General features: G+C 40.9%; 1 protein-coding gene across 1 annotated transcript; it reads left to right on the top strand.

The window, feature by feature from the left end:
- The first annotated feature begins 3,164 nt into the window (after positions 1-3,164).
- On the top strand, positions 3,165-38,561 carry LOC148039598 (uncharacterized). Its single transcript, XM_087692120.1, has 6 exons — positions 3,165-3,421; positions 3,521-3,598; positions 3,702-3,818; positions 3,964-3,998; positions 37,441-37,541; positions 37,820-38,561. The coding sequence occupies exons 1-6, from the start codon at positions 3,324-3,326 to the stop codon at positions 37,904-37,906; spliced, it is 516 nt and encodes a 171-aa protein (XP_087548246.1). The 5' UTR covers positions 3,165-3,323; the 3' UTR covers positions 37,907-38,561.
- The last annotated feature ends 33,528 nt before the right edge of the window (positions 38,562-72,089 follow it).

Raw genomic sequence — 72,089 nt, forward strand, 5'->3', positions numbered from 1 at the left:
TATACTAAGCTATGCTATATAATCCCACAAAACCTTATCCATGGCCTTCATCATGTGAGCAACAAAATTCATTGCTCATTGTGGCAAAGTGTACATTCGCACCAAACCCAATGGTGTTTTCATTGTAGTAAGATCTCTACTTTCTATAGCAAACTAAAACTGATCATAACTAGAATACTGGTCACCCAAAGAGTAAATAGTCCTCTTAGCAAAAGCTTTCACAAATTCATCCATAGTTAGACTAGCCCCTACATTTCTAATTGTCATTTTGTTTAGTGATCACATATCTTGAATAAACCTCAATGTCATGTTTTCCTTTCGCATTGTAAACCACATGTCTTGCAATCTATGTCTCGCTAAATCTCTTTGTGTCTTGCAAATATCCTATTTTGCAGCTCTATGAATACTTTCAATGGATGGAAATAATATGTACTATCTATTGAGCATACAACAAAATCTGTAGAAAAAGTGCATGAACCTACTATATGAGGTGAGAACATTTTCCATCTTCCACCATCATAGTCTTGCTTCACAATGGTACTTGTTGAAAACCCATTGCCTCATGAGAATCCTTGAATTCTTTAAAATTAGGAGGCAAAGGATAGTCTCTCAAACTATGACTATTTCTTGAATGATTAACACAAAGAATAAGAACTTGCATACCTTGCTTTCTATCACCACTTCTAATTCTAGCTATTGTTGAACCATCATCTAAAACTTTGGTTTCAATGTAAACCATTATAATGTACAATTGCCAAAGGATCATAGAATATGAAGAAAAATCATGTACAAAGAAGTATTCTTCATCCTAAACATCCTAGTAGTAACTTTCACATTAGGACATGCCACATACAAGTCCCCATGTACATTATTAGTAGCTTGCATCCTCCATCCATGGTCCATATCCACTGACTATCTACCATTTTCATAAAGACTCCTGACCATATCAATAATTCCATATCCATGATCAATCAAAGTAATACAGGGCACCTCAAGATCTCCTACTTTTACTACCGTCTCAATGGTTACTCTAGCCCAGTAATTCTACGTATGGTGGCTTCTAGGTATAGCACCTATTGCCTATCTTCTTCATCAAAATTCACTTGATGTACTTCTCTTGAAGTATGGTTGCAAATCATTGCACTTTTGGCATCAACAATTGCATTTAGAGTATTAGCGATTGTATTTTCACCTCATCATCATCCTGCATTATTTGTATACCTTGCAAATTTGGTTATTCTTGTCTTGAGCAATAGCATGCATTGGATCCCCAACAAACTATCACTTTCTCTTTATAATACCAATAATCTCCTCAAGAAATTCCCACTCAGAAATGCCAAGAATTTAGCCAAGGTGAATTCCACTTTACTATTTAAAATCCACTCTTCTAGAACCTTCTTCAATTTCTTGAAGCTCATGAATGAACAAGATTGTTGGAACATTTTCTTGATTTGACATTCTGATGTGAACAAGCTTTAAATAGTGTGATCTTACAGAAGATCAAACTCAAAACTTTTATATTACGATTACAAAACAGGTGTAGTTTTGCAGAGTTGTGAGCATACATTTAAAGATAATCCCTAACATCCAAGCCCTCATAATAGTTTTATGATTTGAAAAGTTGTGTGATTGGTATGGAAAGGGCTCTTATAACAACAAATGGAATCTGTTGTGATGACTAGGGATTTTAGACATGAGAATGAATATAATTGAGCATAATCCTCTAGCGTTCTAGGATGATTCTTGTTTTAGGATTCTAAGGTTTCTAGATAAGCTAACCATAATAGGATTTTGAATATAGCTTAAAAAACTCATCATTCTCTTTAGCTTGTGGGGCATATATGTTTTCATCCACAAGAGGCAACCTCCCCAGTTTCTTAAGTGATAGACTTGCTTTCTACTTCAAATTCTTAGGTTTAAGACATTTATTAGGTGGCTTTTGATTATCCTTTCCCTCCTTGGCTAGAGATTTAATATGATCCTTCATCATCTCCTAGGGTTGAGAGCTCTTGGCTTTGCTAGCCTCTATTGTGTGGTTTTGCTTAGGTTGTCCTCCATTATCCTTCTAAGTTTTCTTTAGCACTTGGTCCGCTAGGTTGGTTTTTGAGGCTTTTGTTTATGGCCTGACTGTTGATCACCTTAGGATACTTTCTCCTTGGCCCCACTTTTTTGTTTGCAACCTTGAGTGTAGTAGCTTGTTTAATGGGAGAGGTAGCAAGCATATGGAAATGGGCCAAACTTAACCTCAATAACCTCTATCCAAGACTTCAAGGAATTTTGAGATCTCCTTTCTCTTGTCCTAGAGGATGCATTGCTTCTTCTCCACCTTGAGAATGCCGTTTGTTGGACCTAGGATACATAACACTTTTCCAAGTGCCTCCTAAAGGATTTCGATCTCTTCGTCCAAATAGTCTCACAACCTTGGGAAGGTAATTGGCACCATGCAATCATGTTGGAGGAAATCTTTAGGGCTAAAGTGGGGTGATAAGGGTAGTGCATCCACAAAGTTTCCTTTGAATCTCATCGTAGAGGCTAAGATCCAATCTCTCTCATGCCAAGAGTTGAATAGACCGAAATAAAACCAAACCCACACTCCATGAACTTAAACTAGCTAACATAGCATGACCGTGGTAACTCTACACAAATCACCTAGAGAACTCTTCATCCATAGGTATTTTGCACATGAAGTGGAAGAAAAGGCCATACGCAATGAAATCTGCATACGTCTTCTTTGAAATGAGAAAGATATTGGTCGGTGTACCTTAGTGCTATTGTTTTTGGCTACCCTTCTTCTTCTCTCACTTAAGCTTTTGATGTTCTCTCATAGTTGCTTCTTGATCAAATCCATGTCCAACAATCAAATCCATGTCCGATGCTGCTTAGTAGTAGTGAGAAAGTCCAAATCCATGGACTCATCATTCCTTGGACTCTTTTTGCTTAGAGATTTAGTCTTTCTTTGCCATCTTCTTGTTGGCTCTTCCCCCCTACCTAGATGTTGCATGGGAGGTAGCCAAGTGTCAGTTGACTTGGTTGCTTTCCTTAGTGTGCTAGCACTAAAGGCCCTTAATGGCCTTAAATGCACTTCATGCACACATCACCATGTCATGCTCCAAACATTTCCTTCTCTCAAGCACTCTCTCTCATCAAGCTTTTGGCTGTTGTTTTTCTCTCCTGGTTTCTCAAACCATCTAATATTGTGCACATATAATCATCTCTCTCCCTTATTGCTTCATTAGTCTTCTTATTGAATGTAGAAGGTACACCTAATTCATTGTGTGAAGTCTTCTAGCCTCCTCCATGCATGCAAGGAAGATCGCCTAAAAATGAACAGGGTTAGAGGTCTATTGGGTTCTTCTTTTCAGGCATGGCGACATCAACAACATCTGCAACTGCCGGCTCCTGCAAGCATGGTTTCTTCCAGGTTTGGCTTCCAAAATCCAGCAAGATAAGCTCGAAGAAATGGTTTGAAAATGGAGCCGTGACAAGCATTTTTCGTACCTGCGTGTGTGTGTTTGTGCAGGAGAGCCATGAGTCTGTACGAGCAGATCAACCTCATGGAGAAAGTGGCTGAAGAGAGCGGGTTGGTGCGTTTCACGGGGTATTTCATCTTTGATGCCCATTTTGAGGATTTGTACTTGGAATTCTGTTGTAAGGGTCAGCTTTCAGTGCTTTGCTTGATGTTAGAGCTTGGGTTTGAACAGTTACAGTGACACCGATTTTACCATCAATGGCGTGTCGCATGAAGGCTCTGTCGTATGCTTTGGCACCTTGGTATTGACATGGAAACCATTGAAGTTATCGGAGGTAACTCCAGACAGGTAGGCATTTCCATATACATATGCTACTCAGAATGTCTATTCCATTGTTATCAGGCTGAAGCCAAGATGTATTTGGGTTCTGTATTTCTCAATTATGATGAATTCATGCTTTTCTTTGTTACTAACTGTGGTTTTTTTGTGGTAGTTTATCGATCTTTCAGCTTTTGAGGCCTGCTCCAGGTATGATGTAGTTCAGAACTGTCAAATGTGGTGATGCTTTCTTTGGAATGCCACTCATCAATTGTAACGTCATTTATCAAATGGTACAGTGTGATCTTGCATTGTCAGATATGTTTTATCATGCCCAAAACCTGGTCCAAGAAATAGTCCCATGATGAGATGAGCTTGGACGAGTAGAGCAATCTATGGCGAGTGACCTCAATGCACCCTATGCAAATGGTTGAGCCACTCGCATTTAACAAGTGTAGCTGCTAGGCCTCAACTGCATTGCCATAGAAAAAAACGAATCTTAGTTTGACAGTAAATTTTTTAGGTATAGAGTGACAGTAAATTTTTTAGGTATAGAGTTGATGGCTCCCTATTAAGCAACAAAGGATTAATTAACTTTAATCCCCTTTTTCGTCTCATTAAACATCCCCAAAACTCAAATATTAAATGGTCCAAAAGTGTCCCAGCACCCACATTGAATGTACCCAAAGTATCTAGGTACCACCCTAGATAGTTGATTGCCTCGTGTCTATATAAATCGGGCTTTGTCCAGCTACTTTGTACATCCCACATTCCGTATTCTATAACATCCCATATTCTACAGTTGCTGCACCCCCAACCTTGTGCACTTGTTGGCGAATGCTCCATGCGCTGCTAGCTAAATGCCATAACTCTAGATAGCTGCGTTTTTCTGACCAGCAGTCTGCCTTGTGGCCACCCAGCTGCTGCCCAGCTGCCGCCCTGCTGCTTGGACCTGTTCCGGCTGCTGATGACCAGTTTGCAGCTCCCTGTCCGGCATTTCCAGCATCAGACCTGCTTCTTTTTTTTGCTGATCTGACCCCCCTGACTGACATCATCATTACACAATGTGCAGGCTGCATTTTTCATTAGTTCATTCTTCTTCCCGTGTCCTGGATTATCCAGGTGGCTGTGTTTTCTCCTCTAGAGGCTACGTTTGCTGTTGTTCACCTCTTCGGGACTGCTACAACTGAGTTTTCTTCCTCAGTTGCAGTGGCATCCTTTGACATCTGAGCTTTGGTGGCATGCTGCTTTGGCATCATTTGGAGGTTGCCTCCATTAATATATATTCTTTTATTCAGTTGATTAGTTATTTCTTCACTCTAAGCTTTTGTGTTTTGGGTTTTCTTGAGTCTCTCTTTGAGTTCAATTGTTTTAGTTGAGTTATATGCTGTACGTTTTCTCTACAGACCCTAAGGTATTCTTCTCACTTTGTATTAAAGCTATTGTGACTTATGAGCCTGGGGGTTGCATGAGTGAACTTCACCAACTTTTGATATCTTAGTCTAACCCTCTGAAACCCTCTTTCGAGCCCTCTCTTTGGAGTCCATCAATTCATCTTCGAGGGTTCTATATTCATCTTTAGCTATGAACTCACGGTTTTTGGATTTTGACTTTATTAGTCTATTTAGAAGTAGTAGATAGTTGTACAAGGTGGTTGAAGAAAATTTGGAGTCTTCTTCTATGAGATAACAAACCACCATGGACCAAGGGGGACATCCTATGCCACTCCAGTCAAGATTGTAGTTAGGTTTGCATGTTTCTTTTACAAATCATCTCTTTCATCTTCATTTAGCTAGTGCAACCAAACATAAGTTACCACAAAAATTTGAGGCACAAAACCATGTGAACTGCAGTAGGGGAGGTGCCCATCATAGAATATCTATTCTTTTGATTTGCAAGTTACTACTTTCAATGATTCTTTGTTGTTTGATGGATCTCATTTTCTACACCTACCTACCTATGCTTCCATGCACACATACACTAGTCTTTCTATTCCTTCCTCCCATCCTATTATCTTAGGATATCCTATTGAAACTATCGGTTCCACAATGTCCCTGGCTTTGCTTCTAGCTCCATTGGGCATGACTCGGAGTCATGTTTCTAGTATTTCATCAGGCGGACCCTTAGCTCTTGTGGATGCGGCTTATGGTCGACTATTGGGTGTTCCAATTTCAAGATTTTCACTTTTGTGCTAGGCCCTAGCTATTGTGCCAAGTGGATCCGAGACTTTTGTGATGGGAATTTCTTTAACTGAAGTCCAAACATGCCTATGGGTACTCAAAGTCATGCACTCTTCATTCTTGCACCTAGCACATTGCCAGTCTCATAGAATGTTGGTTAAAGATTCTTGACCCACCCTTTGGTACAACACCCATGCCCATAGTGCTCCACCCTTAGCTCTCTGTGCTCGCACCCCCTAGGGTAGATGCTTGTCATATGTGGGATTTCATCTCCTAATGGATTCAATATTTTCTAGCCTTAAGGAGGGTTACTCTCTTTGTTATGATTGTTCCTTTGTGGCTCTTAGAACCTTCAGGTTTTGTTTTCCCTCACCATTTGGGGTTCCTAGGACTATCCAATTCGAGTTATCCACCCACTTCTAGACCTACTAGTGCCATTATCTCTACTCCTTTGGTGTTTTTTACCACTTTGAACTTCTAGTAACTATGAATTTGTATTGACACATGATTGGGCCCAAAATTGGCACCCTTTGTGGTATTTCTTTAAATTGTATTGCTATGAATTTGTAGTACATTGAGATGTAGATTGATTTCTCTACAAATTCCAATGCTTTGGGCTGTCACTAATGACGAGCAGCATTAGGATTTTCAGCAGATTGAAGATGGACAACACTACATTTGCTATCAAAACCCTAATTTACAATAGAGACTAGCGTTTCTTAGCCACCTCAAAGTACATGCCCCTCAATTGGGCGGCCCAGTGATCAAAGTAGTAGTTGTAATCGAAGAAATTACAACTGATTTGAAGGGGATTGCAGATCCACATTTGTATTGACTTGCATGCAAGTGTTCTTGATTCAAATTGTGCTAGAATCAAGGGGCAAATTGGTGTTAGAATCAAGATGCTTGAATTTGTGTTGGAATCAAGGGGCGAATTGGAGAGAGATTTCAGCATTTTCAGTCCTAAACAGTGACCAACATCAAAATCTGCAAATTTGCCCCTTGATTTTAGCACATGCAATCACAAATTGGGTCTTCTATACTTGCATGTGAGTCACCTTGACTGTAGATGAGCAATTCTTGTTAGATTTGCTATAATTTCTCAAATTTCAAGCAAATCCCCTTGTTGCATGCCTGAGATTTAATGGCATGCTTCTCAAGTTTGCTGAGAAACCCTAATTTCTGCAGAAATTCAAAGTTGTGACTGAAAATTAGAGCTGAGAAATATAAAATTTACTGAGGAAGAAGAGAGGAGTAGCAAATTAGAGGAATTTCTCAACTTTCTTGTCACAAAAATGCTAGTATTATAGTTGCCCTATTGTTCTAACCCTAGAAAGTGCTGTAGATAAGGTCTCTTTGCTGTCCTTGATGGCTCACGAAACTAGTCTTCCTCCTTAGAGAGGGTGGTAATAACTTGACTAACCAGTAATTACTACAAGCAGACTTGTTTACAAGTCTCACCACCTGTGTGTAGTCTACAACTATGTGCAGGACAATGCATAGGGTCTACCTCGGATTGCGCCCCTTGCACTCATGTCATAGGCTATGTTGGGCATGTTGGTTGATTGTGTGTAATCTGTGTTGTTTGTTGCAAATGGGACTTATTGTTTGTAGATGCGACTTGCACTAGTGCAGATGCAATAAGAGCTGCTGCTTGCAGACTTGGTGTGATCTGCTCTACTGTAGTTGTAACCCTCTCTCTCTATGTGTGTGTGTGGATGCCTTCACGGAGATCGAAGACACACGCAGTGTCTCTCTTTCTCCCCCTCCCAAAGAAAAGTGTACAATTACCTCACTCTTGGGCCAATAGTGGTATTAGAGTGGCTACACCATAGACCACCTAAGTTGTAGCTCCATTGTTTATGGTAATATTTCTCAAGCGTATTGTTTACAGGAGTATTGAAACCAGCCTTTATTCTCGGATAGGGTGGCAAATAACCTGATTAAGCGCACTAATTACAGTAAGCATAAAATTCACATAAATTGAAAATGCACACTTTACCACTTTAATCTTGGATATTGGACACTCGGTTGGCCCCAAAACTCGCTTCTTGTCCTTGGTTTGTGTCTTCTTCTTCCCTCCACCTATTGTAGTAAATACCTTGGTGGAGCCAGAATCATGGGCCCCAACCTCTTTAAGTCACTTATTATGCTTCAAGACAAGCAGTGAAAGCTCCTTCCACAAGAGAATCTCGTGGGTCCTCAATGTGATAAGGCTGGTGTAGAAGACATCGAAGCAAGGAGATGGCAGTTGAGTCAAAAGGATCATAGCCATGTCTTTGGAGGATATTATCCGACCAAGATAGACAATCTTCGTGATGTGCTCCTTCATAGAGGAGAAATCATCAAGACAGCATCTGCAACATCTTCTCCAGGGAAATCTTGTTGGTAAACATCTTATGGTGATACAAAGAGGCAAGCTTCTTCCACACTTCCGCAGTGGTTGTCAACCTGCGAATACGCACAAGGACAGAATCCTGGAAACTCATAAAGAGGAAGGATCGGGTTTAAGAGTTGAGCCGATCCCATGAGGTTGCATAGTCCATAGAAGTTCCATTTGCAGGATCCTCCTTAGGATGGGGGATGGAATCTAAAACAAGAGCCCAAAGATCAAAGGTGTCGAGTATGCACTCCACCTTACATGACCACAATGAATAATTTAAACCATTGAGTTTGTCTTTTTTGGGTAATGAAGGTAAGACAAACACCTGTACAGAAGGTATCAAGGATGGTATCTTCATTGAGGATGGAGCCTTTTGTGAGATGAATGGAAGGGAAACGGGTGCAAACAGGGGACTCCTCATGCTGACTATAATTGCGATAATCTCGTCTTCGCTCAGAAGAGTGTCTGAAAAAAGCTCCTTCTCTGAGTCATCAAAGCTCATGAACTGGAAAGATATTTTCGAATATGCAAACACTAGAAAGTTGCGTTTGAGAGAGAAACAATTGTTGCCTATCAGTAGGAAGTTGTCATGCGCACAAAAAACTATCGCCCAGAGCAGAAAGTTGTCGCCAAGGTTGAGGAAGCTATTGCCTGCAGAAATATGTTGATGCATGTATCAAAAAGCGGACACGTGCCAAAACGCAAATTTGTGTTTTGAGCAAAATGCAAAAGTTAATGCTGCGTGATGCAAGAAAGCTGTTGCCTAGTCCTTGGAGATTGTCGCTTGGCTACCTGGGGGTTTAAACGAGGAGTGGATTAGGTGTTCGGGCTATAAATGCAGTAAACATAGGCTAAAAATATGCGTTTGGGAAATCTAGACTGATCCTCCGTAATGAAAACCCTCTCTTTTGCAAGAAATCTCTAGACTATGTCCTCACTTAGGCGATGATACCATATGACTGCGCAATGGAAGAGAAACAGGAACACAGAGTGAAACAGAAAGAGAGGGAGAGAGAGAGAGAGGGGGGAAGGAGAAGATGAGGTAAGAATACTGTACTGATTGAAGAAGAATGCCGATATAATGATGATGGATTGATCGGTCCTTGCACACAGTCCAAAGCGTCAGTGAGGGGCACCAGATTAGGTTGATGACGATGGTAGCATCAAGCATGGAGAGTCAAAGTGTCAGAGTGTGCAAGTGCAAAGGAAGATTGAAGATTGAAAAGTGTGTGTGTTTGCCAAGTTGGGGGGGGTGCAACTATAAATAGCAAAAGCACCAAAAACCTGGCTGACTTGATCTAGAAGAGGCCATAAATGCTGGCCAAACAGCAATAAATGCTGGTCACATAGAGCGAAATGCTAGAAAAAATAGGGGCCACCCCAGAAAAATCCTAGATGGCAATGAGAAAATGCACTTAAATTGCGAGAGCTCCTATGTCTCCGTCAGACTCTGACAGGAGCTCTGAACTAGGAGATGATAGACTGACATGACTAGCGCAGGCAAGCTAACAAAATTGGCTGGTTGACCGCCTTGGTCAAAGTGTTTACAAAATTGTCACTAGATGGCATAAACTCTAGGCGAATAGTGCCTAGCTCAACTTGATCTCTAGTAAAATGGAAGCAAACCGCTACGTACTATGCATAGTAACATGAAACTGCATTTTGGGCCCTCCCAAACTGAACAACCGTTTTGGACTAAAACAGGAATGGGAAGACGCTGTTTTGGCACCTTGCGGCGGATGGGCAGATTGGTTTTCAGTTTCACCCTTGTCTTTTGTGCAACCATCTTCTCCTCTTGCTCAAGCACATTAACTCTTGCAGCTCTTGACAATTATTGCTGCTGCTCCTCCTCCTTCCCTCCTCCTTTCCTTCTTCTTCTTCTTCCCTCCTTCTCCTAGGTTCTTCTCCTTTCTTCTTATTTTCTAAGTTATTTTTCTTCTTCCACCCTTCTTCTTTATTTTTTCTCCTCTTCCTCCTTCTCCTCCTCCTTTTTCTTCAATCTTCTTTTATTTCTTAACTTATTTGCAAGTTCCTATTTGACATTACCTTATTATGGCACCAGATCTGTTTTGGAGACATGTCTATCCAATCAAGGGATATAAGGGTCGTCAGAGTTGGATAAGGAGATAGTGCATGGAACCTCAAGATCCGGAGGAGTCATGACTTGTGAACTATAGAGACTAGACTCGTGATACCTTAGGAGTCAGGAGTCAAGAGTCAGTTTAGCATGGTAGTTGTTAGTTACCAGTCATCACCAGTGGCATTATACATGTCACATGCACATGATGATATCATGATTGTTAATTGATGTTGATAGTTATTACTCAATAGTTACTTGTACTCGATCCCTCATTGGACTTTTGGACAGATTATTCACATCGTACGATTAATCATTACATGTATCTTGATTTTACTTATTATGCACTTGATTTCATCGTTCTTGATATTAGTCTTTAGATGATTCATGAGTCATAAATAATAATTTATTTTGTTGTTTAAAGTTTTAAAAACTGTCTTATTTGTATCAAACTATCTTAACCATTGAGTTTTCACTCATGATACATGTAATGAATATTGATTTCGATCATATAACTTGAAGACTTAAAAGTTTTGTATGAAATTTGGGCACGTGTTGTTGTAGAATTGATATATTTATATATCCATCTACTAATGTATTTATTTTAGTGTACAATCCAAAATGCCGTTTCCCTGTCTTCAAAATTTGGTTAAAACTCCAAAACTCCGGTTTTTCCTATTTCCGTTTTCTCCGTTTTCGAGACTCCCCCGTACTATGGTGATGTGTCCGAGGGTTGAATATAGGATTGCTTGCAAGGGCAATGACACTTTGGTTATCATAGTAGAAAACTTTAGGTGACTAGTAGGAAAACTAGAGTATAGCCAAGAAGTTCCTTAGATAGATGGTCTCCATAGTACCATTGAAGAGAGCTCGATACTTCGCCGCCTCGGCCATGGAAGCTGCCACCATTTCTTGCTTATGGTTAGCCCAAGAGATGGGTCCCGTACCCAAGGTGTAGAGGTAGCCTCCATGGAAACGTCGGGTGTCAGGATCTCCCACCCAATCAGAATCAGTATATCCTTACAAGTAGAAATCATGAGTATATGTTAGTATATAATTATAGATATACCTTAAATATCTTAACACATGAAGACAAGCAATCCAATGAGACATTCTAGGTGTATTAAAATACTAACTATGCAAACTAAATGAGTATTTAAAATCTGGCCCTAGTATGAATCAACCCAAGTAATTTTCCTACAATAGAACGATAGGTATGAGCATCAAAAGGCTGACTCAAGGTATCCTTGTGCAGATGGACAATGGGGTCTAGAGACTTGGCCACTGGCCATGTTTGATCAGTGTAATACTGTTCCATCAGTTGTAAGGTGTGCTTTTGCTGTGATAGAAAGATACTTCCCTTGGATCTAATGATCTTCATGCCCAAGAAATAATACAACAAACCGAATGTAGAGCGAAGCTTTGCCTTAATTTTTATGATAGCTGTAGAATTTGAGCTAGTGAATAATATATTATCGATGTAAAACATGATATAGCTGACCCTTGTGCTAGTAGTGTGCATATATAGATTTGGATAATAGGGGATAGAATGGTATCCATGAGTCCATAAGAAACTATCCTATGGTACCAAGATCTCGACACTTGCTTCAGCCCATAAAGAGCTTCTGTAAATGAAATACCTTATTGGTGCGGTCAATGAAACAAAAGTTGGTAGGCTGGTCCACATAGACTTCCTCCTCCAAATAATTGTTTAGGAAGGCAGTTTTTAGGTTCATTTGATAGATCGACCAATTGTGTGAGTGGCAAGTATAACCAATAAATGAAATGATGTCAACGGAGCGGTAGGTGCGAAGGTTTCTTTATAATCAATGTTGTGGTTTTGCTTGAAATCTTGCATTACAAGGCGAGCCTTGTTTTTGTCTAAAGTACCATCAGCCTTTAGCTTGGTCCTAAAAATCCACTTTGTTCCGATAATCAGCTTGTGACAAGGATGATCCATTGATGTCATGCTTTTGCTTGAAACCTTGCACTACAAGGCGAGCCTTGTATTTGTTTAAAGTACCATCAACCTTTAGCTTGGTCCTAAAAATCCACTTTGTCTCGATGATTGGCTTATGACAAGGATGATCCACCAATGTCCAAGTTCTATTTCGATCAATACTATCTAGCTCCTTTTCCATGGCCTCACACCACAGATGGTCTTGGAGAGCCCCTTGCCAACAGTGCAGCTTAGAATGTGCAATGTAATCAGTTGCAAACAATGATGCATAATAAGCGTGAGAGACGAGTTGATCAAAACTTTCAGGGCTCCTCGGAGTGGAATCCGGTGGAAGGATCCCCAAATCTTGCATGGTCTGTTGGTACCAGCGAGGTAATGGGTCTTGCAGAGGAGACCTGGAAGTGGAAGTATTTGCAGGAAGGCCAGGAGTGGGTAGTAGACCCAGCTCAATAGGCATGAACTCAGATGATGTGAGTGGAGGTAAGGACAAGGAGTCTAGTGTAAAGGATTGCACTATGTCCCTCTCATTAAAGACGATATTTCTCTTAACAATTACCTTGTTTGTTTGAGGATCAAACAAACGTTAAACTTCCGCTTTGGAAAAATAGCTCACAAAGATCAAGAGATTTTCTAGAGGGGTGAGCTTTTCTATCTTGTCATCAAGAGTGTGCATATAAGCATGACTAGTAAAAATTCTAAAGTGAGAAATAACTAGCCAAGAGCCAAAAAATGCCTTGTACAGAGTCTTTTTAGGGACCGACGCAATGTTAATAAGCTCAACCCAAAGGCACTAAGGGAGTTTTATTACGAATAGCATAGAGCGTGCCATATTCATGATTGTATGGTTCCTATGCTCTGTTGGGATATAAAGGCCTGGTAACCTCCGTGTATATAGTACACGCACATTGTACATGTGAACGCACCCTTTACGTGCCCTAAGTATAAATACATTTTATTCTTTGTGTACCAGCACATTTTGTTGGTACACTCTTATCGTCTCGAACTTTCACTCGACTCACATCTCTCCAGCCGTCACACTCATACGCTCCTGTTCGATCTCAAACTCTCTAAGCTGTGTCCTTCCAGTCCAACAACTGGTATCAGAGCCAAGACTCTACACGCTTTCAAGATTGAGGCGTGTAGCGACTGCTGCGCTTGCGGCAGCAGGCGCGTAGCAGTAGTCAGCGGGCGACAGAACCAGCGAAAAGGTAGGCGTCAGGCGTCGCGTGACGGGCGAGAGGTAGGCAGCTCCGGCGGGAAGGTGTCAGTCATACGTGACGCGACGTGCAGGCGACGACTGAAAGACGCGACGTGCAGGCGACCTTCTGCGGGCAGTTTGCAAGATGGGTGACGTGACGCGATGGGGGTCAACAGACCCCCCCCCCCCCCCCCCCCCCCGTTAGTTCGCTTTTTTTTTTCAAAACAAATCAAATTTTCTCTAATCCCCTCATTACCACTTGTCTTGGCGGGTGTTCACACACCAGAGGCACAATTTCAAAATTTGTGCAAATCGGGCCACAAAATTTGGGGCTTTTCCCAGATTTGGTATCATTCATGCTTGTCAGTGACTTTTGAGTCAGAAATTGTAGACATCGTGTGCGGTGACCTCAATTAAATTGGGGATTTTACAAATTTTGTCAAAATTTTGCCTTTTTGGGTAAAATTTCCGGACATTGGGTCCCAGAAATTTGGGGCTTTTCATGTATTGGCAAAGCTTTACTCAGCTAGGTCAGATTGACTGACATTCATGCAATTTTGGACTTGAAATTTTGGGGATTTGCGCAGCATTTGGTAAATTTCTGCATCTTTTCCTTGTGCAGTGGCTAGTTAATGTATAAACAGCAGAGATTTATTTCTGGTTGAGGAAAAACAGCAGGGTATTTTGCTGGTTCAGCTTGTGCTTCCGCAGATTAGTGCATTTACTCTCGTGTTCGTGATAAAATGGCTGCAACTTCTTCTAGTTCAGACATCAAGAGTTTGATGGAGATTAAACGGTTTGATGGTCATGGATTTGACCTTTGGAAAGACCGTATGTAGGGCATTTTGTTCCTGAAGGATTGTGAGGATGCTGTGCAGGAAGATAAACCCGCACTAATGTCTGATGCAGATTGGGCCAGAGTGAATAAAAAGGCTGTGGCTTACAATCATTGTGGTCGGAAGGGCCACAAGAAACCTGACTGCAGGTACTACAAGAAGGAACAAGAGAGAAAGAAGAATGCAGGAGATAAAAAGAAGAAGGAATAAAAGACAGATGCATTGGAGACATCCAAAGGCAAAGAAAAGGCCAATGTGGCCTCCAGTGTGGTCATAGAGGAGCTTTCAGATACAAAGGCTGATGTATTATGTACAGTTGATTGTGATGCCCTTGTATGTCACATGCAGGATATGCAGATTACCAAGGCTGATGTGATTGATGCACTCTTGTCAGTTGATGATGGTGTCACTCAGACTTGGATTGTAGACTCTGGTGCCTTTTTCCATGTAACTCCTTGCTTGGAGTGTTTTGCTATGTTTAATGCAGGCAGTTATGGAAAGGTGTACCTTGGAAATAACCATGCTTGCAACATTGATGGGATTGGCACCGTACACTTGTCTTTAGACAATGGTCAAGAACTTGTGTTGAAAGGTGTCAGATATGTGCCTGGCATTAAAAAGAGTTTACTATCTGTTGGTCAGCTTTACTTGCATGGCTACACCACACTGTTTGGTGGTGGTTTGTGGAAAGTAAAAAAGGGTTCCATGTTGATTGCAAAAGGAACCAAGAAGGGCACATTGTATTGTTTGCATTGTAAAGCCTTGAATGGCAAGTTTCTTGCAGTTGCTGAAATTTGCAGCCACTTGGAGTTATGGCATAAGAGATTAGGCCATATGAGCCAAAAAGGACTTGATGTTCTTACCTCTTTGAAGAGGGTTGATGGAAAAGGCTCTAAACTTGATTTTTGTAATGAGTGTCAGTTTGAAAAGAAAATAAAAAATTCCTTTTACTCTGGTGTCTCTTGTAAGTCCAATGTCTTGGACTTAGTGCATTCTGATGTATGTAGTATGCCCGTGAAATTATTGGGTGGTGCTGCATATTTTGTCTTCTTTATTGATGATTTTTCCAAGAAGATTTGGGTATACTTGCTGAAAAAGAAAAGTGAAGTGTTTGCTGTTTTTAAAACTTTTCATGCATTTGTGACCACTCAGATAGATAGAAAGCTGAAATGCTTGAGAACTGATAATGGGGGCGAGTTCACATCGACTGAATTCAAGTCATTTTGTGACTTACATGGTATTAAGAGGGAGCTTACAGCCCCTTACAATCCTTCTTCAAATGGGGTGGCTGAAAGATATAACGGGACTTTATGTGAAAGAGTGCGGTGCATGCTGTCCACTGCCAATCTCCGTCATGCATTTTGGGGAGAGGCACTCAAAACCGCGGTTCACATTTGCAACCGCTCTCCAAATACTGTCCTTAAATAATGGCATCCCTGAGGAGGTTTGTTCTGGCAAATCGGCCTCATATGACCATTTACGTATATTTGGCTGTGATGCTTTTGTACATGTTAGGGATGAGCTGAGGAACAAACTTGACCCAAAATCCACCAAAGGCATTTTCATGGGCTATGGTGATGAGGGTGAATTTGGCTACAGAGTGTGGTTACCTCAGTCCAGGAAAATTATTTGCAGCCGTAATGTTGTGTTTAATGAGGCAAAATTGTTGAAAGGCTCTTTAGCCTCTAATGAAGATCTGAAAAAGGTAAAATTTCAGAGTTTACAGCCACCCATAACTTCAGAAAATGAGCCTCAAGGTGCTGTACCACAGGCTGAAACTGATGATCAGTTGGTTACTTTTGAGCCAGATGATGATGGACAGCAAATAGAAGCACAAGGAGGTCATGGACAGCAAGATAGGTTTGCTGATTATGAAAATGCAGGTGCTGGAAATGAAAATGAAGGTGATGTATATAGCATGAACAGCATGCTGAAAATGGTTTACAGCAGCAAATGAATGCTGAAAATAATATACCTCCTGATGTAGACCCAATTCCTGACAATGTTGATCATTGGGTACGCAGGTTTACACGCGTAAGAAGGCAACCACATAGGTTTGACCCCTCCTTGCATTATGTGATGCTTACAGATGAGGGTGAGCCTCTTACATACAAAGAGGCCAAGTCATGTGAGTTCAGCAGTAAGTGGGAGCTAGCTATGCAGGAAGAGATTAAATCTCTATATGCAAATGATACTTGGGATCTTGTGTCATTACCAAAGGAAAGGAAGCCACTTCCAAACAAATGGGTGTACAAAGTCAAGATAGTTGATGGGAAACCCAAGTACAAGGCAAGGCTAGTTGCCAAAGGTTATGCACAAAAGGAAGAGATTGACTTCCAAGAGGTCTTCTCACCTGTTGTGAAGATGACCACTTTACGTGTGCTTTTTGCTCTTATTGCTGTTTTGGATTTAGAGCTGTATCAAATGGATGTAAAAACAACTTTCTTGCATGGTGACATTGATGAGGAAATCTACATGAAACAGCCCGAGGGCTTTATAGTTCCTGGAAAAGAACAGATGGTGTGTAAGCTAAAACGTAGCCTGTATGGGCTGAAGCAAGCACCACGGCAGTGGTACAAAAAGTTTGATACTTTTATGCTATCTCATGAGTTTACACGCAGCCATGCAGATCATTGCTTGTACATGAAAAAGGATACAGATGGCAGCCCCATAATACTTGTTTTGTATGTGGATGATATGTTATTAGTTGGGAAAAGAAAAACTAGCTTGGATGCTCTAAAAAATCAGCTGAAATCAGCTTTCTCCATGAAAGATTTGGGGAATGCAGAGCATATTTTGGGCATGAGGATTCGTAGAGATAGAATGTAGAAATTGCTGTTTTTATCTCAAGAAAAGTACATTGGAAAGGTACTGGACAGATTTAACATGGCTAAAGCTAAGCCTTTTGGGATACCCCTACCTCCTTATCTCAAGCTTAGCAAAGCCAACAGCCCGAAAGATGTCGTGGAAGCAAATGCTATGAAGGGAGTTCCTTATGCATCAGCTTGTGGCTCTCTTATGTATGCTATGGTTGCTACTCGTCCAGACATTTCTCATGCAGTGGGAGTTGTTAGTAGGTTTATGTCAAATCCTGGCAAAGCACATTGGGAGGCTGTCAAGTGTATTCTTCGATACCTTAAGGGTACACAAAGAAAAAGTATTTGCTATGGGTAGGGTGCACTTAGTTTGCAGGGTTATTGTTATGTAGACATGGCAGGTGACTTGGACACTCGTAGGTCCACCAGCGGGTATGTCTTTACAGTTGCTGGTGGGGCTATTTCTTGGTGTTCCAGGTTGCAAAACATTGTTGCACTGAGTACCACTGAAGCTGAATACATATCAGCTACTGAAGCTTCTAAGGAAGCTATATGGTTGAGCAGACTTGCAGATGATCTCGGTATGTCTATGGGTATTGCAGTTTTGGGATGTGATAGCCAGAGTGCAGTGTATCTGGCTAAGAATGCCATGTATCATTCACGCACAAAGCATATAGATGTGCGATATCACTTCATCAGACAGATTCTGGAAGATGGTCAAATCACATTGACCAAGATTAAAACACAAGATAACCCTGCAGATGTTCTCACTAAAAGTCTAAGCAGAGCTCAACATGAGCATTGCATTCGACTAGTGGGAGTTGGTTACCTAGAGGTTCATATTTGACCTTTAAGTGGGAGGTTGTTGGGATATAAAGGCCCGGTAACCTCCGTGTATATAGTACACGCACATTGTACATGTGAACGCACCCTTTACATGCCCTAAGTATAAATACATTTTATTCTTTGTGTACCAACACATTTTGTTGGTACACTCTTATCGTCTCGAACTTTCACTCGGCTCACACTTTCTCCAGCCGTCACACTCATACGCTCCTGTTCGATCTCAAACTCTCTAAGCTGTGTCCTTCCAGTCCAACATGCTCTATAACTCCATTTTGTGCGGGGGAGTTTGTAGTGGTGAGTTGGCGTACAATGCCTTGCTCTTGTAGAAACTCAGAAAACTCATGGGAGGTAAACTCGCCACTAGAATCACTCCTCATAGTACCCATACGACGACCAGTGTGGTGATGGACCTGGTTATGGACCAGCAGTACCTAAGCGAATAAATAAGTGAAAGCATTTGACTTGTGCTTGAGGAAGTACATCCATATGTATTTGGATAAATCATCCACTATCAAAAAGAAGTACAACGCACCATTCAAGGCAGCTGTGGATGTGGGATCACAAAGATCTACATGAATGAGCCTATGTGGTTCAATAGCACGAGTGACAGACTGCTGAGAAAAGGGTGTACAATGTTATTGACCTAGTTGACATGCTTTGTAGACCTCTCGAGGTAGTTTTAGGCGTGGAAGTCCCTCAACCATCCCTTGATGCGATAGCTCATAAAGAGAGTCGTAGCCAAGATGTCCTAAGCGAAAATGCCAAAGTCGCTCAAAGTCCGTGGGCTCCCATGTGGTGACCAAGGCATGGAAGCGATGGAACTTTGAATCATCGGCAGTCAGCTCTGTAAGAAAATGTGTCATGTGGTAAAGGCCATTGGGCAGTGCTTTGCCTTGAGCAATCATTAAACCAGTTTGAGAGTCTAGGATTTCGACTATGGTCGCAATGAAGAAAACTACTTGCCCCAACTGGCAAAGTTGTTGAATAGACAATAGGTTCACTCAAAGCTGGGAAACATGATAGACTGTCAGAGTGTAGGGATGCGGAAGCGTAGGACAAAGACTGAGAGAGAGTGAACATAGAGAGAAGAGAGAGAGAAAAGGAGAGAGTGTAAACGCAGAAAATCTGCGGTGTAGTATGCTGTATAAGAGTGCAGAAATACACAAGGGGGCAGAGGAAATATGTGAGTATGTCTCCGACTTGATGACCTCGATCTCCATTAGCCCGAGCACAGTCTGTCTCAGCCAAGAGATCTCAAGATCAGAATCTGAAATGAATGACTAGGTAGGAGAGTGTGCCACAGCCTGACTATAAATAGCCAGGAAATAAAGAATGCCCAGCACCAGGTCGGCTGCATTAAATGCAGCCGACTGCAGAAAAAATAATAAAAAACCTTGCTATGATTCGGGATCCGTTCGGATTACAACACTCCCTCTCAGATCCTGGACGGGTCAAAAGACTGAGGGATCTAGAATGCTGCCGAAGAAGAGTCTGGGGAAGCGCCTTCGCGAACAAATCTGCAAGATTATCCTCTGTCTTGCAATATTCCACATCAATGGTCCCATCCAGAAGCTTCTCCCGAATGAAGTGATACTGGATCTCAATGTGCTTCGTCGGTGCGTGGAAGACAGGATTCCATACCAAGGCAATGCAACTCTCATTGTCGCACCGTAGAAGAGTAGGACAAGTTTGGGGGCAACCAAGGTCCTCCAACAATCTCCGAAGCCACACAACCTCACATGTGGTGGAAGATGCAGTCCGATACTCCGCCTCAGTAGAAGAAAGGGCTACCGTGGGCTGCTTCTTACTACTCCAAGAGATAACACCTGTACCCAAGATAAAACAGTAGCCTGTAGTAGACCGTCGGTGGTCCACATCGCCAGTCCAATCCAAGTCACTCAAGCCTGCAAGAACCAGATCTGAAGCATTTGAGCCTACGGGATAAGAAATCCCTACGTCAGAGGTCCCTCTCAAATACTGAAGAATCCTCAGGGCAGCCTTCCAATGCACCTGTTTGGGTTCAGTCATGAACCCTGCCAAAAGACCCACAGTAAAACAAAGATCAACACGAGTGTTGAGAAGCCAAATCAAGGATCCAATCAACTGACGATAGCGTGAAGCATCCATCACAGGAGAATCTGAGTGTGAAGTGGTCTTCCAATTCGGATCCATAGGAGTAGTAATGAGCCGACAAGTCTCCATCTCAAAAGTCACCAAGAGCTCCTGAATGTATCTCTGCTGAGAGATAAAAATCCCCCTCTGAGACTGATAAATCTCGTGACCCAAGAAGAAATGAAGAAGCTCCAAATCCGTCATCTCGAAAGCCTGATGTAAAGCTGTCTTGGTCTCTCGGACCGTCTGTGTATGATCCCTTGTCAGAATCAAATCATGAACATATAACACAAACAATACATAGAAACTGGATTACAACACAGACTGATAAAAGAACACAGTTAGGGTTAGGGTTAGGGTAGCTCAGAGACAATAAACACAACGAATAAATGAAATGATATGACTACTAATAATACGATGCTCATGCAGCAAGCACACTATGTAGTGAATGAATTCTATACCTCAAACTCTTGTATCTTAAGGATTAGGGCAGGGGTAATGAGCTGGAGAGTGTGTCGTACTCCGAACGGATCTCGAATCGCAGCAAAGCAGCCTCCGGATGTCGAACACCAGCAAACGCAGCAGTGAGAAGCTGGACGTGATGCAGATAGCATTGAGGAGAGAGAAAGACTAAAAACGCATATAGCAGGTGAGAGAAAGACTAAAAACGTAGACGGGATAGCCTGTAGGAGAGAGAAAGACTAAAAACGCAGACAGCAGGTGAGAGAAATACTAAAAACGTAGGCAGGACAGCTTGCAGGAGAGAGAAAGACTAAAAAAGCAGGCAGGACAGCTTGCAGGAGAGAGAAAAACTGCAGCGACTGCAGCAGGAGAGAAAATTGTCAGGGTGGCAGCTGGGGCCTGCAAATGCAGCAGTTTGCTGATGTTGCAGGCTGTATGACAGCAGTGCAGATGATCAGCAATCAATCGCCAGGGAGAAACAACAGCAATCAGCATGTGGAGGGCTGGAAATAGGCGCCAGACTGTAGGGAACATCGATGGACAGCAAGGGCCAATTTATAGAAAATTCAGGTTCTAGATCCTCTCCCACTTAACTCTCTCGATCCGCTTCCCGCTTTAGGGTTTTGGCTAAAATAAGCCTAAAATAAGCATGTTTTGGGGCTGTTTAAGTGGCTAAGAGCAATTCTTAGCACAACACCCCCTCTCAGGCCCAAAATAAGACGAGAAAAGAAGGTTAGCCTAAATTTTGATTCACCCCAAGGCGTCCCATCCCAAAGCAGCTAGGGCATTGGACAAAGGGTGCACGTCGGCTGCCCAGTGGCCTACCAAGACTACAAAGGCGATGGTTATCTTACCAAGGGAGCCCAAGTGATCACCCCAGAGAGGCCAGGGCATCGGACCAAGGGTACTCGGCAACTGCCCAAGGGCCTATCAAGTCCTACAAAGGCGGATGGAATCAATGGATTTAAAAAACAAAATGTTTTGAAAATACATAAGTAATATAGGGGCAGTGGGTGATTAAGTGACAGATAGGAAAAGATAAAGAGAGTTTTAAACCCAAGTCAAGCACAAAACTAGCTAGCCAATCCCTCGCATTGACTAGGATAAGTGCCTAAGGATGATAAAAGTGAGTGTATGTGCCAATCATGTGGTGAATATGTGGAGAGGCAAAAAAAACGATGGTGGGCTTAGCAAGACAAGCAAAGCAAGCAAGCAAGCAAGCAAGGGTAGGGAAACTGCCGTTAGGAGAACTGCCATGTGTTATGCTACGAATATGGTGGATCCTAGAGTCAACCACTCGAAAATACCGAAAAGAGATAAATGCGCACAGATGCATATTTACATGAACAGAATGCCAATGCATGGGGTAATGCAAAGGGAGATGCAAGATGCCATGCTCATGCAATATGCTATGCAACGGTGCCACTGGGACAGTGCCCTCACAGGGGAATTGTTCACTTGTCCAAGTGCCCTTTTACAATTAGGTCATCCGGATAGTGCGGATGAAGTTACAAATGCCCATAATACAATACAAAAGAATAAGTGAATGTAATGTCTAAAAATTGTAAGCATGATCACTGTCATGATCAAGAGTAGAAGCCGCCCCCTCTCAAACTGGAAGGGAAAGCAAGAGGGAAGCACCCTCTCCCCGTCAAGTTGAAGAAGTAGGGGAGGGTGTACCCAAGCCGATCCTGGGTAGCAGGTACTGAAGAACCAGCTGGTAGACCGCTTTGGTCAAGATATCTGTAAAATTATCTGATGAAAGCACAAACTCTAGGTGAATAGTGCCTAGCTCAACCTGCTCTCTGGAAAAGTGGAAGTGGACTCCCACATACTGTGTCCGTGGTGTGATGATCGGATTGCCCGCAAGGGCAATGGCACTCTGGTTGACGCAGTAGACACAACTATGGGAGAGTCACATGGAAAATGAAGCGCCGCCAATAAACTCCTCAGATAGATGGCCTCGGTGGTGCCATCGAAGAGAGCCCGGTACTCAGCCTTGGCTGTGGAGACCCCCTATTTTAGGGTCCGAGGGCCAACTAGGGAAGGCTCATGATATGGTCAGATAGGCTGACTAGACTACCTTCTCGGGTTATAAAAGGAAGGCCTCTCCAAAGCCATTGTCAATCTATCTTTCATCCAGTTAGAGTTCTTTTAGCTATCCTTAAGCTCCTTGCCTATCATTTGTCTGAATTGCCATTTAAGCTTCACAATGGAAGCGCATAGGTGGACAGAGCCATCTTTGTATTAGTTCGTTTGAAACTAAAGTAGTCTCTGTTCTTCTCATATTTGCTGTGTGTTCTCTACTCCTTGCTCAAATTCTGTCCTCCACACTGTAATTTCTACAAAATGTGCCCCCTTGCATCATCTACTGCATGTCTAGCAACCCTTCTAGTGCGTTGAGGTAAGGGAGCATCCATTTTACTCTCTTGGAGAGTATGTATCAGCCATCTTGGGGTGGTTTTAGTTGCATTTATAGTAGCTCTTTCATGTTGTATTGCATTTGTCACTGCATGTGCCAAACCATCATCAAAACCTTGCTGTTTGGAAGCTTGTGGTGCAGCAATAGCTTGTTGTATTATGACTGTCTTGCCATTTATAGTAGGCACGAAACTCACCAATATCATGTATGGTTGGCATTTGAAACTGATCATGTGAAAGTGCAGCATTTTCAGTAAATATGACATCCGTATCGACAAAAGCTTTCTTTGTGTGTGGATCATACAAGTGGTAGCCCTTACTCTCAGAATTGTAGCCAATAAATATGCATTTTACAGCCTTGTCATCAACCTTCCCACGAAGCTCTTTTGAACATGTGCATAGGCTATTCATCCAAACACTTGAAACTAGTCAACTTTGGGTTTCTTGCCATGCCAAGCTTCGAATGGTGTGATCATCTTCGGCGCCTTAGTGGGTGCATGATTTAACACGTGATTTGCATATTGAAGGCCTTCTAGCCAAAATTTATGGGGCAGCCCCTTGCTTTTCAGTATACAATGAGTCATCTCCATAAGTGTTTGATTTTTCCTTTAAGCAACACCATTTTGCTAAGGTGTCATTCTAATAGTGCCTTGATGTGTAATGCCATGGCCGAGTAAATACGTCTCAAAAGCATGAGACATGTACTCCCCTCCTCTATCCGTGCGAAGTGTGCACTTTCAAGCAGGTTTCAGCCTCAAGCTTGGCAACATGATGTTTAAAATGCATACAGGCATTAGATTTTACTTTCAGCCCATGCACCCATATATACCAAGAGTAGTCACCATCAATAAATATGACAAAAGTAAAGATGACCCCCAAGTGCACATGTTGTCATGGGACCACAAATAACAGAGTGAATAAGCTGCATTTTCTAGACAGCATGCACTACGCCATCCTTTTTGAAAGTAAACTTGTGCATTTTGCCCAAAATGCATCCCTTGCATGTATGAGGAGGTGGGGTCTCCATTGGAGGCAATGCATCTACCATATGGCACCTCTGAAGGGTCATCAAGCTCTCAAAACTCATATGCCCATAGTGGGCATGCCATAGCTTCGCATTTTGCATTGCAAGTGAAAGAGTAGTAATTGTTAGAGTATCGTGGGATTGTCGATCATAGGTATCCAACAAAAAGAGACCCTTATATAGGGTGGTGGACAGCTTCAGTGTATAATCCATCTCTCTGTCTCTGACAATGCATTTGTCATCCTCAAAGATGATTTGAAAGTGAATTAAAAATAGAGATAGACAACAGGTTCTTTGTAATGCTAGGCATAAACAAGACATTTAGAATCATCTGTAGCAGTAATTGTGATTGTACCAATGCCACATTTATCATAATTACTGTTGTTCGCACATGTAACACACTTCGTGGCAGGGACTGAATGCAAAAAGGTAAACAAACACTTCCTAGAAGTGATATGCTTTGATGTCCCACTGTCAAAATACTATGTGTGCTATGTTTCAGCAGCATTGCATGTTGAATTAGCCATCGAAGAATGAAAATTGCATGTAAGAAATGCATAGTTCTCTTCCACAAAGTTGGCTGAAGCATCACCGTCAGTAGATTTGCTAGTTGATGTCTCCTAGACAGCCAAACTAGAGGCCTTTTTCTTCTCTTTGGCCAATCTCTTCCTATATTCGTCAATACAGTGATTGGGCTTCTTGTAATAATGACATTTCCCCTTTTTCTTGGACTTTTCTATGTCTTGGCAGCCTTATTTGATGGCTGTCCAGCATCAGTCTTTTGTTGATTTTTTACATTTTTCCTAACTTTTCCTTTGCCTTTGTTCTTGGAAAGCATAGCCACGCCACTTGAACACAATGCTGCATTCTTCTGAGTCTATTCCTCTCGCAGAATGAGGCCTTCCAACTCCACAAATGTGCCAAAAAAAAAAAACAACAAAAATAAGGAGACATCAAAGAGGTGTGGAAACTAAGACATGACTTAGGAAGAGAGTTCAATGTGATGTTTACCAATTCATCATCTTGAATGACCTCATCAACATTGAACAACTGCTCACACAAATCCTATATGTGTGAGGTGATCTTTCATGTTATTATCCTCATCCATGTTCACATTGGTGAGCTCTCTGCAAGGATAGGATATCTTGACCTCATTGCGTATTGCAAACATGCACTGAAGTACATCCCAAGCACATTTTGAGGTTCTTCAAGATCGAATGTGTGGAATAATTCCCCTTTTCACTGATAAGGCAATCAAAGAAAGTGCATGTGTATCCTTTGAGTTCCACTTTCTTTGATCCTCGTAGGAGGGGAAGAAGGGGTAGCAGTGGTAGCAACACCAACACCAACACCAACAACTTGTCCTTAAGCGTTACATTGAGGTGTAAGACCTCTTAGTCATTGCAAATCACTAGTGATATAATCCCATAAGTCCTTCACTACAAGAAGATTACCGACCATAAAACTCCACAATGGGTAGTTTGTGCCATCAAGTTTGTCCTTCTGAGTGAGGGCACCAAGGATGTTGTTTTGATCATTATAACCTTGATATGCCATGCTGTCAATGATGCACAAAAATTAGCAGCCAAATACTCGTCCTCCACCATTGACCTGTTGTGGCGGCTCCGTCCTCTGTCTCACACTCCGTCCTCTGCGTCAACGCTCGTCCTCCACCATTGACTTGCTGTGGCGGCTCCGTCCTCTACCTCACGCTCGAAAAGGCCTCCTTAGTCGACTTGCTCTTGTGTCTCCATCCTATGCTACACGTTTGTCTGCTCCGTTGATTGCTTCTCCTCTACAAGTTCAACAGGAGTTGCTTGCGATTGCGGAGACGTGATAAAACGAGCAATCGTTGCTCCCTTTGTCTGCAACAACATTGCCTCCGGTATCATAGCAGCTAGCTCGGTAGGTCCTAAGCAGTGACGCACAAAACCTTTGGTGGGACGCCAGTGCATTTTGCCAGTGCCCCCCAGTCAAACACCTTGCGTGTCATCCTTTTTGAGAAACAACTCTTATTTGTCCGTGCCATAGAGCTGGAACTGAAAGAAACAACAATCTTTGGATAGGTTGTAGGACACTCTTCATCCAAGGTCCATCTTCGAGATTGGCTTCACTCCACACTACGCATTGGCATAGTGTAGATTACAGAGGCAGTTCTCATGGGTGAGGGGATCTTCATGGTCCGACTCACCTCCACGGATGCAGCCCGTGAGCTAGTGGATAGCTCACCTTATGCCTCCACGAAGGGGGTCATCTATATGGTTCCTTGGTATAGTGGCTTTACATTGGAGGACTTTGCACTCCACAATAGGTTTCCTAGATACCTAGTCACCCTTCTATTCCCTAGAATGGTGGTAGAGTATCGTCAGTTAGTGGAGGACTTTGGACAGCTTTTTGGCACTGTTCTTCCTCCCTTCTTCATGGATGCAGTGATAGTCGTAGGAGTCGGAAAGGTACGGGTGGCTTTGGAAGATACAAAGAACATTCTTAAGTTTCTTGAGATTGAGGCAGACAGACACTCTTTCAGGTAGTAGGTTATTGTGACAAGGCAGTCTGGTCAGTGCTTGTGATGCCATGACTTTGGGTATCAGGCAACAGATTGCATGCGTTTCGGAGTCAAGGCGGCTCAGGTGGGTCTACCGCAGGTGGATGCGGACGGTTTTACATTGGTCCAGTGACGATAGAGAGGGAGACGTCAGGGAGGGCCTCAGCCAGCCCCTTCGACACAGCCATGGTAGCAGAGAGCAAGCAATATGCCCCCGTGAGAGTACCTTGCAGTGGGTCCCCTCGTCCCACTCAGCAGGATCACAGGCCTCCAACCCCACCACCCACTGAGGCATCACAGCCCACACCACCCGAGATCCCCCAGTCCCCATGTCCACCCCTACCTCATGGATTGCCCCCCAACCCTATCCCACAGTCCCCCCTTTCCAAGGCCATTGGCCCCCCCTCACACCCGCCACATACTTTTGATCACCCCACCATCCCTCACTCTTCATCTTCCCCACCATCTCCTCCGTCGACCAGTCCCCCTGATCCTCACTCAGTATATGTGTGTTTCCCCCCTCCCCCCTCCCTTCCACAGGCGGCGACGAGCCTCACACGCCCATATCTTCTCCTCGCTAGCAGCCCAACCCCCCCTTCCCACACAGCCACTAGCTCATTTGGCCTAGCCGCCTGTCACACTTTCCCTCGACAGGTGCAGTTGCTCCCACAGGAGTTTTTCCGCAGTGGTTCGTGGTTCTATTTGAGAGTTGCGGAGCGCGGAGAGTTTCCACTACCTCTAGAGGTGGGGATCTTCGTGGTCCATAAGTCAAGGAGCGGCAAGGTCCATTTAGCCATGATAGGAGCATCCTAGACAATGTCTTCACGTTCTTCAAGGCGACCGAGTAGGCTCAACAGTGGTCTTGGATTGACAATACTCTTGGATTTTGAGAAGGTCTATGACAGGGTTGATTGGGATTTCTTAGAGGGTACCATGGCGAGGTTGGGCTTTCCCCAAGCATGGATCAGTGGGGTTTTTGCACTTTACAGATTGGCCATTAGCAAGGTTCTCATTGGTGGCAGGAGGGGGAAGGAGTTTTGGCTAGAGAGATCTGTCCAACAAGGCTGCCCTCTTGCCTCGTATCTTTTCTTACTCTTTGCGGAGGTGATGTCCTACTTTCTCCGCTCACGTGTGAGCGGGCTACGTGGCCTTCTGTAAACGCCCCGAACAACATAGTATGCTTAACAATTATGATATTCGCTTGTTTTCGAGATTTAATATAAAAGAGAATGAACACTTAAAGCTGAAAATGAAAATTACTCACAAAATTACAGCCATGAAAATGTAAAAGTAATGGAGACAAGATTGAGGGTTGAAGATAGGCAACCCTCCCCCGAAGGAATGTATTTCTGCTCAACCCAAGTCCCTTAGGAAAGAGCTCAGTTACAATCAACCTGAGAGTGAGGAGAAGTAATTCTCACTCTCACAAGATCATGCAAAGATGTACAAACACACATGCATTATCTATTATGCAATGATAAGAACTGATTTCTTTGCAATGATAAGAACTGATTTCTTTACAGTATGAGAGAAGAAAGAGGGGAAATCAGCCTTCTTCTTCGTTGATCAGCAGTACATGGATAGGGCTTGCTTCTTGTTGCTAAAATGGAAGAAAGAGCTCGAGAAGGAGGTGCTGTAATGAATTTACAGGCTTGTTGTCCTGTAAAACAGCAGTGATAGAAGAGGGAATATGGAGGAATTTGATAATGGAGAAGTGGGGGATGATGATGGGGATGGATGGGGCCATTTTTTGGCTATCTGTGGGTGCTGTACATGAGTTTACAGCAAAGAAAAATGATGCTAAATGAAGAAAAACGAGCTCTTATTTATAGGAGAGGGAAGAGCTAGTACAAAAGGGGAAAGTGGAGTAGCACAAGACAAGTGTCCAGCCACATGTCATGAGATGTGACAAGTAGTGGGACACTTGGAAACTTGTGTGACAAGTGTCTTGACACTTGTCTCTTCTCTATGGCCTTTCTTTTTGGGCTGAATACTGTCAAGAATAGAAACAACCAAATTGAGTAAGCACAGTCAGAGTACAGAATTTACTATTTTTTAGAATGACATCCCTATTTTTTAGGACTAGCATTTTTAGGCTAATTCGAGGCTCCTAAAATTTAGGGATCTTCCTAAAATTTAGGGATCCCCCCAATATGGGTGTCATATGAAAGCTTTTTCCGTGTACATCGCAAAAACGGTATCAGAATCTTCATGTGACTTTCCTATGCAAAGAAATGCGCATTTCAAGCTTTCAGCCCACACATGCACAATGTACAAGCATTTCATGATCATGCCATCTTGTTGATTGTAACTGTCTGTTCTGGCGGATCTAGCCCACACTTCAAGGCATCAATCCTTCTTGTGTGCGAGTCTAACCCTGATATGCGTGAGTTCTGGTCACAGGCGCCCAATCGGGCCATATAGGTGGAAGTGTGAACTATCTTTTCTCTAACCCACCGCGCGGGTCCACCATAACCTGTGACCACTCATCAGTGGCCAGCTCCAATGCACTTTTCTTTATATCTAATTAGTGCAAAGGAAACAAATTTAATAAATCATTATATAGACAAATTAATGAAAAAGGATATAAATTCTGTTTCTATAGAGTTGTGACAGCCCTTTGGCTTTTATTCAGCTGTCCTCAGCTGAAAAGCTTCTTGATATGGCTGAAGAATGTCTGGGTAATCCTTCATAAATTTTTCATTTTAGTAAGAATTTTCGTGTCACAAGGCCACTTCTCGTGGTTCGATCCTTGTGAAACAAAATCTGTTCAGGTTCCAAGAGTTGCTCTATTTCTTCAACTTCTGGGGGATCTTCAGTAATGGGTTCCTTTGGTTCTGGTCCTATGTAAGGTTTTAGCAAACTTACATGAAAAGCATTGTGTATTTTCCAATGAGCAGGAAGCTCAAGTCGATAAGAAACTTCATTTATTTTCTCAATCACTTTGAAGGGTCCAAAGTATCTACTGGAGAGCTTTGGAAAAGATGAATTTTGACCGGAACCTTGTTTGAGCCTGCTTTTATCAAACTTTAGCAAGACATATTGACCTTTTTCAAAAGCCAAAGGTCTTCTTCGTTTATCTGCTTGCTTCTTTTGTCGCTCTTGGGCAACTTTGATAGTGGCTCGAACTTGATCCATTGCTGTTTTTAAATCTGAAGCAAACTCATCAGCAGCAAAAATCTTATCTTTAGTGCGAATAATTGGAGGAGGAATCACTTTACCCTGTACTATTTCATTTGGAGCTTTCCCTGTGGATGAGTGCACTGTATTGTTGTAAGCAAACTCCAATAATGGAATATATTTCTCCCATTGTGACTTATGTTCACTAACATAAGCTTTTAACATATCCAAAAGAGTGAGATTCATCACCTCTGTTTGGCCGTCAGTTTGAGGATGAAAAACTGAGGAGAACTTTAAAGTGGTTTCCAAATTCTCAAATAAAGCACGCCAAAAGTTACTTGTGAATTTGGAGTCTCTATCTGAAATGATCTCAGAAGGCATACCATGTAATCTGAAGATATGTTGAATGAAAAGTCTTGCAGCTTGTGCGGATTTCAATGTTGTATGACATGGAATAAAATGTGATTGCTTGCTGAATCGATCAATTATGACCCAAATCATATCATGACCTTGAGGTGTTCTTGGAATACCTGAGATGAAATCCATTGTGATAGATTCCCATGGATCTTTGGGCACTGGAAGATGTTGCAACAATCCTGGAGTCTTCTGCCTATTATACTTGGATTTTTGGCATACTAGACAAGCCTCAATGAAGTTATGTGTATCTCTTCGTAATGTTGGCCAATAAAAGTAGCGCTTAGCATTTCAAGCTTTCAGCCCACACATGCACATTGTACAAGCATTTCATGATCATGCCATCTTGTTGATTGTAACTGTCTGTTCTGGCGGATCTAGCCCACACCTCAAGGCATCAATCCTTCTTGTGTGCGAGTCTAACCTTGATATGCGTGAGTTCTGGTCTCAGGTGCCCAATCAGGCCATATAGGTGGAAGTGTGAACTATCTTTTCTCTAACCCACCACGTGGGTCCACCATAACCTGTGACCACTTTTCAGTGGCCAGCTCCAATGCACTTTTCTTTATATCTAATTAGTGCAAAGGAAACAAATTTGATAAATCATTATATAGACAAATTAATGAAAAAGGATACAAATTCTGTTTCTATAGAGTTGTGACACCTTCGACTTCCAGTGAGGGAGGAGACTAAGTTGTTGGACTCAGAGTATGCAAATGATACCGCTCTTTATGTAGAGGATGATGAGCTGATGTTGAAGAGAGTGAGACCAGCTCTGGAGGTATTTGCATTGCAGTTGGAGTGGAAATCAACTGGCGAAAGTTGATTGGTTTTCTTATAGATCCGGACTCTAGCACGGGGTGGGATGCCCACTTGGGGTTCAGATGGGTGAACAGGGGACAGACGGTCTGATATCTAGGGTTCCAGGTGAGACTCGATATCACTTCTGCCTAGTAGTTTCTTCCAATTCTCGACTCTATTAGGTGGAAGCTGACCTACTGGAGCACAGTCCGCCTTTCCTTGGCGGGCCGAGCCCTGGTGGTTAACCAGGTCCTCCTAGCGATGGCTTGGTACACTGCCTCTTGTTGGTGCTTCTCCTCGTCTTGTGTGGTTCAGCTTCGCCGCCTAGTGCATAATTTTCTCTGGGATGACTCAGATGGTTCTAGGGATTCTTGGGCCAAGGTGGCGTGGGCGACCATCATCCAGCATTGGTCTGAGGAAGGGCTTGGGATCATCGACCTAGAGTTCCAGAGCCTGGCCCTTTTGGGCAAGCTAGTGGTCTGTGGTCTCACACCAAGTGGATAGACTTGGAAAGTCCTACAGGAGGGTCTCCAGGAGTGCAGACCGAGGCTTGGCGGTGGATGGAGGCCATCCTTGAGATGGATCTTTACGACTGCCTAGATCACACCACCCAGATCTTCCTTCCTCTGTAGCTTACTTCGAGTGTGGCAGGGCCTTCGCAAGGCCCTAGTTCAGAGGGCCCCAGGGTGTCAGGAGGAGGTAGACCACTAATCGGTGGTTTGGAACCCCCAGGTTAGAGATCGGGACGGGATATAGATTGGTGAGCGCCCCCACATCCAGTGGGCTGGTTGGGAGGTTGGCTCGGCTCGTACTATCAAGACGTGGCGGGAGGTGTTGCAACGAGTATCAGGTTGTCCACGAGGAGTTGAGGTGAGGAGGAGGGAGATTGACTGAGCGATCCCGTAGGAGTGGCAAGACCCCCCGATCTGAGAGCTGGTGGAGCATGGTGAGGTGTGGGCTACTAGATTCTCACCGGCAGGTATCCCCTTACAGGTGGTAGGTAGAGTGGGCTGTGTCCCTTACGGGACTTTCTTCACTGTATAGGATGGGGGGCGGTTGGTTCTTGATAGAGGGCAGCAAGATGAGGAGATTGTTGTCCTTCCTTGGAGGAGGATTTGTGTGGTTGGACTCTAGGGGAAGACTTGGTGACTAGACCTTTATGTGCCTTGGGAGGAGTTTCGGGAGTGGTGCCTTTCGATATGGGAGAGCAGGCCACGTGATGAGTTGGAGTGGGACCTGGAGAGTGGCTATGGCGGGCCACTGTAGTCAACAAGAAGCCTTTGAGGTTCTTGGAGTACACAGCTAGGATTGGTAGACATGTACTAATGCAGGAGGACATGGATTGGGCGCCTTCGCTTAGTGGATACTGGGCAGAGCACAGCATTACAAATGCCTTCTCTTCGACTTTCTGGCATCGCCTGTGGGACAGCTGGAGGCCAAGGAGGGTGTCGTATTTCCTTTGGCTTTTGGCACATGGGGGTCTGGCTGTTGGGAGTTGGTTGGCTCAAATGTAGTAGGATGGAGGTTGCAAGCGCTGCCCACAACAGCACTTGGAAACTCCAAAGCATTGCCTTTGGTCTTGCAAGGTGGCATAGCTCATGTGGAGAGGAGCTTGAGAGAGAGAGAGAGAGAGAGAGAGAGAGAGAGAGAGAGAGAGAGAGAGAAAGAGAGAGAGAGAGAGCAGAGCAGAGTGTGTACGATTTTGGGTACAATGACGAGTGTACCACTTTAGGTTTTTAGATATATGTGTAAGTACAAGTGCTAAGGGTGTGTTCACACTTGAGCACATTTAAAGGCACGAGGGCCTTTATTCCCAACATTAGCATGATATAATCAGCCACATAGTTTACACCAGGAACAAATCTATCTGGCTGTTTTTGCACTCTGGTCGACCTACGGACCCGGTGGTCAAGATTTGTTGGTTGTTCAGCCTGCAGATATGCATTAGCAGCTTGCTGTTCTGCACATTCACCATGTTGTACAGCTGGTTCAGGTTGTTCCAAAGGCACATGTTCTTACTGAATTTGTGGGACATCATGGGCAAGATCTTGCTGATCATTTTCAACATCATTCCTTGCATTTTCAGGGACATCTACAACAGGTATTTATTGCTATCTAATAGGCATTCTTTGCTGTCCTATTGGTACATCCTCTTGGAATACAACCCTTTTGACCTCCTGTGTTCTTTCGGGTTGTTTGTGCATGCGACTTTTTTGAAAGATAACATCATTGCTGTGCACTACTTTTCTTTTCTCGGGATCACATAATCGATACCCCATCTCACCTTCATCACCATATCCTAGGAAAATACATTTACAGGATTTTGGCTCAAGTTTGTTGCGTTCTTCCTTGCGAATGTGCACAATGCCTTGCAGCCAATCACTCTCAAGTGAGCATATGAAGGTGGCTTGCCTGACCACTTTTCTTGAGGGACTCCCCTTCCCCCCCTCCTCGAAAGATTTGTTTGGTGATCGATTAATCAAGTGTACGACTGCCATAACAGCCTCTGCCCAAAATCCATGGGATAAAGCAGCATGTGACAGCATTCTACAGACCTTGTCTTGAATGGTCATGTTCATATACTTTGCAACACCATTTTGGGGCAGATTATGAGGGAGAACAAGCTCCCTTTTAATCCCTTTGCTGACACAAAATTCTTGAAAGGCTTTGGACATATATTCCCCACCATTGTTAGAGCAAAGGCATTTTAATGTCTTGCTAGTTTAATTTTCAGCAAGTGCTAGGAATTTTTTAAATTTATCTAAGGCCTTGTCTTTCCTACGGATTTGGATAAACCTAGACTTTGCGTGTGGCATCATCAATAAAGATAATGAAATACTTCTTCCCTCCTAAAGATAATCTTGGCATTTGACATACATTTGAATGTACCAACTCTAAGGGTGAAGACTTTAGAGAAATAGATTTTTTGTGTGATGTTTGAGTATGCTTACCATAAATACAATGATCACACTGTTCAAAATCAACATATCTCAAAGATGGTAAATAACCTAAATGAGAGAGCACTTCCATTCCATATTGACTCATGTGTCCCAACCGGCTATGCCACAAAGAAACACTTGGCTACTCAGTTATGGCGACTGTATGGTCATGTACACTAGATACATGCAAAGGATACAAGGTATCACTTTTGGACCCCGTCAACAATGTGAGAACCCTTACAGATTTTCCATTTGCTATCCCTAAAGGTGGTGTGATAGCCTTCATCAACTAGTTGCCCCGTGCTCTTCTTGAGCTGAGGTACATGTCTCACATTATGCAAAACGAATATAGAGCCATGCTGAAATTCCAGTTTCACATTGCCAATACCTGTAATTTTACATGCATAGTTATTCCCCAAGTTGACAACACAATATACACCACCATTTTAGTCAAAGAACCACTCATGATGTGGTGTGACATGAAAGGAGACACTTGAATTAAGTATCCAAGTGTGCATATCATCCTCAGAATTTGCAATCAATACATGTGCACTCAAAGAAGAAGCAAGAAGTACATCACCATCACTATCATTATCATGAGTGATTACATTAACCCCTTCTATTTTCACATTGCTCTTCTTTGTAGGCTGGCTGTCCTTGTTTCCAGCCTTTTTTGGCTTCAGTGTTTTTGTTTTTGCCCTTCTCTTTCTTCAATTAAAAACAATCCTGTTTGTAGTGCCCTTTTTTGCCACAATGATGGCACTCCACAAATTTTCCACGAGATTTTTGCGTGCTCAGTTTTTAGAACTGCGTGTTGAAATCTGCCTCTAGTGTGTAATGCATTAGAAGACTTGTTTGCTAAGTTATTTTGCCTATTGAGTTCTTTCATCAACAAAGAACTCTCCACATCAAAGTATAACAACTGAGCATTCGAATTACTCAAAGCTGTCCTGAAAGTATCATAACTTTCAGGCAAAGTGCATAGCAAGAAAGTAGCCTTGAACTCATCAGTAATATGGAAATCCAAAGCAATCAACTGACTTAAAATTGAGTCAAACTCATTTAAATGTACAGACATGGCTATGCCTTCTTTCAGGCGAAAGTCCTTTAGTTTTTTCAGCCAATAAACCTTGCTGGCTGCTCTTTTTTGAGCATACAATTCTTCAAGCCTTTGCCACATTGCATATGCTGAATTCAGCTTCTCAATGTTAAAGAGCAAGTTGTCTGACACTTAGAGCTCAATGGTAGAGCGAACAAGCTCATCCAAGTCATCCCACTTCTCTTGTTCCATGTCTGCTTGTTTGATTCCCTTTGTTTTGATGGGCTTTACATATTTTTTCTGCACCAAAACATTGTAGCATTGTTTTTGCCAAACTGCCAAATTATGTGCACCCTCAAGCTTCTAAATGTGCAAAAGATTACTTCTGTCACTGTTTCTAGCCATAATTTGCAGTCCCAAATTGACTAACTAGTCACCAAAGGCAAGCCCAAATGCGACACAAGTAACCATGGTACACAAAAGTACCAACCAGCAATTAAAATCCCGAGATTGCAGAAATTTCAGATTTGCAAATTGATTTTCAGAATTAAAAGGTGTCTATTGCTGCACTCCTCAAGCAATTACTGACACATTTAGAGACCAAGCCACCAATTACATGTGAAATCCCCAAAATTTCATTGCAATTTCTGCTCCAAAGGCATTCCCGGGCTCAAATTTGACAATTTGATCAAAAGCCCCAAAATTTTAGAGGGTAATCTGTTCAGGTTGCATTAACACACGTACTCAAGTGCATATACTAGGCAATTCTTGCACAAATTGATGAAATTCTGCAAAATCCCCAATTTTCTCGGGTCTAGTGTGAAATTGAAAAAAATTCACTAAAATGTGAAAAGCCCCAAAATTTCCTGGGCAAATGTGCATCGATTTTGCAATTTTTGAGTTAGATTGTCCAATTTTGCATTAAAGTGCCAAATTCAGGAAAAGCCCCAAATTTTTAGACGCTTGCACACTGTGCATGTGTGTGCTAACACCTAGTTGTGGGAGGGGAATAAATTTGATATATTAAAAAAATGACAGGTTTGATTGCTGGTTCATGACTCGTGGCCTGTCTGGTCATGGGTGACCTGTCGAATAGGTCATAGCCTGTCCTGTCGGATTGCCCATTGCAGCTTGTCCCATCCACCGCTTGGTCTTGGTCACGTGTAGGTCTCACATGACCCCCGTCTAGCTGCCGCTTGTTATGCTTGCAGCAGGCATTAACAAAGTTGTTGCCTGTTGGTCCCCTGCTCGCTACACCTCTCAATTATCGAAGCCGTGCCCGCCAGTCCGACTACCTCTGTCAGGTAGTCGACTCTTGACTCTGACCTGCACTTGCTGAACACTGACTACTGATGCCGACACCTTTCACTTGAGGTCGCCTGACTAGCCTGTCCAGCTTCGAGAAGTGTACACTCCTTGAGCTATGATACCAGTTTGATGAAGTTTGACTAGCCTAAGAGTGAATGCTACGGATAACATGCACACAGAGTAGAGAGCAGTAGAGAGGAGAGTGAGCACAACACACTTGATGTTCGGTACAAAGACTAGTGTACCACTTTTTAGGTTTTGATAATATATGTAAAGTATAAGAAGTGTAAGGGTGCGTTCACACTCGAACATGGTAAAAAGGCACAGTGAGCCTTTATTCCCAACACATATATTGAACCGTGTCGCCCCCATGGCGCCGTGGTCCAAGATGGTTGCAAGTGGATCCTTGTGAGCCTGGAACTCTTCTGTGGTGCGATCTGACAACTCCAAGCACCAAGTTACCCATGTGCGAGTTAGACAAGTGCGTTAGAGGTGATGTGAGTGAACCGCGATGTAGGAGGGATATCAAGGGCATAATGGCCCGTGACGCAACACAGTGTGGAGGGTGCATGCTGTGACGTGATGGTGTCTTCTTGGCATATCTTGCCAGTTGGCTTCTACTGCATGTTCAAGATGCGACGTAGTGCTGTGTGCTTGCGAACCATGTTACTTGTGCGGGTTCCGTGCTGCGGACCCATGGGACTAGGAGACCATCATCACACTTGGTATTAGTGTAATATATGTGTGTGTGTGTGTGTGTGTGTGTGTGTGTGTGTGGGGAGAGAGAGAGAGAGAGAGAGAGAGAGAGAGAGAGAGAGAGAGAGAGATTGATTTTGTGGCTATTATGAAAAAACAAAGAGATTTTGTGAAGGTTGATGGTTGAGGTACCTGCAACAATAGATTAACATGTGATGAGCAAGTACAAGTTGTTCGGCTTCAATTTGTATGCATATGAAGAGTAGATATGCAACGTGATGTGAGTGCTCATAAGTTGATAGATTGCGTAATAGTAGTATGTTCTTGTGTCAGCTCCTGGTTGTGTCACCCCTATCACTGAGTTAGTGGGCTATATCACCCTAGTAAAAGTTTTTACCTACTTCAGAATATAGACAGAAGTTTGTCATGTTCTCTTGGAATGTGAACTTTGCTTACAGCTTTTCCACACAAATAGATCTATTGCTGCTTGGATGTGGGAGGAGAATTGTACGTGTTGACCAATCAATCCGAGACTTTCTGCGCTCGAACGGCATCAAGTTAGAGGTCATTGATTCTGTAAGATCACTTTCCTTTTTGACCGTTTCTCTTTCTTTTTCAAGTAATGAATTTAGTCTTGCTTATTGTTGACCAATAAATGGCTTTTTACTCAGAGAAGTTTCAAGATTTTTCTTTGCAATTGCTTCTTGTTTCAAGGTCTTTACTTTTTTGCAAGCACAGCTAAACAGACATATTTAGCATGTTGTACCATAGCACTTCAGCATGAAATAGCATGTACTTGGTGGAGATCGGAGGCAAAAAGTAGATAATGTGATTATATTCATCTATTTTAACAGCGGAATGGCGCTTCAACCTTCAACTTTTTGAATGAGGAGGGACGGGCAGTAGCAGCTGCTATGTTGCCATATGGTTCAGAACCTTGACCTAAACGGCAGCCTTCTTGAAGCTTCAGTAAATGGCATGTAAATGTCTTTAAAATGGGGGTCTGGTAGTGATTATAATTGATGCTTCTACGAAAAGTTTTATTGCTTGGTCAGACTTTCTTTGAGAGTTGAAAGTTTCTGGGCATTTAGTTACATATGGTAGCCTGAGACTATCTGAAATTTGAGTCTTTCTGATCTCTGTATTACAGCTTCAACTTACCAGCAATATTCATTGGCTACTTGGCCTTTTATTATGAAGCCTTTATATTAAAGCACATTCTATCACAAAAACTTTCCTGGCCTGGGATGTTCACTATAAAGCATGTTGACCCTCTCACGGCAAATGAAGTATACTGCCTTTATGGCCTAGTTTCTTTTCATGTATTTTGGTGTGGACAGGACATGTTGAATAATGCTGAAATCAAATAAACTGAGGGGAAGGGATTCACTAGTCATTTGAAGAGAGGTCACTTGAACAGATCGAGACATATTGCTTGCATTCTTTGGGAAAATTAAGAATGCGTTGTAACATAAGGGAGCTCTTATACATTTAATTGAGAAGGAGAAAATTTTGAAGCTCTTATAACTATATAGGAAATTTAAGATGGAGATGTTGAGAGGTATTCCATTTTATGAAATTTCATGAGTTTACCACTTGTTGAGGAGAATGATCCTCAACACCCACTCTCGTGAGCATCTTCCATCATCATTTTCCTTGTAGATCATCATTTTCCTTCCATCTACAAGAGGCTTTGGCCATTCTTAAATATACATCGGACTAGTATTGTTTTTCTATGGGTGTTTTCCTTTAACTATCTTCACTTTTCCTTTTTCTTTGTTTTTCTTCCATTTGGAGTCAATAACTTGTCTCCACATTACAGGGCTAGTGTGCTTTGGTCTAGTGGTGTGCCACTTGCCTTGTGGTTCAATGTTGTTAAATTTTAGCATATATGTTTCCCTTTCCACCCCTTAGGTTCTCTCTCTCTCTCTCTCTCTCTCTCTCTCTCTCTCTCTCTCTCTCTCCAAATAAAAATAAACATTGTTAACTGCAAATGGCAAAGAAGGATACAAGTGTAGCGAAGGCATAATGTGCTAGAAACATTCTAGAGGGATTAATTCTTTTGGTTCACATTAGTTTATTTTATGGACCATCATTCACAATGTGCAAGTAAATTTGGTTATATTTAGTTTTTAAATTGAGAGTAGGACTCAATCTCGTGCAAATTGTAAAACATCTTGATGCTAGACAGAAACATTTGTAGCTAGGTGAGGTTGTGGGCAATAACATTCTATCGACTTTTAATAGGATTGGTCCAATAGACTAAAATGTATATTTATATCAAAAGAGGATCGGTAAAAAACCAGAAAGATAGGTAGGGTGTCCAACTTTTCAAACTCAAAACCCTATTTATAAAAATTAAAAAGTGATAAGAGGGGCTCATTCTTGTGTATGTAATGTTGAGGATTCCCTTATCTATCTTCCATCTTATTCGTTTGGGCATCTTATTGGGAGCGGGAAGAGTGAGAGTGAGAGAGTGCGTGAGGAACTTGGAGGGTGAAGCTTCTTGCTCTTCTTGCCTTTCTTCTCTTCTTCCCATTTTTCCTCGATAGTGTGAAGGGTGAGAGATAAGAGTGTGAAGTTAAGGTTGATACACTTTCTTCTCTATGTTTCCTCTCTATGATGGAGCACTTGTAAATTGGATCACTTGCAATGGAGTAATGGGAGCAATGTAGATTGGATAAATTGAAGTCTCTCTATGTTTCCTCTTTATGATGGAGCATTTGTAGATTGGATTAATTGCGATGGAGTGCAAATAATTTCACCTTGTTATTTGTTTCTTGAAGGCACTCCATCATTGGTCCATTCTCATTTTGCATCCCTTTTTTTTTTTGGCTATTTTTATAATAGGTTTTCCTTTTCATTTAGGCTTTAGGTTTGTTGGAATTTTGGCAAACAAACTCCAAATTTGTCGAACCTTGCATATTTAGAATGTACTTTTCGAGCACTTTCCATTAATCTAAAGTATGACATGAGATTCTTCATGTTTGAAAAGATTTTGATTAGATATGACCCCTTGATGTTACATGACTCGCACGTTGGATTGGAAAAGCATATGTTTAGCCTATATGATTCACAGTGTGGTAGGAACTAGTGGAGATAATATAGACTTGAAATTGCACGTAGGTTCGGTTTTAATGGCTCGGTTATTGCCTAAGCAAACACCAAGGCCCATCTTAGAGTTAGGATTGAATGGGTAAGAGAGCTAGAAATCCACTTAGAGAGTTGTTTTCGATTCCATGGAAGTGTATGTTTATTTGTTGAGAATATTTTGAAATATGAAGAATCTCATGGTGTGCTTTAGATCAATGGAAAGAGAATGAAAAGTATACTCTAAATATTTAAGGTTCGATAATTGAAGGTTCATTTGTAAAAATTGCATCGCAGTCTCATTTTTGAAGAGACTGAGTCAAACCCCCTAAAGGACCCATTTTGAGTCTATTTTTTTCCTAATATCTCACCCAAATTCTCCAACGAACCTAAAGCCTAAATGAGAAGGAAAACCTAATGCGAAAATAACAAAAAATATGCAAAATGAGAACTATTTAGTGGAGTATTGCATAGAAGTAAATTAGCATGGTGAATTTATTTGCAATAATACGTCCATGCGGACCTAAGAATGTTGATTGATGAGTGTCAATAGTACCTAGAATGGCCATTGACACGGGACCAAAAAAAAAACATTTATGCATGCTACCGAGAAATGATTGATTTGCTTCCATAACATATGCCTAAACAAAAGAAGTTTGCTTGATTCCTTCATAGCATATTGAGAATTGTAAAAAAAGGCATAGAAAAAGTACATGCACTTGGGGGTTGCAAACACAAGGACAAAGTAAGTTTAACAAAGAATGGTTTGCTATGTAAGCTTTAGTAGCAAATCTTAGGGCTCAACTAATGATTCTCATTGAGAAATGACAGGTAGTATGGGATTCCATGAATGATATAATATATGTAGCTTCCACTTTCTTATGAGTACTTGCAATTGTATGAAATGCCAAGCCACATGAACCAGTCCAAGATCATCATTTGTTGAATAAACTTCTCATAGAGAAGGAACTACACATTGCTAGTTAATTGGGCCAAGAGAATGAGGTACTCGATATCATTTGCTTATATACTATTCTTTGAAAAACTCCCACAATTTCTTGATTCTTAGGTTGCATTTAGTACAATCCTAATTTCTAGAAATGACTTGTTCCTAGGTGAGTAATGTTATACCATGGTTCATTAGCTTGTATATAAATAATCAATTCATTACAATTTCTCTAGATAAATAAAATTTTACTTGAAAAAATCCATGCACACCACAAGAGCAATACCATTGTAACGAATAGAGTTGCAAATCTTTTGGATAGTATTATGACTTAGGAGAAATATTTGGAATCTTTCAAAAGATTTCTTATAAAAACACTTAAACTCGATAAATATTTGAAAATGCCACTTTTTTGAGTCACATGTTTGAAAGTGATGCAAAACATAATTGATTTTTGAATTTAGACATCCAAAAATCGGATAAGTTTTAGTTATTTTGTTGATTTTAACTTATGAAGAGGTTGAAATTTCATAGTAGGATGACCCATTGCCAACCTTTTGAAGTCTTTACCTTAATTTGAAAATAAAATTTTGGTCATTTTTAAATTCAGCCCCTTGATAAGAAATGCACGATATTCCTAGATTTGCAAGTGGAAATTCTGATTAATATCCTTATGATTACATTTTATGCCCCATGTCTATTGACATTTGGAAGATTTAGTAGCTATTTAACTAGAGATAAATCCCTCTATAAGACTAGCTTGGAAATTATGATATGTATTAATGTGTACAATTACACTTTCCTGGTGGATGAGAAAAGGGATATAGACTGTCCATTTGCTATTCTCTTGACAATCATTTAGTATTAGAGATATGTTCATGCATGCTTTTCTAGGGGTTGGGCAACGCCAGACCCTTAGCCTATGGACAACTTTTGAAGGAAAGGTCTAACTTTGGAAGTGAACATTGTGCTTGTTGGTTACTATGAAGCCCCTTAGTTTTCCTACAAACCAAGAATCTACTATGAGGTAAGTCATCTTTGTGAATGGTAATTAACCTCCTATCCTCCTTTCTTGCCCATGAGAAGGTTGGCTAGTCACCGGTAGATGTTTCAAAGTCATAGGATATGAAGTTACATGACAAGACAATTTAAGCTCTCTCAAAGGTAAGGAGAGTAGATTCTTTTGGTGAAACACAATAAATCTCATTAAATGGCATCTGAAAACATGCTAAATTGATCATAGATACAAGGTTTGGTGTAAAAAACCATCAATTTGATGCATTGCATTAGATTCTGTGAAAGTTATAGTAGATTTTGATGCGATGCATCAAAACATACAAAAATGTGTCATGCTTTAAAATTTTTTTGGAGGCTTTGCATTGCCATGGCATTGCCAGCATGGAGCTACTTGCTTTGGCCATTGTGTTGTTCATGTTGAGACATGATGCTAGATTATCTACATCTTTGAAGCCTTGCATTAATTCAATCTCTAGATTCACCATCAATGTGAGCGTACGCCCTCAATCATGTAGGCCAAGCTATTGTTACACTTTTCTTGCTAGTTAGGGAAAGAACTCTTGTTGTACAATTTTGGTTTTTAGCAGTAGGAAGGTAGTTATGATATGGACAATTAAGATACTCGTACGATTTGTTTGCATGTGGTGTTAGTTTTATTGTCGATATGTTGTAGTATTAAGACCAAGAACTGGGGAAATGATAAATGTTTCGATTCATTTTTAAGTGACAATGAAGCCATTGATGCATAGATGCATTTGGAAGGTAAGAGGTTTGAAAATTTTAGGAGGACTTAATTTTGGAATGGAAAAATGCAATGCTATCTATGTGTGTTACAGTAGTTGGATCTACTAGAGGATTACATTTGTTATGGGATTGGGGTTTTGTGAGTTTATAAGGCATGAGGGTAAGGTCCATGAATGGGAGTTGGGGCTTTAAAAGTTAATTAGTAAAACCTTATTCGGGTTCTAATTGAAGAAAATGGCTACTTGAAAGGTGTGAAATGAGAGGGAGTCGTCAAAACGAACAGAAACATAATTGCCATGTACACGATTAGCAAGTCTATCATCTTGGATGTTTAACGGAGCCAAATTGATGGAATAAGAGGATTTGACAGTTGGAAGCCTACATGAAGGACAAGTGCCTACTAGCGATGCCATTTTGATATAGTCAAGAGTTACAATCGTGATTTAAAAGTTATTTAAAGGCCTTGGTAGGCTTACTTTTGTGGGGGCATGAGCCACCATATTGCATCATTACCTTCTTCTACTCCCCCTTAGAGGCATTGACTATCTAAATCCTCTTTTTCTCTTACTTCTCAACCTTCATAACAAACATTTTGACAAAATCAATCCTTTGAGGCCTTTTCACATGGCCAAGCACACTCATGGGTGGATATTGATCGTATGACATCTATACGTGTGGTTTTAAAGCTATGCTTTGCAATCTCCTATTTGGGCTTACAATTGAAAATTTTGTTTTGACCACTAGTCTACTTAGTTGTTGTCATATGTGAAGGAGAAGATCATATCTAACCTAAAAAATGAGCTCTCTTTAATCTCCTCCTCTCACCTCATGACCTATCTCATTGTGGATCTTGCATCCACGGTTTTGACCATGATTATGTATGGATGCCGTTGCATGAAGGATGAGAGGACACTCATCCTAGAGTTCTCTTGGTGTTGAGTGTTACAATTTTGAAAGAAGTGTTAGATATGGTATATGACATATTTGTAGTTTTAGAAGAGGAGTTTTCTCTCTAAGTGACTCATGTTGAAGATAACTTTTCCTTGTACAAGTTTGTGAAGATGTGAAAAGGTTGCAGATTCTAATGTACCTATAAGTACTGAAAAGAGAATAAGGAGCTTGTAAAGAAGGATCCATGATATTTTGTGTGAATTTCTGAGTTTCAATTAACTTATGAGCTTTGGTTTTTGTTGCTCAATGTTTTATCGTGTGGGTAAACTATAGAGTTTCGTGTTATTCATATTTACTAACTCAAAACATTGTGAGTTGGTGACAGTGAGGTGTACATCATGAGATCAAGCCCACATTCCTCCATATTGGTATTTTGTCTGGAGTTTCTCCTATAGGCCAAGTGCTTGTCATAAGGTCCAATTGGTACACCCTGACGTAGGAATCATGGTTGTTGTTAGGTGGCCCCTGTTGGATCAACACCCATGGTGTACATTGGGTTGCGATGCAATTTGGGCTCATACTAGTTGGGCACGGGGCTAGCCCTACAAGGTGTGGTGGCGAAGCCCCGGTTGCTAGGCATGGATCAGCCATGCCCATTGTCAATATGCAGTGTTGGGGGTTTAGAGGCCACCTATGTGTTGAAATATCATAGTTGCAACATGGAAGAGTGTGCACAAGAGGAGAAGATGGCTCACAAAGTACAAGAAGAAGATCTTGCTTATTTAGTTGCTCATGAAAGTACACTTGGTACACCCTTTGATCTATGGAGAGTGACCTTTGGCCATGTTCATATAGCCTCAGAGTGAGCTAGGGTTCTATCCTTTAGTCTATTCACACCTCACCTTCCCTCATGCACCCTTGCTTATAGGGTTATTATGCTATACTTCTAAAGGTTGCGCATTCTAATGTACATGTAAGTACTGAAAAAATAATAAGGAGCTTGTAAAGAAGGATCCATGATATTTTGTGTGAATTTATGAGTTTAAAGTAAATTATGAGCATTGGTTTTTGTTGCTCGATGTTTTGTCGTGTGGGTAAACTATAGAGTTCCATGTTATTCATCTTTACTAACTCAAAACATCGTGAGTTCGTGAGAGTGAGGTGTACATCATGAGATCAAGCCCGCATTCCTCCATATTGGTATTTTGTATGGAGTTTCTCCTATAGGCGAGGTGCTTGTCATCAGGTCCAATTGGTACATCCTAATCTAGGCATTGTGGTTGTTGTCAGGTGGACCCTATTCGATCAAGCCCAATGGTGTACATTGGGCTGCGATGCCATTTGGGCTCATACTAGTTTGACACGGGGCTAGCCCTATAATGTGTGGTGGCAAAGCCCCGCTTGCTAGGCATGGATCGCCATGCCCACTGTCAATATGCAAATTTGGGGGGTTAGAGGCCATGTATGTGTTGAAATATCATAGTTGCAACATGGAAGAGTGTGCAGAAGAGGAGAAGAGAGCTCACAAAGTACAAGAAGAAGATCTTGCTTATTTAGTTGCTCATGAAAGTACACTTGGTACACTCTTGGATCCATGGAGAGTGACCTTTGACCATGTTCATATAGCCTCGGAGTGAGCTAGGGTTCTATCCTCTAGTCTATTCACACCTCACCTTCCCGCATGCACCCTTGCTTCTAGGGTTATCATGCTATACTTCTAGATGTTGCGCATTCTAATGTACATGTAAGTACTGAAAAGAGAATAAGGAGCTTGTAAAGAAGGATCCATGATAGTTTGTGTGAATTTTTGAGTTTTAGGTAAATTATGAGCTTTGTTTTTTGTTATTCAATGTTTTGTCGTGTGGGTAAAGTATAGAGTTTCGTGTTATTCATCTTTACTAAATCAAAACATCGTGAGTTGGTGAGACTAAGGTGTACATCATGAGATCAAGCCCACCCTCCATATTGGTATTTTGCCTGGAGTTTCATAGGCCAAGTGCTTGTCATAAGGTCCAATTGGTACACCTTGACCTAGGAATCGTGGTTTTTGTCAGGTGGCCCCTGTTGGATCAACCTCCATGGTCTACATTGGGTTGCGATGCGATTGGGGCTCATACTAGTTTGCCCCACAAGGTGTAGTAGCGAAGCCCCACTTGGAAGGCATGGATCAGCCATGCCCGCTGTCAATATGCAATGTTGGGAGTTAGAGACCACCAATGTGTTGAAATATCATAGTTACAACATGGAGGAGTGTACACAATAGGGAGAAGAGAGCTCTCAAAGTACAAGAAGATCTTGCTGATTCAGCTGCTCATGAAAGTACACGTTGTACACTCTCTCATCTATGGATGATGACCTTTGATCATGTTCATATAGCCTCAGAGTGAGCTATGGGTCTATCCTCTAGTCTATTCACACCTCACCTTCCCTCATGTACCCTTGCTTATAGGGTTTTCATGCTATACTTCTAGAGGTTGCACATTCTAATGTACATGTAAGTATTGAAAAGAGAATAAGGAGCTTGTAAAGAGGGATCCATGATATTTTGTATGAATTTTTGAGTTTCAAGTAAATTATGAGCTTTGGTTTTTGTTGCTCAATGTTTTGTTGTGTGGGTAAACTATAGAGTTTCGTGTTATTCATCTCTACTAACTCAAAACATCGTGAGTTGATGAGAGTGAGGTGTGCATCATGAGATCAAACCCACATTCCTCCATATTGGTATTTTGTATGGAGTTTCTCCTATAGGCTAGGTGCTTGTCATAAGGTCCAATTGGTACACCGTAAAGTAGGCATCGTGGTTGTTGTCACGTGGCCCCTGTTGGATCAACCTCCATGGTGTACGTTGGGATGCGATGCAATTCGAGCTCGTACTAGTCTGCCCCACAAGGTGTGGTGGTGAAGCCCCACCTGCGAGGCATGGATCGGCCATACCTGCTGTCAATATGCAGTGTTGGGGGGTTAGAGGCCACCTTTCTGTTGAAATATGATAGTTGCAACATGGAAGAGTGTACAAAAGAGGGAGAAGAGAGCTCACAAAGTACAAGAAGAAGATCTTGCTTATTTAGTTGATCATGAAGGTACACCTCCTACACTCTCTCATCTATGGAGAGTGACGTTTGACCATGTTCATATAGCTTCAGAGTGAGCTAGGGTTAGGATTTCTCCTATCCTCTAGTCTATTTACACCTCACCTTCCCTCATGCACCCTTGCTTATAGTGTTATCATGCTATACTTCTAAAGGTTGCACATTCTAATGTACATGTAAGTACTGAAAAGAGAATAAGGAGCTTGTAAAGAAGGTTCCATGATATTGTGTGAATTTTTGAGTTTCAAGTAAATTATAAGCTTTGGTTATTGTTGCTCAATATTTTGTCGTGTGGGTAAACCATAGAATTTCGTGTTATTCATCTTTACTAACTCAAAATTTGGTAAGTTGGTGAGAGTGAGGTGTTCATCATGAGATCAAGCCCACATTCCTCCATATTGGTATTTTGTCTAGAGTTTCTCCTATAGGCTAGGTGCTTGTCATAAGGTCCAACTGGTACACCCTGACCTTTGAATCGTGGTTGTTGTCAGGTGGCCCCTGTTGGATCAACCTCCATTGCGTACGTTGGGCTGCGATGCAATTCGGGCTCATACTAGTCTGCCATAAGGTGTGGTGGCGAAGCCTCACTTCCTAGGCATAGATCAGCCATGCCTGCTCTGTTAATCTGTAGTGCTGGGGGTTAGAGGTCACCTATTTTTTGAAATATCATAGTTGCAACATGGAAGAGTGTGCACAAGAGAGGGAGAAGAGAGCTCACAAAGTACAAGAAGACGATCTTGCTTATTTAGTTGCTCATGAAAGTACACCTGGTACACTCTCTCATCTATGGAGAGTGACTCTTGACCATGTTCATATAGCCTCAGAGGTAGCTAGGTTTAGGATTTCTCCTATCCTCTAGTCTATTCACACCTCACCTTCCCTCATGCACCCTTGCTTATAGGGTTATCATGTGATACTTCTAAAGGTTGTGCATTCTAATGTACATGTAAGTATTGAAAAGAGAATAATGAGCATGTAAAGAGGGATCCATAATATTTTGTGTGAATTTTTGAGTTTTAGATAAATTATGAGGTTTGGTTTTTGTTGCTCAATGTTTTGTCGTGTGGGTAAACTATAGATTTTCGTGTTATTCATCTTTACTAACTCAAAACATCGTGAGTTTATGAGAGTGAGGTGTGCATCATGAGATGAAGCCCACATTCCTCCATATTGGTATTTTGTATGGAGTTTCTCCGTTAAGCTAGGTGCTTGTCATAAGGTCTAGTTGGTACACCCTGACATAGGCATTGTGGTTGTTGGCACGTGGCCCCTGTTGGATCAACCTCCATGGTGTACGTTGGGATGCGATGCAATTCGGGCTCATACTAGTCTGCCCCAGAAGGTGTGGTGGCGAAGTCCCACTTGCTAGCCATGGATCGGCCATGGCTGCTGCCAATATGCAATGTTGGGGGGTTAAAGGCCATCTATGTGTTGAATTATGATAGTTGCAACATGGAATACTGTACAAAATAGGGAGAAGAGAGCTCACAAAGTACAGAAAGAAGATCTTGCTTATTCAGTTGGTCATGAAAGTACACCTCCTACATTCTCTTATCTATGGAGAGTGACCTTTGACCGTGTTCATATAGCCTCAGAGTGAGCTAGGGTTAGGATTTCTCCTATCCTGTGCTCTATTCACACCTCACCTTCCCTCATGCACCCTTGCTTCTAGGGTTATCATGCTACACTTCTAGATGTTGCACATTCTAATGTACATGTAAGTACTGAAAAGAGAATAAGGAGCTTGTAAAGAAGGATCCATGATAGTTTGTGTGAATTTTTGAGTTGTAGGTAAATTGTGAGCTTTGGTTTTTGTTGCTCAATGTTTTGTCGTGTGGGTAAACTATAGAGTTTCTTGTTATTCATCTTTACTAACTCAAAACATCGTGAGTTGGTGAGACTGAGGTGTACATCATGAGATCAAGGAGACATTCCTCCATATTGGTATTTTTTCTGGAGTTTCATAGGCAAGGTGCTCATCATAAGGTCCAGTTGGTACACCTTGACCTAGGCATCATGGTTTTTGTTAGGTACCCTTGTTGGATCAACCTCCATGGTGTATGTTGGGCTGCGATGCAATTCGGGCTCATACTAGTTTGACCCACAAGATGTGGTGGCGAAGCCCCACTTGGTAGGCATGGATCTGCCTTGCCCACTGTCAATATGCAATGTTGGGGGGTTAGAGACCACCAATGTGTTGAAATATCATAGTTACAACGTGGAAGAGTGTACAAAAGAGGGGGAAGAGAGCTTGAAAGTACAAGAAGAAGATCTTGCTGATTCAGCTGCTCATGAAAGTACACGTAGTACACTCTCTCATCTATAGAGAGTGAACGTTGATCATGTTCATATAGCATTAGAGTGAGCTAGGGTTCTATCCTCTAGTCTATTCACACCTCACCTTCCCTCATGTACCCTTGCTTATATGGTTTTCATGCTATACTTCTAGAGGTTGCGCATTCTAATGTAAATGTAAGTATTGAAAAGAGAATAATGAGCTTGTAAAGAGGGATCCATGATATTTTGTGTGAATTTTTGAGTTTCAAGTAAATTACGAGCTTTGGTTTTTGTTGCTCAATGTTTTATTGTGTGGGTAAACTATAGAGTTTTGTGTTATTCATCTTTACTAACTCAAAACATCGTGAGTTGATGAGAGTGAGGTGTGCATCATGAGATCAAGCCCACATTCCTCCATATTGGTATTTTGTATGGAGTTTCTCCTATAGGCCAGGTGCTTGTCATAAGGTCCAATTGGTACACCCTAACGTAGGCATCGTGCTTGTTGTGAGGTGGCCCCTGTTGGATCAACCTCCATGGTGTACGTTGGGATGAGATGTAATTCGGGCTCATACTAGTCTGCCCCACAAGGTGTGGGGGTGAAGCCCCATTTTCTAGGCATGGATCGGCCATACCTGCTGTCAATATGCAATGTTGGGGGGTTAGAGGCCACCTATCTGTTGAAATATGATAGTTGCAACATGGAAGAGTGTACAAAAGAGGGAGAAGAGAGCTCACAAAGTACGAGAATAAGATCTTTCTTATTCAGTTGATCATGAAGGTACACCTCCTACACTCTCTCATCTACGGAGAGTGACGTTTGACCATGTTCATATAGCCTTAGAGTGAGCTAGGGTTAGGATTTCTCCTATCCTCTAGTCTATTTACACCTCACCTTCCCTCATGCACCCTTGCTTATAGGGTTATCATGCTATACTTCTAAAGGTTGCACATTCTAATGTACATGTAAGTACTGAAAAGAGAATAAGGAGCTTGTAAAGAAGGATCCATGATATTTTGTGTGAATTTTTGAGTTCAAAGTAAATTATGAGCTTTGGTTATTGTTGCTCAATGTTTTGTCGTGTGGGTAAACCATAGAGTTTTGTGTTATTCATCTTTACTAACTCAAAAGATGGTGAGTTGGTGAGAGTGAGGTGTACATCATGAGATCAATCCCACATTCCTCCATATTGGTATTTTGTCTAGAGTTTGTCCTATAGGCTAGGTGCTTGTTATAAGGTCCAATTGGTACATCCTGACCTTTGAATCGTGGTTTTTGTTAGGTGGCCCTTGTTGGATCAACATCCATTGCATACGTTGGGCTGCGATGCAATTCGGCCTCATACTAGTCCATAAGGTGTGGTGGCGAAGCCCCACTTCCTAGGCATAGATCAGCCATGCCGGCTGTTAATCTGTAGTGTTGGGGGGTTAGAGGCCACCTATGTGTTGAAATATCATAGTTGCAACATGGAAGAGTGTGCACAAGAGAGGGAGAAGAGAGCTCACAAAGTACAAGAAGAAGATCTTGCTTATTTAGTTGCTCATGAAAGTACACTTGGTACACTCTCTCATCTATGGAGAGTGACTTGCTAGCCGTGGATCGGCTATGACTGCTGCCAATATGCAATGTTGGGGGGTTAGAGGCCATCTATTGTTGAAATATGATAGTTGCAACATGGAAGAGTGTACAAAAGAGGGAGAAGAGAGCTTACAAAGTACAGAAAGAAGATCTTTCTTATTCAGTTGATCATGAAAGTACACCTCCTACACTCTCTTATCTACGGAGAGTGACCTTTGACCGTGCTCATATAGCCTGGTTTTTGTTACTCAATGTTTTGTTTTGTGGGTAAAGTATAGAGTTTCGTGTTATTCATCTTTACTAACTCAAAACATCGTGTGTTGGTGAGACTGAGTTGTACATCATGAGATGAAGCCCACATTCCTCCATATTGGTATTTTGTCTGGAGTTTCATAGGCTAGGTGCTTGTCATAAGGTCCAATTGGTACACCTTGACCTAGGCATCGTTGTTTCTGTCTAGTGGCCCCTGTTGGATCAACCTCCATGGTGTACATTGGGCTGCGATGCAATTGGGGCTCATACTAGTTTGCCCTACAAGGTGTAGTAGCGAAGCCCCACTTGGAAGGCATGGATCGGCCATGCCCGCTGTCAATATGCAATGTTGGGGAGTTAGAGACCACCAATGTGTTGAAATATAATAGTTACAACATGGAAGAGTGTACACAATAGGGAGAAGAGAGCTCGCAAAGTACAAGAAGAAGATCTTGATAATTCAGTTGCTCATGAAAGTACACGTTGTACACTCTCTCGTCTATGGAGAGTGACCTTTGATCATGTTCATATAGCGTTAGAGTGAGCTAGGGTTCTATCCTCTAGTCTATTCACACCTCACCTTCCCTCATGTACCCTTGCTTATAGGGTTTTCATGCTATACTTCTAGAGGTTGTGCATTCTAATGTACATGTAAGTATTGAAAAGAGAATAACGAGCTTGTAAAGAGGGATCCATGATATTTTGTGTGAATTTTTGAGTTTCAAGTAAATTATGAGCTTTGGTTTTTGTTGCTCAATGTTTTGTTGTGTGGGTAAACTATAGAGTTTCGTGGTATTCATCTTTACTAACTCAAAACATCATGAGTTGATGAGAGTAAGGTGTGCATCATGAGATTAAGCCCACATTCCTGCATATTGGTATTTTGTATGGAGTTTCTTTTATAGGCCAAGTGCTTGTCATAAGGTGCAATTGGTACACCCTAACGTAGGCATCGTGGTTGTTGTCACGTGGCCCCTGTTGGATCAACCTCCATGGTGTACGTTGCGATGCGATGCAATTTGGGCTCATACTAGTCTGCCCCACAAGGTGTGGTGATGAAGCCCCACTTGCTAGACATGGATTGGCCATACCTGTCAATATGCAGTGTTGGGGGGTTAGAGGCCACCTATGTGTCGAAATATGATAGTTGCATAATGGAAGAGTGTACAAAAGAGGGAGAAGAGAGCTCACAAAGTACAAGAAGAAGATCTTGCTTATTCAGTTGATCATGAAGGTACACCTCCTACACTCTCTCATCTACGGAGAGTGACGTTTATCCATGTTCATATAGCCTCAGAGTGAGCTAGGGTTAGGATTTCTCCGATCCTCTAGTATATTTACACCTCACCTTCCCTAATGCACCCTTGCTTATAGGGTTATCATGCTATACTTCTAAAGGTTGCACATTCTAATGTACATGTAAGTACTGAAAAGAGAATAAGGAGCTTGTAAAGAAGGATCCATGATATTTTGTGTGAATTTTTGAGTTTAAAGTAAATTATGAGCTTTGGTTATTGTTGCTCAATGTTTTGTCGTGTGGGTAAACCATAGAGTTTCGTGTTATTCATCTTTACTAACTCAAAACATGGTGAGTTGGTGAGAGTGAGGTGTTCATCATGAGATCAAGCCCACATTCCTCCATATTGGTATTTTGTCTAGAGTTTCTCCTATAGGCTAGGTGCTTGTCATAAGGTCCAATTGGTACACCCTGACCTTTGAATCGTGGTTGTTGTCAGGTGGCCCTTGTTGGATCAACCTCCATTGCATACGTTGGGCTGCAATGCAATGGGCTCATACTAGTCTGCCATGGTGTGGTGGTGAAGCCCCACTTCCTAGGCATAGATCAGCCATGCCCGCTGTTAATTTGTAGTGTTGGGGGGTTAGAGGCCACCTATGTGTTGAAGTATCATAGTTGCAACATGGAAGAGTGTGCACAAGAGAGGGAGAAGAGAGCTCACAAAGTACGAGAAGAAGATCTTGCTTATTTAGTTGCTCATGAAAGTACACCTGGTACACTCTCTCATCTATGGAGAGTGACTCTTGACCATGTTCATATAGCCTCAGAGTGAGCTAGGTTTAGGATTTCTCCTATCCTCTAGTCTATTCACACCTCACCTTCCCTCATGCACCCTTGCTTATAGGGTTATCATGTGATACTTCTAAAGGTTGCACATTCTAATGTACATGTAAGTATTGAAAAGAGAATAATGAGCTTGTAAAGAGGGATCCATGATATTTTGTGTGATTTTTTGAGTTTCAGATAAATTATGAGGTTTGATTTTTGTTGCTCAATGTTTTGTCGTGTGGGTAAACTATAGATTTTCATGTTATTCATCTTTACTAACTCAAAACATCGTGAGTTTATGAGAGTGAGGTGTGCATCATGAGATCAAGCCCACATTCCTCCATATTGGTATTTTTTATGGAGTTTCTCCTATAAGCCAGGTGCTTGTCATAAGGTCCAGTTGGTACACCCTGACATAAGCATTGTGGTTGTTGGCATGTGGCCCCTGTTGGATCAACCTCAATGGTGTACGTTGGGATGCGATGCAATTCGGGCTCATACTAGTCTGCCCCACAAGGTGTGGTGGCGAAGTCCCACTTGCTAGCCATGTATCGGGCATGGCTGCTGCCAATATGCAATGTTGGGGGGTTAGAGGCCATCTATGTGTTGAAATATGATAGTTGCAACATGAAAGAGTGTACAAAAGAGGGAGAAGAGAGCTCACAAAGTACAGAAAGAAGATATTGCTTATTCAGAGGATCATGAAAGTACACCTCCTACACTCTCTAATCTACAGAGAGTGACCTTTGATCGTGTTCATATAGCCTCAGAGTGAGCTAGGGTTAGGATTTCTCCTATGCTCTAGTCTATTCACACCTCACCTTCCCTCATGCACCCTTGCTTCTAGGGTTATCATGCTATACTTCTAGATGTTGCGCATTCTAATGTACATGTAAATACTCAAAAGAGAATAAGGAGCTTGTAAAGAAGGATCCATGATAGTTTGTGTGAATTTTTAAGTTTTAGGTAAATTATGAGTTTTTTTTTTGTTACTCAATGTTTTGTCGTGTGGGTAAAGTATAGAGTTTCATGTTATTCATCTTTACGAACTCAAAACATCGTGAGTTGCAGAGATTGAGGTGTACATCATGAGATCAAACCCACATTCCTCCATATTGGTATTTTGTCTGGAGTTTCATAGGCCAAGTGCTTGTCATAAGGTCCAATTGGTACACCTTGACCTAGGAATCGTGGTTTTTGTCAGGTGGCCCCTGTTGGATCAACCTCCATGGTCTACATTGGGTTGCGATGCGATTGGGGCTCATACTAGTTTGCCCCACAAGGTGTAGTAGCGAAGCCCCACTTGGAAGGCATGGATCGGCCATGGCCGCTGTCAATATGCAATGTTGGGGAGTTAGAGACCACCAATGTGTTGAAATATCATAGCTACAACATGGAAGAGTGTACACAATAGGGAGAAGAGAGCTCGCAAAGTACAAGAAGAAGATCTTGCTGATTCAGCTGCTCATGAAAGTACACGGTGTACACTCTCTCATCTATGGAGAGTGACCTTTAATCATGTTCATATACCCTCAGAGTGAGCTACCGGTCTATCCTCTAGTCTATTCACACCTCACCTTCCCTCATGTACCCTTGCTTATAGGGCTTTCATGCTATGCTTCTAGAGGTTGCGCATTCTAATGTACATGTAAGTATTGAAAAGAGAATAACGAGCTTGTAAAGAGGGATCCATGATATTTTGTGTGAATTTTTGAGTTTCAAGTAAATTATGAGCTTTGGTTTTTGTTGCTCAATGTTTTGTTGTGTGGGTAAACTATAGAGTTTCGTGTTATTCATCTTTACTAACTCAAAACATCGTGAGTTGATGAGAGTGAGGTGTGCATCATGAGATCAAGCCTACATTCCTCCATATTGGTATTTTATATGGAGTTTCTCCTATAGGCCAGGTGCTTGTCATAAGGTCCAATTGGTACACCCTAACATAGGCATCGTGGTTGTTGTCATGTGGCCCCTATTGGATCAACCTCCATGGTGTATGTTGGGATGCAATGCAATTCAGGCTCATACTAGTCTGCCGCAGAAGGTGTGGTGGTGAAGCCCCACTTGCTAGGCATGGATCAGCCATACCTACTGTCAATATGTAGTGTTGTGGGGTTAGAGGCCACCTATGTGTTGAAATATGATAGTGGCAACATGGAAGAGTGTACAAAAGAGGGAGAAGAGAGCTCACAAAGTACAAGAAGAAGATCTTGCTTATTCAGTTGATCATGAAGGTACACCTCCTACACTCTCTCATCTACGGAGAGTGACGTTTGACCATGTTCATATAGCCTCAGAGTGAGCTAGGGTTAGGATTTCTCCTATCCTCTTGTCTATTCACACCTCACCTTCCCTCATGGAAAGGAAAGGGTGGTTGCATTGTGTGAATTTACTATCTCTCGTATCCTCAAGTAGTGCAATACAGAAGGTTGGCAAAAGTGTAGAGCGCATCATGAGGCGAGTCATGGTGCTGCTATCTATGGCATTGGGGTCGAAGTAAAGGGGTGGAAGGTGGCATTCTTGAGGTGCAGGCTCTTGGTGGATTAGGACCCTAATTAGTCTAAGATAATTATAGGTTGTTATGAAGGCAGGGTCAGGACAGGATGTGAACTCACTAAGGAATCTATCTATGGAACTGTACAGATTAGGGAGGGTAAATACAAGGGCATCACCCTTGCTTATAGGGTTATCATGCTATACTTCTAAAGGTTGCACATTCTAATGTAGATGTAAGTACTGAAAAGAGAATAAGGAGCTTGTAAAGAAGGTTCCATGATATTTTATGTGAATTTTTGAGTTTCAAGTAAATTATGAACTTTGGTTTTTGTTTCTTAATGTTTTTTCGTGTGGGTAAACCATAGAGTTTCGTGTGGGTAAACCATAGAGTTTCGTGTGTGAATTTTTGAGTTTCAAGTAAATTATGAGCTTTGGTTTTTGTTGCTCAATGTTTTGTCGTGTGGGTAAGCTATAGAGTTCCGTGGTATTCATCTTTACTAACACAAAACATCATGAGTTGGTGAGAGTGAGGTGTACATCATGAGATCAAGTCCACATTCCTCCATATTGGTATTTTGTTTGGAGTTTCTCCTATAGGCCAGGTGCTTGTCATAAGGTCCAATTGGTATACCCTGACCTAGGCATTGTGGTTGTTGTCAGGTGGACGCTGTTGGAACAACCCCCATGGTGTACATTGGGCTGCGATGCAATTCAGGCTGGTACAAGTTGGGCATACAAGGTGTGGTGGTGAAGCCCCATTTGCTAGGCATGGATCAACCATGACCATTGTCAATGTGCAGTGTTGGGGTGTTAAAGGCCACCTATGTGTTGAAATATGATAGTTGCAATATGGAAGAGTGTGCAGGAGAGGGAGAAGAGAGATCACAAAGCGCAAGAATAATAGCTTGCTTATTTTTTTGCTTATGAAAGTAGACCTGGTACACTCTCTCATCTACAAAGAATGGCCTTTGACCATGTTTATATAGCCTCAGAGTGAGCTAGGGTTAGGATTTCTCCTATCCTCTAGTCTATTCAAACCTCACCTTCCCTCATGCACCCTTGCTTACATAGGGTTATCATGCTACACTTCTAAACCCTATCCCCCTTGCCCCCCTCAGCAAATGCCAAGGTGGCATTGGAACACATAGCATCATGGAAATGTGCCCCCCCTCAAATAATCAATGGGATGCTTTTATAAAGTATGCTACAAGGATGTTTATGGAAAGATGATAGAAAGGATACTAAGAAAGGCTGCCATCAAGTGCTTTGGAGACATAGTTGGCCCCCAATTCTTTTGGTCCTTTAGGGGAGTTAGAACATTTAGTAGTGATATGTCTTGTTTGCTTACATTTGCTACACTACATCTTGTTGGGATATTTTTTCCAACAATTGCTTACAATTTGTCCCTTTTTATTGCAAAAGGAACATTGATTAGAAACAATATGTACTAAGAGTTGATCATGCATTGTTAAGGTAGATGTTGGGCTAGTACTACCTTCCTTTTGATTTCTTTTCTCTCCATTGAGACAAGACTGAAAGGCACCTTCAAGTGTAGGATTTGGTGCTTCTATTAGAGTAGTTACAAGAGTTTGTAAGACTTTCCTTACAAACTTTAAGAGTATTGCGATGACATCTTCTTCAGCAACTTGAGCTTGGACTGAATGAATCTAGTTAGGCCATTAGCCTCTTCATGTGGGAAATAAACTTTCCCAAGTCTTCTTCTTGCTTGTATTCCAAGTTGAAGATCTCTATTTTGAAGAAGATTTTGGAGTACTTTCCTCTTGCACCATACAACTTCTCAAGCTCATCCCACTTCTTCTTTGCAATTGCAAGTTGATTAATGTGGTAGATTAAGGATTCATCTAGGTGCAACATTATTATGGCTTGGGCTCTTTCATCATCCTCTACATCTATAGGGTTGGATGGGTCAATGGCCTTGGTCCCTTTGATGAAGGGTGAGCAACCCCTCTCCATCATTTTATGTTTCACCAATACTTGCCATGGATGGAAATCTCTTCCATAAAACTTGCAGATTTCAGGTTTTATATCAACATAGGCCATGATAGGAAGGTCTTATCAATTGCATAGGGCAATGGAAATGTCTAATACTTTACAAGGCGGGCAATAAGAGTTGAAGAAAATGAAATGATATTCAAAACAAATGAGTAACAGGCTAAGAGTGATTCAAAATCTATTTGAAAAATCAAGAAGACAACATTTCGAGAGGAGCATGGTCTACGTACACATGGCCTTATAGTGTCACTTAATGAGAGAATCACTTAATGACCATACTAAAATGCTAAATAACATTCATATCTCAGACTTAACATTCAATTTTTTTATTATCATCAGCAAGAAATGACTAAGAGATGTAGCGTTAGTGCTTACAAGCAGTGATCTTACAATTTATGCCTGACTTGGGATGTGAGATGTGGGTCTTTTGATGGACTTAATGATATCTATCAAGTGTGTCTAGCCCGAGATGGAGCTTCCAGATTTGAAAAAAAATTTAGAGAAGATTAATCAGTGATTAGAATCAGTGCTAATGACTTCTAGGATGATTAAATTTGAAATGAGAAAGCTTGAAGCTTTTGGCAATGGTTGCCATGAAGACAAACAGTTAGGGTTTCACTTAGTGTAAGCAATAGAGAAGGAATTTTGGGAAACCCTCTTAGGTGGAGTTAGTCCTCTTGGGGATTTACCAGAACTCTATGGTAGCCACCTTTTTTCTGTGTGTTGTCTAGGCCGTGAGCATCAGAGAGGGAGCATACTATCCTAGATTGTGCTAGATCTGCAATTTTGACAATGTGGGGCTCTTGTGTGGCCAATGTCAAGGTTTTAGGTGATAGGATGCTACGCTTTGAGATGAGGAAGAAGTGTTCAAAAGAGATCATGAGGTGAGATGCCTTCCTTTGGCCACACCAACTCCTCCAAGGTCTACATGTCCAAAATTGTCTGTGAAGGTTGAGAGGATAATATGAAAAATGGAACTCTCATGTGCACTTAGGATGAGTCAAAGTTAGGGAAATCTTAATGGATTAGAGATGGCTTTGGTACCATGTTGAAATATTAGAGTCGCAACATAAGAGTGTGCACAAGAGGGAGAAGAGAGCTCACAAAGTACAAGAAGAAGATCTTATTTATTTAGTTGCTCATGAAAGCACAACTAAAATACTCATCTACTGAGAGTGACATTTGGTAATTTTTATATAGCCTTTGAGTAAGCTAGGGATAGGGATTCCCTTGTCCTCTAGTTTATTCACACCTCACCTTCTCTCATGCACCTTTTCTTACATAGGTTTCTCATGCTATACTTCTAACACTATGCCTAATGGATTCATGTGCCTAAAGGCTACTTGTGCCTAACTACCTATATTTACTTGTACTTATGGCTTGTACACTTGTAAACTATAGGTGGTGGCATCTTATCACTATCACTTTATTCTTTGTTCTTTACATGATAATAGAATAAGGGAAGGTAGGTCACACATTATAATTGTTGGAATTCCCATGCACCATCTTGCTCTCTCTTGCTTGAACCTCCATAGCTCTTGCTTCTCTCTTGCTTCCACTCATGCTTCCACTCTTGGTCCACCTTTTGACGACTGGTATTAGAGTGGGCATTCAAGGAGCTTCTTCAATATTGCAATTAGCCCATGAAGAAGAGCTTGCTTGAAGCTTTCATGGCAACTGTACTTTAAGATATGCATCATTCCCATTGAGCTTCCACATGCTTCAACTTGCTCTAGAGCTGTTTAAGGCCTTTCAGGGAGAGTGTTTGGGCATTAGCAAGTGCTCTATTATGGCCCACATAGTCAGTGGAAACCCCCAACCTTGCAGGAACATCCCACACTATTTGCACCTCCATTTTCCAGGCCTATTCTACTATAGCATCAAGTGATTATGCTTATCCATTGATTTTGAGAATAGGATAGGTCTGCTATAATACACTGTGAGTAGCATGGAAGTTTGAAGGGTCTATTGGTATAGCAAAGTTTGGACAACAAACATTCACAATGAATGTCTATGTATCGAATACCTACATGTTATTTGGATATGCTACATTGTTATGTTGATGCTCGACATTGATCTTTACACCTAGATATGCTTGTGTCGAGCTCTACATCTTGGATTTGAGCTCGGTTGGTTGTGTTTGGATAGTGGTTACTTGCTTTGGTGATTTCCACTTGTAGGCTTGAAGATTTATTGAAGGCATATACTTTCGGATGTATACATGATATTTTTTGGGCACTTCCATGCTATGAGATCTATGCATTGAGATTTCTTTGATAATTTGGATACTCAAGGTTTTCTTTAGTGGGAGTACTTAGTATTTTCTTTACAAAGCTTGGTTCATTTGAGTCAGTGGAGACTCTCTTATGCTTTCTTAGTTTATGCATATACTATCACTGTAGAGGTTTATGACAATGGGCTGATTTACCTTTGATTTGCACACCTTGTACCTCTTATTGTCAGTGGTGGATACATGCTCGGCATCCATATGGGTATGCATCTATGTACCTGGCACCTTGGATGTTTTGATAGTCTTTGGTACTTGATGGTTACTGCTTTAATTTTACGCTGCTAGTTGCATTGTATATCTCAGTTGCTACCCAAATTTTCCTAACAAAGGGAGATTATTCTTTTGTATGTTTGCCTATAGTTACAAGTTGATTTACTATAGTTTAATTGACATCCATGCTGACAATCAAATTTGAGCATTTTCTTTGAGAGTAGGCACTTTTGTTCAATGCTCTAGTGCTTCCTACTTGTGCACAATAGTGTATTGGCTTAGTCTTCCCCTTGTATTTTTTTGGCTTGGTTTTGGGGCAAATTCACTATTATTACAATAGCTCATACTCTCTTTGTTTGGCAAACATAATGGTATGTGCTTCAAATATTTCCAATGATATTACTATCTTCAACATAGAGAAGATTGGATGGCAATAAATTTCAATATTGGAAGACTCAAATTTGGCAGGTATTGGTGCAAAAGAGGCAAGTCTAGCCATTGAAATTAGAGAGCATAAAGCTAGAACTTTATGATGTAGAGGATTGGGAAGAGCTTGATGAGCTATGAAAGTCAATCATTATTTTGTCATTGTTAAAGAATTTATACTTCAATGTCATTCAGATTAAGGGTGGTGCTTACGCATTGTGAAAAAAGATTTGTGATGTCTATGATAACCAGAGTCCTGCAACACAACTATATTGGCTTAAGAAACTCATGGACCTTCATACGAAGGAAGGGACATCTATGTCTTCTCACTTAAATGAGTTTCATTTCATTTTTAGTTAGCTTACTTCACAAGGCCTTAAGTGTGAGGAGAATGTCAAGTCTTTTTACTTGGTTGTCACACTACCTGAGTGTTGGGATACATTCCACACTACTACAAGTGCAAATCCCCCTGAAGGTGGCTTTCAGCTCAAGGATGTAGAGGGTGATTTTTGTTGAGATGTTTTCAATCACACCTACTTGAGTCTCTTTGGAAGGAGCAGTGAGGGCTCATGACTAGAATCCCATAAGCACAGTAACAGAAGCGCTACCATCCAGTTTCTGATAAAGCATTGTACTTGCTATCTTTTCTAATGCAATGTCATAGTACTTTTGTCTTTCGATAAAGTCTATGTGTCATTGTCAGTCTATACACAAGATTGTGTTTATGAGTCCAAGCTTCCATCTTGGAACCTAATTCACTTGTGTAATAGTCAGTCATGTCAGTGTCTTCATGAACTCACTTTTTCTCTTCCAACCTCCATAACTTCCGTCTCAAGCCATGTTCTAGATCCATGTTTTTACATGGTATTCGAGCCATGGTGAGCATGGCAAACATCAATTCAGATAAGTAAACCTCCCTTTTACCCTCTCTCCAACTCTACTCAAGTCTAACCAATGAGTTCATTTTCTTCGCCAGGCAGTACCAACCTTGCTTGGAGCTCTTATATCTCCAGATCCATCCCATATTAGCTCACGATTCCTTCTGGGAACTTGTTTTTGTGCTCAAGGAGCTAGTTCTTGACACCTCAGAGTGCAACATTGGCCATCATATGCTTCAACATTGCTGAAATTTCATCACGCTATCCGGAATTGCACCCGTGCTGATCGTACGCCCTAATTTCTTTGCACGCAATGCGATGTTGGCTGCCATCATAGGGCATTGATAGCCCATGAAGTAAGCTTCATTTCTATAAAAAAAAGTTTTGGATTGATGCACTATAGCTCTTGCAATCTATGAACAACCAGGCTGCCCCTTGCAAACCCTAACTGTGAATGCCATATCCAAGAACTCAAAGTTTCATCTTTCCATTATTTTCTCTCTCTTGACACTCAGACCAAACCTTTGGCACTCTGATCCACTGAATTTGAAGTTGTCCAACACTTTGTTTAGCATCAAATTAAGGAGGGGAGATTTTGAAGGTCTCAAGCTTTGAGCCACAAGCATCGTTATCTCTTGATACTATTCATCTAGTGTTTTTTAGCAATTGTGCTTATCAAATACACTCAAGATCAAGTCTTCTATTGCTAAAATCTGAGAATTTTGAAGCTGATTTGTTGCTGATCCTCCAACTCCAACATGGGTAAGGACTCTCCAACAGTTCGCTTCAAAGGGGTTGGGTTTCACACCTGGCAGACCCGCATCAAGCTCATCCTAATGAAGAAGGGTCTTTGGGCCATCACCAGTGGCAAAGAGAAGAAGCCTCATGATGCGGACCTTGCAGTCACTTGGCAAAAGAATGATGATAAGGCTCAGGCCATAATAAAACTGGAGCTAGATGACAGCTATATCCACCATGTGGATAATTGTGATACTTCACAGGATACATGGAAGAGACTTGACACTTTGTTTGGTGCACATCTAAGTCATCAAAGTATGGTCTCTTGATTGAAATTTTCAAGCTTGGAATGAATAGCACATCACTTGCCACACATCTAAATTACATGGAAGGACTTCTAACCCACATAAGATACATGGAAGAGACTTGACACTTTGTTTGGTGCACATCTAAGTCATTAAAGTATGGTCTCTTGATTTAAATTTTCAGGCTTGAAATGAATAGCACATCACTTGCCATACATCTAAATTACATGGAAGGACTTCTAACCCAGCTTACAGGAATCAACATCAAAATGGAAGAAGATGTTTGCATTGGTGTTCTGCTCAAAAGTTTGCCTCTTGAATATAATAATGTATCAAAAACTCTAATTAATATGCCAAACCCTGAGCTTGTTGATATCCAGCATCATTGTTAGAGGAGGAAAAGAAACTGAAAACTAAGGAAGAACCAATCACCTCTAGAGATGAACAAGCATTATATGTTGGCAACAGGTACAAAGGCAAGAAGGACCAACTTTTCTGTGACTTTTGCAAAAGGACCGGATACACCGAGAAGTTTTGCCATGCCAAAAAGAGGTCCCAAAAGGCCTATCTAGTTGGCTGCTAAAGAAGAAGAAAAACATGGAGCAAAAGAAGAAGACCACCAGGAGAAGGACAAACCTCATCAGTCCTTCTATTTGGATAGACCTTTTTAGCCTTGTATTGCCTAGCCCTAATGCTTCGGACATAAACTTGTAAACTCCCCATGTAGCCTTGTACTATAGCCTTTGTACACTTTGTGAGGCCCCTGTTACAGCCTCTGGATGTCCACCATGTTTGTGGCACCCACACTTAGCCTTTTCTGCGACAGCCTTTGGTGTTTTTCCATGTCTATGGTGTGCCCACACTTTGGAGGTGTTGCTTTCACTAAAGCCTCTATACACTTTGTACTTCTGGTTGTGATTGAGGAGGGGTGTTGAGATGTTTTCAATCACACCTACTTCAATCTCTTTGGAAGGAATAGTGAGGACTCACAGCTAGAATCCCATAAGCATAGTTAGAGAAGTGCTACCATCCAGTTTCCTATAAAGCATTGTACTTGCTATCTTTTCTAATGCAATGTCATAGTACTTTTGTCTTTTAGTAAAGTCTATGTGTCATTGTCAGTCTATACACAAGATTGTGTTTATGAGTCCAAGCTTCCATCTTGGAACCTAATTCACTTGTGTAATAGTCAGTCATGTTAGTGTCTTCACGAACTCACTCTTTCTCTTCCAACCTCCATAGCTTCCGCCTCAAGCCATGTTCTAGATCCATGCTTTTACACTTTTCTTATAGAAGAAGTAAATATGAAGAATATTGTTGTAGCAGGTACTCACTTACAGTGAAAGAAAGACTTGGTGGCAATGGGAATAATAATTGTAGAGCAGAGACTCATATCCCAACATGGGCAAGTCTAAGTCTTGTGGGCAATCACATAGTAAGTTCCATAATTCTAAGTCCTCTCTTAATGTGTCATTATTGTGGATAGTAGGGTTACATAAGGCCATAGTGCCATAAGATGTGCAATGATATGCCTGAAAAAGACAAAGGAAAAGCACATGATAATGTCAAATCTTCTAATGATTACATCATTGTTCCTAAGTCTAGTGTTAAGATAGAAGAGGCAAATGCCTTGGAGTATAGCTAAGATGATTACATACTTTTTGCTTCACCACTTGATGCTACGATGCTCTATCTTCTTATTCTCAGTGTTGGCTTCTTGATTCAGGGGCTTTATTTCACGTTACCCCACATCGTCATTGGTTTTATACCTACTCTATTGTTGTAGGTTCGATTAGATTGGGAGATGACATTGCATTGGATATTATTGGCATATGTGATGTGAGATTGTAGTTTGATACTGGTGCTCCATTTTTGCTTCATGATATATGTCATGTCTCATCTTTGACTAAAAGACTTATCTTCACTGCATAGTTGAATGATGACAGATACCATGTCTCTTTTGGTGATTCTACATGGAAGATTACTTGTAATAGTCTTGTTTTTTCTTGAGTGCCAAGGTTGGCACACTTTATCCCTTGCTTGTATAGGGATCCATTGATCATGTTTTGGTTGATTGATCTTCCATATGTATCTCTTTGGCATCACTGTCTTAGGCATATGTCCCTTAAAGTAATGAAAGTTTCACATAAAAAGTTTAATCCTATGCAGGTGGGTGAGTCGTTGGCTCATGTGGATTCAAATGTTTGTGGTCTTATGCCTTTTCATGGATACTTGTATGTGAATATTTATATACAATAGCCCAAGGGCTATGAGGAAAAGGACAAAGAATACCTAGTATGCAAGTTAACAAAGAGTGTTTATGGACTTAAATAGGCACCTAGGGAATGGTATCATAAGTGTGATGCCTTTATGCATTCATTAGGTTACAATTACAATGATATGGATTCATGTATTTATCAAAGAAGGTCCATGATGGTAGCCTTATCATTTTTATACTATATGTTGATGATATGGTGATTGCTAGGAGTGCTCACAATGAGCTGGATACTTTGAAGGATTAGCTCAAGAAGAGCTTTGAGATGGACATGAAACACATGCCTCTCACATACTTGGTATGCACATTATGTACAATCACTCTAACAGATTCCTCAGGTTGTCAAAGAAGGAGTATATTTATAAAGTCTTTGACTTGTTCCGTATGCCTATTGTATACTCATTACCTTCTCATGTGAAGATTAGTTAGGTAGATTTTGTTCCTAGTCAGATGATGAGAGGGCCGAGATGGCCAAGCTCATGTATGCATTTGCGATGGGTAGCTTGATGTATGACATGATAGCCACTAGACTTGACATAGCATTTGTAGTGGGAATTATGGCTCGTTATATGGTGACACCTAGCATGCAACATTGGGATGCCATCATGAAGGGTATCATGATATACCTTGAGAGTCCTATGGACATTGAATTCAGACTCTATGAGTGGTACTCAGTTGGTATCTAATGCAGTCTTTCATACTAAGACCAAGCACATTAAGGTCGTTATCACTTTATAAGAGAAGTGGTTGAAGATAAGTAGATTGAGCTGGTCAAGATCTGAATTGATAAGAATCTCGAAGATCTGCTCACTAAAAGTCTCATAGTGGAATGCTATGCCTTTCTTAGGAAGATGATGGGCGTAGTATTAGATGATGTCTACTTCTCATCCTATTGTACTTATATGTACACATTTTACTTTGTTACTTTTTTCTTGTTTTCTCTACACTCAGCCACATTCACCTTTAAGTGGGAGGTTTTTGCATGTGTCTAGCCTCCTTTATTTACTTGTACTTACTGCATGCACACCTATATATTGTAGGTGGCAATTGCATATCATTGTCACTTTATTCTTCATTCTTTACATGACAATATAAGGGAAGGTAGGTCATACATTGTAACTATTGGAGTTCCAACATATCGACATGGTCTCTCTTGTTTGACCCTTCATAGCTCGTGCTTCTCTCTTGCTTCCACGCTTACTCCACCTTTATGTGGTAGGGTGTAGTAGGTGCCCTCGACAATGTGGTGGGAGTTAGAGCAATGGTGATATAAATGGATATTTATTCTTTGATTGATAAGTTATTGTATTAATAGGTAAAATTAATGCACTAATGGATCTTTTAATCATTGAAGACAAAACTAATGTAGTAATTGACCTTGTAACGATCCTTTTTAATCTAAACTTTAGCTATTGGATGTACAATACTATGACAACTAATATGAAACACATGATTGCAATGTAAAGGGATTAAAATGGAAAAATAAGCTCAAGGCTACTACTTAAAGTTTATGCATGTACCATATGTTATAAGAGGTAAAGATTGTAATGTAAGAGACTACAATGCTAATAAACACTATAAACCAATGCTACAACTTAAAGCCTCAATAGAGTGTTATTACTATTAACTCCTTCCACAAACAATCCACCTACAACTTTTGATGTGGCTCAAGGATAGTATGAGACTATCTAGCAAGTACATCAATGATTATTTTTACATGTATGATTGTTTACACTAAATATTATTAGAAAGGTTTTTGAGCATCCTCAACCAGTGCTAGCACAATAGATGTAATGTTCTGAGCTTGAAGGCAATTGGCAACACCACTTTTTCCATTTATTTATCCATATGTTTGAGTTTTGGAAGAAGAGAAATTTTGATTGGCATCCACTATGACATGCGTCCTATATCCGAATGTATTTTATATATTAAAAAACAAATTTTATGTGTCACTAGATTGGCAAGAGGAGTTGCACCAATTGCCCCATTGTTTTTTCTTCAATGATTGCTGATTAGGCTTGTAGGCTTGTTTACATCTAGCTATTGACTAGGTTATAATGGTTTCTAAAGTGAAGTAGAAACTAGAAGCTTGATGTGGCATAGGAAAGAAAGAATGCCAAAACATGGATGTTTGAAGTGTATGTAATGAAAGTGAGGGTAAGATTCTATGGACTTCTACATAAAAATGGTTAAACCACCAAGCTGCAACTTTCCATGGGCACATGATATAATTGATACTATAATTGACTGATACATGATATAATTGATACTATAATTGACCCTACTATTAGCAAGAAAATGTATTATGGAAAAGAAATAAAGTTTACATGTCAATTTTGTAAAATACACATGTCATAATTATGTATGCATCAACTTGACCCCCACATTATAAAGTTTCCATACCAACTCCATACTTTTTGTGAAGTTTCCTTGAAAAAATGTTAAATTTCATGTCAACTTGATGCACTTCATTAAGTTGCCCAAATAATACAAATTGAAATACAATTCTATACCATTGCATCGAATTGCCTCCAAGAGACGTCATATATGCACACCAACTTGATGCACTACATCAACTTGCCCCACAAAGTGTCATATTTTCATACCAACTTGATGCATTACATCAAGTTGCCCTACAAAATGTGATATTTGCATACCAACTCAATGACATGCATCAAGTTTTCCACAAAAAATGTTAGATTTGCATATCAACTTGATGCACCACATCAAATTGGCCTTACAGAGCAAACAACTTCATATCCTAACTTGATGAAATAGTTCAAACATTGTCCACAAATAGGGTAAACTTTCCTCCTAACATGATGCATTGTTTTATCCAAGTTCCCCACTATAGACTAAAAAAGTACTCAAAAAATTATTGCACAACATGAATTTTTTTCTTAGAAAATGACATATTTGGTTGTTCTAATAGGATACAATACATCAAGTGCATAGTCAAACATACTTTATTCCTTGGAATATCAATGCCATGTAGCAAGATATCTAAATATTCATAAGGAGTTCTAACAAAGCTCATGATGTGGATCAAGTTGTCCTTTCCAACTATTACTTTCATAAACTTTTTAATCCTAGATTATGTAGTTCATAAAGAGCCATTCACCTAGCATCATAACTTGGTGCAATAATGCATCAAGTGTACAATCTTGAGACATTATGTTTTTTGTTTGTAAGCATGTCTATTTGATTTAGTATATCAAGCTCTTTTTATAGCTACCTATGGTTTGGGTAATCCAAGTGAATATGTGTTTTAGTTCAATGAGTCAAGTTAAATACATTACTCAAACATGTTTTCATTTAATGCATCAAGTTACTATGTTTTGCTTTGTTTTTTTTTTCAAATTTGAAACTCATTGGGTAATGACTTGATATGTTCATGAGATGTTCCTATAGAACAAACAATTATAAGCAAAGGCTAGGTAGCATTTCAATAAGGTAAGTAACTATACAAAAGGGGTAGGAAAGCTATGAAAAATGCTACATGCTTTTCATCATGAAAAATAATTTATAGATATAACAAATCTACATAAGATTTGAGAAACATATCTCATTTATAAGCTATAGATCATCTTGTTTATAAGCTTATAGATGAAGCATCATATGTCTGAATCTATACTATTACATTATTTTGGTTGTGTACAAAGGTAATTATTGAATCACCAAAATAATAAACCTAGAAGAGGCACCCAAACATAGCTCTCAGATCTAATTTCAAATTTCTCCCCAAAACCCACATTTCAATGCCATAATTCCTACTTCTATCAAGAGAGAGGGTGCCTCTCTCTCTCTCTCTCTCTCTCTCTCTCTCTCTCTCTCTCCCCACTTATTTCTTTTTCCCTGTGCTTCAAATTACTCAACTTGGATACAATGCCTTATTGAAATGACATCTCCCCATACTCTTCTCCAAGAATCTTTTTCTCAATGTTAGTAATTCTTTCCATCATCAACTATCGAAATCCCTTACTTCATCACCTGCATGCTTATGAACTAGTGGAGTTGTCTTGTATCTCCTAAGTGCAATGACATCTCCCCATACTCTTCTCCAAGAATCTTTTTCTCAATGCTAGTAATTCTTTCCATCATCAACTATCGAAATCCCTTACTTCATCACCTGCATGCTTATGAACTAGTGGAGTTGTCTTGTAACTAAGTAATACCTAAGTGCACACATCTAATCACATAGTAATTGCACAAAATCTATGCACAATTTGGGTCCTCAAGTGTGCGACAATACTCTAAGTTGACCCATCTCCTAAACTAACAAAATATTTCTAGTGCATAAAAAATGACTAGGCTTGCTTGGAATTCGATCCATCTTGTAGACCAATAAAATATGTCTAGGATTGCATGGAGTTAGATCCATCTCCTAAACTAATAAAATACGTGTTTGTATGAAAGACAAAACTAGCACATCTCTTTAGGAAGAGAGTGCATAAGGATTCTTGGCTTCTTTGGCTCTTATCCTTTCTCACTCCCTTTGCCTCAATCTTTTGCAAGTCCATTGGTGGAAGGTACCACCAATCATTATCCTCACTTCTTGAACTTGAATCCAAAACATCATAATACTTCTAATTGATATTTTTAATTAGTCTAAGAATTATCTTCCAATGCACTTAATACTTGAGAAAGACTTAACTTTCTTGCCTTTCAGGATCATCATGCTAGTCGTAAACTTGATGAAGTACATGCTCAAAAGTTGTTAATTTTTCCTATGCCTTATCCATATTTGAACTTGAACCCGACTGAAGAAAACTTCTTTTAGATACCATTGCATTCCTTACATAGATCAAACATGCATAAATAATTACAAGATTTTCCTCTTTCATAGTACTCACAAATAGATGGACAATGTTTTGAGGTATGTCCATGCTCAAACAAACATTACATTACTTCTCCTTCCTCTTAGATTTACCCATTAAAGTTAATGAGGATGAAACATGGTAGAATTTTGAAAATATATTATTTTTCTTTCATGACATCTAATATTTTGGCCTCCACAAATTTTGCAATTAAAAAATAGTAGGTACTTAGTTATTTAGTCTCTAGTATTTAGGTTATTCTTGTAAGTTTTGATGGTTTGGTTGCTTCATTTACACTGCTTTAGGTACTATTTGAGAACTCCTTCTCTAGTATAGGTCCTAGATTTATCAACTTGTTTTCTATAGTTTCTATAGCTCTGGTTGCCTTCCTAGGGACTAAAGCCTTTGAGAGCTAACATATTAGGGTTATTTGATAAAACTCCTCTTCTTTCCATTTATATTATCTTTTGTTTCTATATGTTCTTCTCTCCTTCTTCTTTTGTCTAGGTCTCTTCATTTATCACATGCTTGATTATTCCCTCACAGACACTATTGCTTCTGCGATCTTTCAACATCCATAGCTTGCTTCTTCTTCATCTTCTTTTTTATTGTTAGTTCTTCATCTTTTTGGTGACAATATGCATAGCTTCTATCTTCTTGTTGCATTTTTGGGTTGCCAATAGGAGCTACCATTTCTCATCCTGACTCGTTGCTTTATTCTCCTCCTATTTTTTTTTACAGAGCATTGTTAACTATAAGGTGGAAGGTAGTAGAACAACAAAGCAAATTGACAAAGTTGTGCAAAGGTGAAAAAAGTAAACAAAAATGTAAATCAAGTGAGATTAGTGAATACAAAGAATTTGTAGGCTATGTGAGAGGTAGTTGATGCCAAATCAAATGAAGTGCTTGAAACATTTTTTTGGTCTCTTCTCTATATCCCTAAGATTTTTAAAAGGGCATGCTTGCAAGTTCAAAGCAAGGGCTCTTGTAGAAGTAGGGGGTTTGCATTGCCGGTAGCTCTCTATAGCATAATGTTTTCTTGAACAAAAGGCTTGGCCTTCCATTTTGGATTTGCTTTGTAAACTATTTTGAGTGAATCTCAAAAATAGATTTCTTTTGTAAATCATGATTTGGAAACTATATTGGGTGCATCTCAAAAATTGATTTCTTTTGCAAATCAAGAGAAGTAGGTTAATTCGCAAGGCAGCTAGGAAAGAAGAGAGGAGACAAAGATAGAGAATAAGAGTGGAGGAAAAATGAGTAGTAAGGCCTAAGTCGATGCTCCAAACATCATTAGCTAGGCCTAAAGGCCTCGGATGGCATCTTGACCAAGATTAGTATAGTAAGACCCAAGAGGGCATCGCACGATTGAGTGGCAAGATTTCGCTAATTAAGCTACATAAGACCCAAGGGGATCATGCATTAATCAAGTGGCTTGTAGTCTATTGGGCCTAAAGATATGTGACAATGAATCTTGCTGAATTTTAAAGACTATAGGTCAAGGCTTTAATGCCAAGTGAGCGAATAAATAGTTGACTACAATTTCTCATGCCATTCTCAAATTTGGTACTTGAGGAAAGGTCAGTTGCATGTAAGCTAGCCCAACACGTTGATTTCATCGGTAAGTCAAAGGAGAGGTGACCCTCCCTTATCAATTATGACCTTAAAGGGGTGCACAATCCTATCTCAAGAGGAACTTTACAAATTATTGGTGATCCAAAGCCCATAAAACTATAGGTTTATGGGTTATACTTTAGTGATAGTGGGATGAATTCAGTGTTTCAATTTTAGTATACAACATCATGCACTCACCTAGAGGGATTCATAATTGGAAATAGAGGCAAAAATAGGGCTTATAGGTACCCAAACCCTTTCCACAGGTGCCATGAACCATTGCAAGGTTAAAAATAGGCTCTACAAGTGCTAAAGTCCTTCACCACATGTACCTTAAGTCCCTACTAGTTGTTTGTAGGCTACAAGATGATCTATAGGTATAAATAGGATAAAACAAGGCTCTGTGGATAGACTAGGAAAGTTGGTTCAGAATAGGCGAATGTGATTCTAATGAAAAACATAGCCTATAGATGGATAAAGGACTTTGTTAAAAAGATTTCAAGCCAAAAATATCTTTTTTTGGGAGATTAGATGCAAAATATATTGCCAAATCAGTGACTGTAGGTCATTAAAACAGCATGTTGTCGAAGGGGTTTTAGTCAAAAGGTTGTATCCACCGAGGATCAGAGAGAAAAGAAAGTAGATAATAGGATATAGAAGAGAAGAAAAAGAATAGATAAGACGTACACAAGATAAAGACAAAGATCAATGAATCAAAGCACTACATATTGATAGAACTTAGAAGATAAGCAAAATCCTTGTCTGGGACTACTTAGAAGCAATCTCCAAGCATTAGATCTCCTAGAACTCCCTAGTAGACAAAAAATGTGCACCAAACACTAGCTTCTTCTCTGCTGCTCACATTGCAAATCCGATGGTTGCATTGGCTCTGAAAGGGGGGTAAAACCCCAAGACACCTACTCAGAATTCTCCTAGATTACTCATTCTCCTCCTTGTTCGGAGTGCTCTTTGCTAGAAAACTGCGATTGCATGCGGCACGAATTTGGAAGCCCCTTCTTTTTTTTATGACATCTCTCAAAATTGGCTAAAAAACTACTTCCTATTTGCATGTCACTCTATTCTAGAAGTTTTCTACACATTTTTATACAAGA

This window comes from Lygodium microphyllum, chromosome 2, assembly GCF_053477565.2.
Source record: "Lygodium microphyllum isolate KBCC chromosome 2, Lygodium_microphyllum_v1.1.10, whole genome shotgun sequence".
In the NCBI taxonomy this organism is placed as follows: Eukaryota; Viridiplantae; Streptophyta; class Polypodiopsida; order Schizaeales; family Lygodiaceae; genus Lygodium; species Lygodium microphyllum.

Coding starts and splice junctions, on each gene's coding strand:
- LOC148039598 (XM_087692120.1), top strand. CDS start 3,324: ATGAACAGGGTTAGAGGTCTATTGGGTTCTTCTTTTCAGGCATGGCGA. Junction 3,422..3,520: donor GCAAGCATGGTTTCTTCCAG/GTTTGGCTTCCA, acceptor GTGTTTGTGCAG/GAGAGCCATGAGTCTGTACG. Junction 37,542..37,819: donor AGTTAGAGGTCATTGATTCT/GTAAGATCACTT, acceptor CTATTTTAACAG/CGGAATGGCGCTTCAACCTT.